This window comes from Alexandromys fortis, unplaced genomic scaffold (genome assembly GCF_014885135.2).
Source record: "Alexandromys fortis isolate MF-2015 unplaced genomic scaffold, M_Fortis_MF-2015_v1.1 scaffold_36, whole genome shotgun sequence".
Lineage (NCBI taxonomy): Eukaryota > Metazoa > Chordata > Mammalia > Rodentia > Cricetidae > Alexandromys > Alexandromys fortis.
This window is the reverse complement of record NW_026067915.1, coordinates 4,166,217-4,238,153: the sequence shown is the minus strand read 5'-3', so window position 1 is coordinate 4,238,153 and position 71,937 is coordinate 4,166,217. Positions and strand designations below refer to the sequence as shown.

General features: G+C 41.6%; 2 protein-coding genes across 6 annotated transcripts; one reads left to right on the top strand and one right to left on the bottom strand.

Annotated features, from left to right (window-relative positions):
- Positions 1–847: 847 nt before the first annotated feature.
- Cdv3 (CDV3 homolog) lies at positions 848–15,263 on the top strand. 4 transcript variants are annotated; one of them, XM_050139148.1, is made up of 5 exons: positions 848–1,162; positions 2,117–2,193; positions 7,857–7,999; positions 11,840–11,999; positions 13,034–15,263. In XM_050139148.1, the coding sequence occupies exons 1-5, from the start codon at positions 848–850 to the stop codon at positions 13,182–13,184; spliced, it is 846 nt and encodes a 281-aa protein (XP_049995105.1). In that variant the 3' UTR covers positions 13,185–15,263. The 4 variants fall into 4 exon arrangements, with proteins under 4 accessions (XP_049995105.1, XP_049995106.1, XP_049995109.1 ...); XM_050139149.1 differs by having other exon boundaries at positions 12,968–13,282; XM_050139152.1 differs by having other exon boundaries at positions 12,330–13,282.
- Positions 15,264–17,149: 1,886 nt separating this feature from the next.
- Positions 17,150–66,086, bottom strand: Topbp1 (DNA topoisomerase II binding protein 1). Of its 2 annotated transcripts, none has more exons than XM_050139146.1 (28): positions 65,944–66,086; positions 64,990–65,080; positions 60,903–61,037; positions 59,433–59,576; positions 57,803–57,984; positions 56,008–56,204; positions 53,015–53,197; positions 50,625–50,791; positions 48,171–48,334; positions 47,779–48,026; positions 45,255–45,613; positions 44,212–44,384; positions 42,230–42,441; positions 39,016–39,302; positions 33,378–33,548; positions 33,180–33,289; positions 32,029–32,152; positions 30,868–31,014; positions 30,664–30,766; positions 28,287–28,479; positions 26,347–26,567; positions 25,499–25,647; positions 25,158–25,269; positions 23,693–23,856; positions 22,885–23,022; positions 21,161–21,250; positions 20,807–20,968; positions 17,150–17,879 (listed from the first exon to the last, which is right to left on the bottom strand). In XM_050139146.1, the coding sequence occupies exons 2-28, from the start codon at positions 65,071–65,073 to the stop codon at positions 17,745–17,747; spliced, it is 4,554 nt and encodes a 1,517-aa protein (XP_049995103.1). In that variant the 5' UTR covers positions 65,074–65,080; positions 65,944–66,086; the 3' UTR covers positions 17,150–17,744. The 2 variants fall into 2 exon arrangements, with proteins under 2 accessions (XP_049995103.1, XP_049995104.1); XM_050139147.1 differs by lacking the exon at positions 65,944–66,086 and adding an exon at positions 65,601–65,737.
- Between the last annotated feature and the right edge of the window lie 5,851 nt (positions 66,087–71,937).

Here is a 71,937-nt window from a genome sequence, read left to right as displayed (position 1 = left end):
GAGAGGGTGCAGGTACAGAAAAGAGGAGGGCAGGAGGAACAAGCTTGAACACAGCTGGCTTAACACGGTCTCTTTCTTTCCTGAAAGTTCAAATGCCTACCAGGCCACAGTCCTGGCGAGCCGACGCACGTGTACCCTACGCATGCGCGCAACCAAGGCAGACACCGCCCCCTCCGGCTGGTCTTCTTCAGCCAAGTCACCAACCCTCTAAATGCCCGCCCCCAAGGCAAACCCTTGGCCAATCGGAGGCAGGAGTCGCTAGGACGTCACTCCTTTTGCAGACACCCGCTTCTCCCCGCCCCCATGTCCGGCACCGCCCCGTCGGAGGAACGGATTGTCACCTAAGAGCTCCGTCCCGGCGTCTGATTGGCTCTCCCGGGAGCTCCGCCCCCGTATCCTCCCGCCGCCCTCCCCCCTCGGCGCGCCCATAGCAGCGGGCGGAACCGAGCGCGCAGGCGCGGCGCTGCCTCTCTCTGCTGGTGGCCCGCCCTCCCTCCTCCCCTCCCTCCCCTCCCCGTCCCCTCTCCCCTCCTCAGGCCCGCGCGTCTTCCTCCCGCACGCGCCGTCGTTCGCTGTGCGCTTTGCCGGTGCGCGCCTTCCTCGTCCCTCAGGCAGCGGGGCGAGCGCGACCCTGCTCTGCGCTTGCGGCCCCGGCGAGGAGCGTACCACCGTCCCCCGGAGCGCGGGGGAGGGGGAAGCCGACCGCCCTGCCGCCCTCTCCTCGGCGACCCCGCGGGGCTGAGGCGACGCCGCACCCGGCAGCCTGAGCGCACAGCCGGCCTTGACCCAGAGCCCCGAACCGCGAACGCCGCGTCCGCCAGCGGCCCCACCCATCCGGGCCGCGGCCATGGCTGAGACCGAGGAGCGGAGCCTGGACAACTTCTTCGCCAAGAGGGACAAGAAGAAGAAGAAGGAGCGGAGCAGTCGGGCGGCCAACGCGGCGAGCGGCGCGGGCGGGAGCAGCGCGGCGGCGGGCGCCAGGCCGGGTGACGGCGGGAGCTCGGGCTCCGGTGCCAGGTCGGGCGACGGCGGGAGCTTGGGCTCCGGCGCCAGGTCGGGCGATGGCGGGAGCTTGGGCTCCGGCGCCAGGTCGGGCGACGGTGGGACCTCGAGGCCAGGGGACGGCGGGAGCACGGGCCCCGCCGGCAAGGCCGTAACGAAGGTAAGGGTTGGGAGGCCGGCGACCGGCCGCGTGTGCCCGCCCCCGCCGGCCCGGGAGGCCACGTGACTGGGGCTTCGCACGTCGGGCGGACTCGGGGTGCCCCCGGGGCTTGCTTGTCCCCCCCGTCCGCCGTCCTCCGCGCGCCGCGCCCTCTGGGCCACGGGGGTTGGGGCGGGCCGCGGTCCCCCGAGTGACGTGCCGTTCTCGGCCGCCGCCGCACTGGAGCCTGCTTGGCACTGGATTTCGGTTTTTCAGGTGTTTTAAGCCTCCTCTGTGCAGCCGGCGAAGTGTGGCTTGTTCTCCCAGCCGCGGCCACAGGGAGCCGGGAATTGAGTTGTGGAATTGCTCTGGATTTTTCTTCGCCGGGCTTTCCCCTGTAGTTGGTTTTAAGTAAAAGCGGCGGCAGAGAGGGCGTTTGGTAACAAGGCACGTGTCGGGATCTTTCTGGGACTCAGGCTGTACTTTACAATCCAGCCGCTAGATCCATTTTATTTTACTTTTTTGAAACGGGGTCTCTTTGGCCTGCTCTCGAATTCACAAAAAACCTGGCCTGGCCTCTGCCTCCCCAGTGTTGGGATTACAGGTTTGTGTCGTACTTCTGCAATTAAAAAAAGAAAATCACATTTGTGTGTTGTGCGCGCTCATGTGTACGCGTGCGGGGGAGTTTGGAGACAACTTGAGGGAGTAAGTTCTTTCCCCCCATGTGGGCCCAGAGAATCAGCCTGAGGTCTTCAGGGCTGGCTGCAGGTCATTTACCGGCTCAAGAATTCTGGTGGCCCTTGATCGCTTTTTTTTTTTCCTAGTCTGAAACCTGTTTACCAAGATCTCTAATTAATCCGATGTTTTGCAGATTCCTCTACCAGCTGAGGATTCCTGATGGCCCTATCCCTTTTTTCCCTGGTCTGAACGTGTTGACCAAGAACTCTAATTAATCGGATGATATTTATTCCACAGGAGGAAGATGAGTGGAAAGAATTTGAGCAAAAAGAGGTTGATTACAGCGGACTAAGAGTTCAGGCAATGCAAATAAGGTAGGGTGTGATTACAAGTGGGGTTATAACCTGTCCCGGGTAAAAGTACTAGGCACATTTTCTTGAAGCCCAGCTCTCCTGGTTTTGAGCAAAGGCAGTCCTCTGGTATCATTAAATTAGCCGCCAGCTCTAAAATGCCGTGAGAGAGTTTCCCTACTTGAAAGTGTTTGGATTTTTTAGTTGGCTAAAATGGATTTGAATTTTTAACATGCTTGTGCTTGACCTTCGGTGGCACTCCCCTTCCCCCCAAATAGCTCCTCCTGTAACTCAGAGCTCTCTGAGAACTTACTGTAGATTTCTTTTTAAATGTCTGAGTTAACAGCTGTTAACCTGGGTGCTGGGAACTGTACCTGGCTTTCTGGAAAAGCAGTGAGCTAGCACTGACCTTGAACTCTTGGTCTTTTAGTTTCCAACTAAATACCGTGTGCTTGCACTTAGTCGTGTGTCCCCCCCCCCCCCCCCCCCGCTTTCTTTTTATATTTTTATTTTATGTTCATGGGTGTCAAGTCCCCTGGAACTAGAGTTATAGACAATTGCAAGCTGTCGTGTGGTTGCTGGGAACTGAACCTAGGTCCTATGGAAGAGTAGTAAGTACTCAACCACTGAGCCATTTCTCCATCCTCTTAGTTTTTTGAGACAGGTTTCTCTGTAGCTTTGGAGCCTGTCCTGGCATTAGCTCTGTAGACCAGGCTGACCTTGCTCTCACAGAGACCTACCTGCATCTGCCTACTGCCTTCAGAGATTAAAGGCTTACTTCACCACCACCTGGCTTCAGGTACAGATTTGTATTTACGATGAAACCTTGTATACTCAGCACCCTAGTCATGAACTTGAACATTCTTTCATAAAGCCACCACCCTCCTCCTGAGGCCTTGCTTTTCCCTTCCTGCATCTCCAAGAATTAGCACTGCCGTAGAGATGGGATTGTAGATCCTAAGTACTTTGCTTGGGTCTTAACATGTGTGACCCAGAATGGCCTTTTGAAGGCTTATCTCATCCCCTCAGCTACTGGGTTTTTAAAGATTTTTAAGTAGAAAAGGCAAGTATGGGGTTCTTTTGCTTTAAAATTCAAAATTCTTGACTTATTTTACACAAACCAAATGATCTTTGATTTTAAATTGCCTTTGATCAGAAGCTCGCAATTTGTAGAGAACTTCAGTGACCACATGGGAATTACTTGAATTGGAGAAAATAATTTTTAACTCTAAACTGTCTTTGGAATCTAGAGCATAGTCTTTATGATTTTAATGTCTGTTGAAAGACCAGCTAGTATTTTAATGTATGATTAATTAAGTCTATGCCACCTAGGCATTAAGGTCCCTGGGTGTTCTCCCATCATGTTGTGAGGTTACCAGAGTGAACATTCCTTTTGGTATCGGAATTTAGAAAGTATCTTTTGCCTTTAACCTCAGCACTCGGGGGCAGAGGCAGGTGGATCTCTGAGTTCAAGGCCAGCCTGGTCTAGAAGAGCTAGAGCTAGTTCCAGGACAGGCTCCAAAGCTACAGAGAAATCCTGTCTCGTAAAGAAAAAAAAGAGAGAAAGAAAGAAAGAAAGAAAGAAAGAAAGAAAGAAAGAAAGAAAGAAAATATTTTATTGGTGTGACTGTTTTTTGTTTGCTTTTCCCTTTTTCTTTTAAAGATTTATTTAGGTGAATCTGGGTTGGGGACATGCATGCATGCAGGTGCCTGAGGAGGCCAGAAGAGGGCATCTGGTCCCTTGAAGCTGGAGTTACAAGTAGTTGTGAACTGCCTAAGTTCTAGGAACTGAATTTAGAGCCTCTCCCAGAGCAGTATATTTTCTTGGAAGAGGATATTTTAGAAAATATCCACTGTGCCTGGTGATCCAAGCCTTCATTCCCAGCTACTGAGGAGGCTCAGGAAGGACGATTGAAAAAAAATCAGGCCTGCCTGAGTTGGAGTGAGTTTAAGGTTACCCTGAAACAATTTAGTGAGACCCTATCTCAAAAATTAAGAGAAGGTTCCTGTTTTCTTTGTTCTGAGGCTTGAGTTTACAGATTGCTTTTATCTAGAGTTGTTGATTCTCTGGATGTGGTCCAGTTCTGTGGTAAAGTTAGGCTTTTCTTGGTCTGCTCTTGTTCTTGAAGACTGGAATGGTAATTTTTGGCCATTTTTAATTTAGTGGGCAAAAGTAGCATTTTCTGAAGGGTAGGGAGGAAGGCAGTTTACTTGGTATAAAATTTGGTTTTGTTAAGTTATGGAGAATATTTAAATTGAATTATTTTTCCAGCAGAATATAAAACGTTTTTGGAGTTAGAAATTTGCTTTATAGCTCATGCTGGTCTTACTGATTTGATTCTCTACTTCAGCCCTGAGTCCTAGTTATGTACCATCATGCCCAGCTTATTTCGACAACCCTCCCCTTTCCTTTTGTAGTGCTGGGAATCAGACTCATGGTTTCACTCACCATAGGCAAGTGCTTTCCCTCCCACTGAGTCATATCCTCAGCCCTAATTTTATTAATATTTTTATTTTTGATTCTTTTTTTGAGGCAGGATTTTATAACTTAAACTCTTCATCCTCCTGACTTTACCTCCCAAATACTTGCTTGTTTGTTTAAGGCACAGGGAGGGACAATCCCATTGGGCTGTTCAGGTGAATCACTTGCCAGACTCCTGGTTGGAGTACTATATTATTTGAACTTTAGTAGACTAGCCCTTTTTTATTTTATTTTTGAGACAGGGTTTCTCTGTAGTTTTTGGTTTCTGTCCTGGAACTAGCTCTTGTAGACCAGGCTGGCCTCGAACTCACAGAGATCCGCCTGCCTCTCTCTGCCTTCAGAGTGCTGGGGTTAAAGGCGTGCGCTACCACCGCCTGGCAGTAGACTAGCTTTTATGCTGTATATTTCATTGTTCTTAGCAATAGCTTGTCGTTGCTCTTCAGTGGTCGGTCATTCTAGAAGCTTCGCTGATCTCTAATAGTTTATAGTCTTGAATGTGTTTTAAAAATTTGTGGTTAGTTTTTCTTTTAAAGTCTCGGGGGATGGGGTGAGAAAAATGGTGTCCTGACTGAATGTGATGGGATATGCATATAATACCAGAGTTTGATTTGAGGCAGGGGGATCATGGATTCAAAGACCAAACTTAGCTATACTGGGAGAGACATTGTCTTAAAAAGAGATATGACTTCAATTGATGTTGCTGTTAAGCCAAATTGGAGTTTTCAGTGTGTGCCTGCTTGTTTACTTCTGTACTGTTGAATTTGAGGACCAGAGGAGTCCATGGGGTGTTTTATCTCTCTCCACCTTACTTTCTTACTTTCTGAGGTAAGGTCTCTTGGTGAACCTGAATCACACCATTTTGGCTAGCCAGTAAGCTCCTAGGATACTCTTATCTCTGCCTGCAATGGTGGGCTTACAGTGACCGTGTCTGGCTCTCATAGGTTCCACGGATTTAAACTCCAGTCTTACTTTTACAGAAAATGCTCTTAAACATATATTCATTTGAGCAATTGTGATTTAGTGCTTTGGTGAGTAAATAGATATGAGGTATGGATGAATAACTGAAATTGCTGCTTCAGTATATACAAATGTAAGTGCCATGAAGGTCTGTGTGGGAATCTTCATCAATCTTGGATAGATGAGGTTGTTGGGACATTGCTAGTCAGTTATGTCTAGATGTGTACCTATTTTACCCCTAAAGCAATTATAGTGTAACTATATTGATACATTTCAAAATTTTAAAACAAAAAGGTTTTTTGAAAAAATTTTGAAGTTTGGTCTTATGAACATGGTATATATATGTGCAGCGTGTATAAAATGCATATGAATATTAAAGCATCTAGCAATGCTTATGTGCCAGATCGTTTCCTGGATACTATATGTGCTAACTCATTTGCTCTTTATATTCGGTGTATCATCTTTTATTTTATCTAAAAGCTAGCTAGTGCCATCTTGAAAGCCTGACCAGTAAATGAAAGAGGTGGCAGAAACTGGATTTCATCAGTTCCTGTGCATTGGCACTCAAAAGTACTCATTAAAATTAAAATTTAAGGATTTGCTGTAGATGTATTGATATTTATGTTTTAGTTGGTTTAAATAGCACAAATATAATTTGTTAGTGTAAGCACAGTATCATTTTAAATGATTGTTAAAACAGAAAACTGTAGTTTGAATTGTCCATATTCTTTATCTTTTTTTTTTTTTAAATTATGAATACAGTGTTCTGTCTGCATGTATACCTGCAGGGCAGAAGAGGGCACCAGATCTCATGGATGGTTATGAGCCACCATGTGGTTGCTGGGAATTGAACTCAGGACCTCTGGAAGAACAGCCAGTGCCCTTAGCCGCTAAGCCATCTCTTTCCAGCCACCCCCCCCCCCCCCCCCCCCCCCCCCCCCCCCACCCCCGCATCTTTTTTTTTTTTTCCCCCCGAGACAGGGTTTCTCTGGTTTTGGAGCCTGTCCTGGAACTAGCTCTTGTAGACCAGGCTGGCCTCGAACTCACAGAGATCCGCCTGCCTCTGCCTCCCGAGTGCTGGGACTAAAGGCGTGCGCCACCACCGCCCGGCCTGCATCTTTTTTTTTAATTACAGTTTATTTTGTGTGAGCATGCTGTGGCATGCGTGTCAGAAGATAGCTGGCAGGAGTTGATTCTCCCACTTTGTGGGTCCTGGGGATTAAACTTGAGTCTTTAGGCCTGGTGACAAATCATCTGCTCTGTAACTTTTTGTGTTCTTGGAGAAGGCATCACTGAAGTCACCATCCTCAGCCTGTGTGCTGAGGTCACCATACTTAGTCTCCAGATAGGGGTTACTTCTCTGCTTGCTTTTTTCAATATGTGGGATCACAGCCAGGGCAAGTCCCTAACCCCAGAGATGCAGTCTTAAATGCAGATTGAAGATGAAGTTGTTCCTCTTAGTGGCTATCATTGGTCTTTAAATGGAGTGATTACTTGTAACTAGTGGACAATGTCTTTAAAGCATTAAAGGATCATAAAAAAGATGGGTATGGTGGTTTACACTTTGAATCTCAGCACATGGGAGATAGAGGCAGGAAGATCAGCCAGGACCATCCTTGGTCATGTACTGAGTTCAAGGCCAACCTGGGCTACCTGAGACCCTGCCTCACAAAATCAAGTTAAAGGGGAGGTCAAAAAATTTGTCTTGGATTCTGAATATGATTTAGTTTAATTAGCATACACACGCCCTCAAACAAACAAACAAAAAGTCCCAGGCAGAACACTAAGCCAGATAAGCCAGAAGAAATTTGTCTTAACACCTAGGACACATAGCTTGCTTTAATTGAAATATTCTTTTGGGGACCCAGCAGTATGGCTCATTGGAAAAAGTGCTTGCTATTAAAGCTGATGACTTTGGTTTGCAGCTCCAGAACCTACATGCTTGAAAGAACTGATTCTCAAAAGTTGTGCTTTGACTATACAACTGCAAACACCTTTTTCCCCTAATAAGTTTAGCTGGGCATGGTGGTGCACAACTTAAGTCCCAGCAGAGGGTGGCAGAGACAGGCAGATCTCTGACATCTAAGTTGGCCTTGTCTACTTACATATCTGGTTCCATACTGGTCAGGGCTGTACCATGTGACCATATTTCAGAAAGAAATGTTCTTTTGTTAATGCTTCATGTGGTGGTACATTCATTCATCTGGTACTTGGGAAGTTATAAATGTACTTGTTTGTTTTTCAATAGTGAAAAGGAAGATGATGATAATGAAAAGAGAGAAGATCCAGGAGATAACTGGGAAGAAGGTGGAGGTGGTAGTGGAGTAGAAAAATCTTCAGGTCCCTGGAATAAAACAGCTCCAGTACAAGCACCTCCTGCTCCAGTAATAGGTAATCCTGTTTTCCTTCTGAAAGGCTAATTTAATGTGGTATATGTGCCTGTTGTGGGGTGGGGTGGGGTGGGAACCTTACCATTCCTGGGAGAGGGGGATCTGGATGTATATGTTCCTAATAAGATCCAAATGGAAGGACTGTAAAAATTACACCACATAAGTTTTATTTAGCAGACTGTCAAGCTAGGTAGTTAACCTGCTTAGCAAGCATTCGACCTCTAAAGTACATCCTCGGTGCTACTTTTAGGAAGGTCTTGAAACCTGAATTGTCAGCAGGAATTTATTTTATGAAGAGAATAAAAGGTCTTTGGAACTAAAAAAAATCTTAAGGATTGCTGGGCGGTGGTGACGCAGGCCTTGCATCCCAGCACTGGGGAGGCAGAGGCAGGTGGATCTCTTGAGTTCGAGGCCAGCCTAGGGTACATACAGTAGAATGAGTTCCAGACAGCCAGGGCTGTTTGACAGGGAAGCCCTGTGTTGTAAAACAAAAGAACAAAAGAAAACAAATTCCTAGGGATATATTTGTGTGTTGTGCGTGTCTGCATGTTTGTACAGGTGCTTGTGAATGGGCAGAAGCTTGTTGTCATTGTCCACTTGATTTGTTGCGGTTACGGCCTCCCAAGGAACCAGGAATTCAAACCAATTGCAGTTAGCCTAGCTAGCCAGCTTGGTTTTTGTGATCCTGTTTCTACCTCTATGAGGGATTATAGGTGACTGCTGTCCCTGCATAGCTTTTACATGGGTCTGATCTCTGGGCCTTATTTGCTCAACAAACATCCACTGAGCCATCTCTGTAGCCTGAAGTTGTTGCTTATTTTTGATGTGCTAGAAATTGAACTAAGGGCCTTACACATGCTAAACGTATTGCTGAACTGCATTTCTAGCTGGCAAATCTTCGGCATTATTTTTTATTTTGAAACACCATTTTATATGTAGCTCATGTGGCCTTGAGTCCTTGGTATAGCAGTGATGACCTCAAATCACAGCCACTACCACCCCCTTTCCTGAGATTACACAGGAGTAAGCTTTCCTGACAACTTTTCTTTTTCTTTTTTCTTTTTTTATTTATTAAAGATTTCTGTCTCTTCCCCACCGCCGCCTCCCCTTTCCCTCTCCCTCCCCCAATCAAGTCCCCCTCACTTGTCAGCCCAAAGAGCAATCAGGGTTCTCTGCCCTGTGGGAAGTCCAAGGACCACCCTCCTCCATCCAGGTCCTGACAACTTTTCTAATTTAAAATGTTTTTAAATTGTTTTGATTCCTTGAGAATGTCATAGAATATGTTTCGGTAATATTCATCCTGACTCCTCAAGAGACCTTCCAACCACTTGCTTTTTGGCACAGGTTCTCACTATGCAGCCCAGGCTAGCTAGCCTCAGATTGTTTGTGCATGCGTGGGTGTTGTGCTACGTCTTCATGTGGGTGTGGCCGTTGAGGCCAGAGGCTGACTTCTTGTCTCTTCTATGTCACTCTACACTTCACATTTTGGTACAAGTTCTCACTGAGTCTAGAGCGCACTAAAGACTGCTAGCTGGCCAGCTCTCCCCTGGGATCTTGTTTTTCTGTCACCACCCACCCAAGCCTGCGCTGATTACAGGCGGCACATACTGTCGCCTAGCCTGTTAGTTTCCGTAGGCTTGGCTTATACCAGAAGGAAAGCTTACGTCCTTATTTACTGAGTATCAACACTGCACTTGGGATAGGCACATGTTGCTACCATGTTATTTTCACGAGTTCTGGTTGGTGTAAATTTTAACTTCTCAATGCTTTTATGGCAAGCGCTTTACATCTGAACCATCTCCCCAGCCTCTGAGTGCTGAAGTTAAATACCATGATAGTGATACTTGATTTTTCTCTCTTGAAATTGATAATCTTTCAGGCTACTCCAGGAATGTACCAGACACACAGTTTTTATAGACTCCTTGTTCTTATGCTTTGGGGCTGGTATCTTTCCTCTTTGTGTCAGGTTTCTGAAGCAATTTCTGTGAAGACGATGGTAAATAATGTGGAGGAGAGGACCTGGTGGTGTCTGCTGCTGTGGCATGGAAGCTGATGTGGACATAACAGTGATGGGTGTAGCCTTGTTCCAGTTGTTGGGCCAGATATAGCTTGTTTGCTAACTCTTAGTTTTATGTGTTTGTTTTTTCTTTTTCTGATTTTTATTATTTCTGTGGTGAGTTCGTGGAGCTGAATCTAGCCACCAGGTTTATACATAGAGAGTGTCTTTACCTGCCAAGCCATCTTGCCTTCAGTTCTTTTCAAGTCTGCTTAATCACTGAAACCCTCCGTAAACCTATAAAAATGCATCTCCTTTGGAACTGGAGAGATAGCTCATTAGTTATGTGTTCTTCAGCTCTACTGGAGAACCAGAACTCCTATCCGGGGCTCATAAACACCTTCAAGGAATCCAGCTCTTCTATCCAATACGGAGATCTCTGTACACACACAGACACACATTTTTTCTTGTTTTTGTTTTTTGTTTTGGTCTTTTCTAGAACATGCTGACCAGTAGACTTTTGGGAGGTGATGGAAGAGTGCAGTGGTATAGTGGCCACTAGTCACATGTGACTGAGAAATTGAAACCTAGATTTGATTTTACTCATCTAAAATAGCTAACTACATGTGTTGCTTTGAATCCCCACACTCAGAACACAGGCAAATAGAGTATTTGAGTTGAGGCAGCCAGGGCTACAAAGTGGAGACTGTTTGAAAAACAAATGAGTGAGCAAACAGGCCAGCTTCGCACTGTCTGCAGATAGCTCGGCCAGAGTTTAAATGGCCAAAATCCACTGTTAAAGAAAACTAATTCCTAAAACTTGTCTTCTGATTGCCGCACTTGAATACTTTGGGATGTCAACTCACAATTACACCACCCACAGACACAAAAAAGTTTTTATTTTAAAGCCTCATGTGCCTAATGTGCTGGAACATAATTTAAGTTTTGATTTGGTTTCTCTTTGAGTTGCTCAGGCTGGCTTTGAACTCTGATCCTTTCTCAGCCTCCCAAGTACTGATGTTGTGAGCATGTTCCACTACTCCCAAAAATTTGTTTATTCTAAGTGCAATTTAGATTCTCATTAAAATAAGTAAGCATGTAAGCATTCCCTTCTAAGCCTATAGAAAACAGTCTTTTAAACTATAAAGACATATAAAGCTAGTAGCTGACACAGGAATGTTTATTGTGTTTTCATGGGGTAGGCTAGCAAATTTCTGAAAAGAAAGTTTTTGAAAAGTGAAAAATACACTGCTTGAAACCATATCGAGGATCAGTTGGAATACAGAAAAATAAGTCTTCGTAAAAGATTTTAAGCTGTTCGGGGGGCCTTTTCCTGTTTTCTGATTGAACAGAGAAATTGAACATCCAGTGATCTTAGAGAATGAAATAAAGATAAGGATTGCCTATTTTTAAAATCATCTTTAGAAATTAAAATACTATGTGTGCATCTTATTAAATAAATTCTTTAGATAAGACAACTTGTATAGACTACCTTCTGAGTAAAGAAAGTGAATACCACATTTACTGATAGAAACACCAGGAACTCTGGTGTTGTATTCCAAAAGGTAATCTCTTGAGGACTCCTCATTTCCCCTCCCTCAAGCTTGTAACCTCACTCATAATGATGTATGGCATGTTAGATTTATTCTCAGGAAAGTTAGAGCGCTCGCTGCCTTAGAGATGAGCTTTCTACTTTGAGTTGTTTTTCACAGAACTTTGCTTTTGTTGTCCTGTCCAAATCCCTTGTGAATCAGTGTTTGCTTCTCTCATAATTGTTAAATGATCAGGAGTGTGGGAAGATGTTACTAGAAGGCCACACATTTGAATAAATGCCTTATCTATTAGTTACAGAAACCTCGGAGCCGGCAATGCCTAGTGGTGTATATAGGCCTCCTGGGGCCAGGCTAACCACAACAAGAAAAACGCCTCAAGGACCACCAGAAATATACAGTGACACACAGTTCCCATCCCTGCAGTCCACTGCCAAGCACGTAGAGAGCCGGAAGTAAGTATGTGAGGTTATGAGTAGGTTCTCTGACCAGGCACTTGGGAATCAGCTGGGACTTAGGTACCCAGGAGGGAAGGAAGACAGAGGGTGGGGGAAGAGTCCTTGGAAAGAGCAAGAAAAAGGGTGCTAAAGACAGGCTTTGCTGTCTGCTTTCTGTCACAGCTGCATTTAGTTCGTTCTTAAAAGTACATTATTACTGGTTTGTCCCTTTTAAATATGGAAGCTAGAAATGTAAAAGCATTTATCATTGCATTCCCAATAAATGAGAGTAGAAGAAAGATGTTGGCATTTACAAATCTAATACTAAAAATGATCTTATTTCAGCAGGTACTTAAAATGAATGCTACCTGAAGTTAAATGACCACATATGGCACATCTACATCTTATTTAGGGACATGAATTTTCAAAAGTAAATAAAATGGGAAGAAATGTAAATGGCATCAGATGGAAAATTTTTTTGGGTGGCTTTAAAGTAAACCCCAGCCTTTTCGCCTCATTGAGAGCACAGCTGGCTTGAATTTAGACCTCCAGTTGGACTTGCTTCTCTGCTCTGTCCTCAAATGTGTGGGGGGACTGAGAGGGCAGTGACTTGCCACACACCTTTCTTTACCTGATCTAATCAGACCACTCCCCCAAAGCAAAAGGGAGGAGAAATCGTTGAATGATGAGAACATTACTTGACTGAGTAAACAGGCACCCTTAAGCATAAAGATGTATCTACTAACTGCTAAAACTTAGAAGTGAGTCTTAGGAGAAATGTCGTTACACAGCTTCTTTCCGCTTGTCTTCAAGTTGGTCCCAAAATAGTCTCTTCAGAAGATGGGACCTCAGAGCTTCAGTACAGTATTACATGTTTTCTGTTCAATTGAAGCCTTAAGTGGTTTGATATGGATCTTGTATTTCCTTCCTGTCCAGGATGATTCTTAGGTTTGTTTTTTTCTTTCTTTTTTTTTTTTTAATTCAAGGAAGAATACTTTCAAAATTCCCCAGTGAAGAAGAAATATTTACTGATTACATTTCTTTTCCCTTAGGGATAAAGAAATGGAGAAGAGCTTTGAAGTAGTAAAACACAAAAATAGAGGTAGGGAGGAGGTTTCAAAAAACCAGGCCCTTAAACTTCAGCTAGACAACCAGTATGCTGTGCTTGAAAATCAGAAGTACAGCCACACACAGTACAGTTAAGCAATGGTCTTTGCTAAGCCTCCCAAGATAACTAGACCACAGCTAACCACCAAGAACAGCCATTCAGCGTCTCATATCTGGATCTACAGTGACTGATTGATGAAGACCTTGATTCCAGTGACTGTCCCTGTTGCACTATGGAAGATCAAGAGTCACAACTGATCTTGATGTGTGTTGGATTTAGGGGTGTTTTCATTGTCTTAAATATTTGTGAATTAGATTCAGCTGTGTTCCCATAGTTGCTCTGCATATAAAACCAAACCTGCAGCCAGTGGTCATTTCAAACATCTTTATGTTCAGATACTGAGCCTTCGCAAGGTTGACTACCTCAGATTTGCTGCACTTAATTGTGGATTTCATGTGGATCACAACTTCTGCATAAGTTACAGCTATTAGTATCAGTGTGAACCTTGAAACCAACTCTACTGGATTCCTTTCGGGAAGCCTTCAGAAGTCAGCCATCTGGGTTCTGATCTGCTGTAAAAGATGAAGAGTTAAGTGACCTTAAATAGCCTGTTCTGTGCCCACTCTAAGGAACTCTGTAGGCTGTGGCTACATTAGACTTCTTGGAATAAGCCGCTGTCAAAACTGTTGTGTTTGGATCATCTGTGTGGGGCTATGATTTATAATTTAAGTTTTTAGTTGTAGTATGAGGTGGCTACAGATTGAATTCAACCAAACTTGGATCCACCAAATGGGGAAAGGGTGGGGGATAGTCTTGTTTCTTTGAATACCTTTTTATCCAGATAGTGCTTGTTATGTTCCACATTAAGGCCTTGCTTTGACTTGGAGTAAGTTCTTGGACAGCGTATTGTGTGGTAAAATAGCCTGAATGAGGCATTGGAATTGTGAAATGACCTGTGAATTTGCCAATCCCTAGGTGGAACCAGATAGCCTTTGATACAAAGGGCAGCGGGTGCCAGAGGCTCCACTCCGGTTCTGCTCAATCCTCCTCTAATCAGGTTTAAATTGAACTGCTGTGGACAGAGTGGTGTCTGCTCAGGTGGGGAGGGGTTCACTGGCCTGTCTTAACATTTCAAAGCAACAGGTGCAAAACCTCACCAACAACCTGAAGTTTCATGAATCTTGCATGGTGTCTGATAAAAAAAAATCTTGTGTGTGCCCAAAATTTGAAGATACTGGCTATTTTGTAGATACATTCCTTGTTCTAGACAGCTCTGTTCACCTAGGGAATATTTTGTGATGTTCACTTGGAAAGGCAGGGGAATTGCCAGTGATGTATCACTTCTGTTCTTAGTAATTAGATATAACTGCAGTAGTACTTGGCCCTTCAAGAGGGTAAGAGGGTACTGCTGTATTCCTTTCCATCTAATGGAATAGCGAGGCGGTTACCTACTTCCGTGTCCCCAGAAATGCTTCAGTACAAATATTCTTTATTGGCAACTAAGTACATGATGTCAGTGCCTGAGTTTCTCTAATGAATCCCTTTGCAAAATGCAGTTCAGACTTGTTCAGTACTGACAGAAGTGAAAACAGGTAATGAAGGAAGCTCTCCCAGCTTGAGACTGTCTTGCAATTTGGTGATTGAATGCAGCAGTTAGTGTGGGAAGCAGGAGGTGTTGGCCAGTGTTTCCTGACCAAAACTGCATGCCATTCTGGGCAGTAATGTTGGCATGATCTGAGCCAGCCAGGAGGAAGTTGGGTGATTAGACATTTGATATCTTCATTGAACTAAAGACTTATTTGGGCACTAGAAACCTTAAGTAATCTCACACCTTGAGACACCTACTTACCTTAAAGTAGGCTCCCCCCTTCCCCAAGCCCCATTCTGTTTGGGGTTAAGGTTTGAGAATTGAACGGAGACAGATGTGAAGAGGTTCATTTAATGGCACACTGTACTGGAACGCTGAAGACCTGCAGCAGATGTAAATTCCAAGTCTTGTTATAATTTTTTTAAGATTGTGAAATTATTGAAATGCACACGAATCAAGTTTTAATACACTGTCTGGGTGGATGAGGCTGTCCATTGCACCATTTCTTTGGGTTCTCAGGCATGGTTCGACAGTGTAAGAACTCTGTAACATTAACATTGAATAAAAAGAAAATCTATGAGTGGTAGATGTGATATTTTCTGTAGACACTGGAGAGCAGTGTCGGGGTCACGTCTCAGGATGACGACTGCTCTCTGTCAAGAGTGCACTAGTTTGCCTACTTCCAAAGAAGCTAAATGGGGTGAGAATGGCTGCAAGCCTGAAACACTCCTAATGGAAAGATGTTGACTCATTCTCTAGCGGCTTCAGTAGAGCTGAACTTTGTTATGGCAAGGGGGATCTAAAGCCTTTTATCCTGTACACTGCAAGTTTTCATGCCAAAGCCCCCACCTTTTTTGGGGGGTGGGGTGGGGCAGAAGGAATGTTTGGGAGTCACTATCAGTGGCCCCTCAGTCTGCCCCAACTGTCAACCACCTTCAGAGGGACTTCTTTGTTCCCATGCTCATTCCCTCCCAGTCCAGGTGGAATTGGTGAGCTGTCATTAGCTCAGGCAAACTGTCTCAGTGGATGAGCCCCTCATGGTCTTCAATTCCTTGCTCATACGCTCATACTCTCACTCCTTCCACTCTTCAACTGGATTTTGGGAGCTCAGTCCAGTGTTCCAATGTGAGTCATTGCCTGTTTCCATCTGTTGTTGGACGAAGGTTCTATGGTGATATTTAAGATGATCATCAGTCTGACTACAGGGTAAGGCCAGTTCAGACACCCTCTCTATTGCTTAGGGTCTTAGCTGGGGGTCATCCTTACGGATTCCTGGGCATTTTTCTAGAGCCAGGTCTCTTGCTGTTTTTCATTTATTTTTAATGTATATATTGTTTTGCCTGTATATTTGGGTGCTGCGTGGTCCCCATGGAAGCAAGAGGACATTGGAGCTCCTGGGACTAAAGATGACCGTAGGCACTATGTAGGGCAGCGTGTTTAACTTGTACTCTCTCCACCTTAGGTTTTCAGATAAGGTCTCAAAATGAATAACTGCTTAGATTCTGGAACCCTACACCTGAGTTTTAGGGATCCAAACTCAGGTCTTCATGGTGGCTTAGCAAGTACTTTATGCACTGAGCCAAGCCATGCATCTCCCTAGGTTTTGATATTTTGAAGCATATATTTTGCCACCTTTTAGAAGATTTAGTTGTATGTTGTTGGAGGGGAGGCTGCTTGTTTATTCCCAGCTGCTCAGCGCCGAAACTATATTAATTAAATCACTGCCACTGTTTGGCCCACTAGCTTCTTATTGACATTAATTTAACCCATTTCTATTAATCTATAATCACCACATGACAAGTGGCTTATGGGCTAAAGTTCCCAGTGCCTGTCTCCAGCAGCTCCATGACTTTTGACTCCACCCTTCTTTCTCCCAGCATACAGCCTAGTTTTCCTCGCCTAGTTCTGTTCTTCCCTGTCATAGGCTCAAAGCAGTTCTTTATTCATTAACCAATAAAAGCAACACATAGAAGAACCTCCCACACCAGTATATGTCTGGCTGGTGTCCCATGGAGCCCAGAGATCAGATGCTTCTGAAGTTGAAGCCATAGGCAATTTTGAGTGGTGGGCAGTCCTCCAGAAGAGATACATGTTCTTAACCTAATCTCTGACATCCCTCTTGCTAGATGTGGAACTCACTCTGCAGCCTAGGCTGGACTCAAACTCACTGACTTTCCGACCCCACTCTGAATGCTAGGATTACAGGTGTAAGCCATCACACCCAGCATGTACCTTTTTTTTTTTTTTTAAATGAAGTTCTATATATTGCTAGGATTGAGATAAAAGAACATTGGCTGGGTGTGAATCCCAGAATGCAGAGTTGGGTTAGACAGGGCTACATAGTTAAGACCCTGTCTCAAAACAAATATATGTTCTTTTTTCTTAACCACAAATGTAATTAGCAATTCAGTTCTTAAAGTTTGGCAATCTCTTATTGCTTTAGCAGAGCTAAATGAACAGACAATACCAGTGTGAGTTGCTGTTTTTTATTTTTTTATGTTTTGGTGCTCACATTTGGCAAACATGGAAATTTATATATATACATTTACATATATACACATTTAAGTTTAAAGCCCCAGTTCATTAAACCCCATGCTTAGGCTGTTAAAAATAGGTAAAATGGCAAGAATATATATATATAAAAGAAATCAGGGAAAATGTGAAATAACCCCAATTGGTAACTTTTGTTGCTTTTATGAACTAAGACATTTTGAAATAAAATCTATCTCCTTGTTAAACTATTAACAGCTTCAGATATTTACAAGAAAAACAGTTATGCACTCTGTGGCCTGACAAACTAGTGAAGTTCCTTTTTATTACAGCAGTCAATATTCAGTGATTCACATTCAGCTGTTAAAAGCATCAGGTTCCCAGGAGCAAAGTCCTTCAGATGTATGTCTTCAACTACACAAACCCATCACAACAATCTTCATGCTGTTACTGAAATTTTCTTTTGTGTTGCTGGGGATTAAACCTAAGGCCTCATGCATTCTAGGCAAGGACACTATCACCAGCCTATAACCGTTTCTAAGACTAGCGAACATTCACTGATGGCTAAAGTAGTGCGCTAGTGCACTCGAGGTCGTTTGATGACATTCTCTGCAGAAGTTCTCCTCTTCTGGGATAGTCCTGGCCCAAATTCTTTATTTTGGAGTAAAGCAGCTTCTGAGAGACGGTAATTATCCGCACAAGGAGGTGACTCCTAGGATGGGAAGAAAAAATTTCCACATTTCAAATTTGTAGGCAATGAAGCAACAGATTTTATTCCTCTGCTTTTTTATTAAAAAAAAAAACAAAAACAAAAACAAAACAACCCAAAAACAAACAAAAGGTATTCCTAGTTTCAAGGTCTGCCAGTCCCTGGCAGAATAAAGCTCAGGTGATATGTGGTTATCTTAATGGTTTCAAGTTAAAATAAGTTAAAATATGATTTGATGGGGGGGTGTGTCCTTTACCCCCAGATAGGTGTTTCCATCTCCGTTTACAGTAAAAAGTGTAAAGGACTTTATGAGAATCACTGTCACATAACTAGCTGGTAATAAGGACAGCATTAAAGCCTTTTTAACCTGACTCCAAACCCCTGCATCTTTCACTAGAAAATTCCAAGCCCTCCCACCATAATCTTTTTAAAAACAAAACCGGGGCTGGAGAGATGGCTCAGAGGTTAAGAGCACTGCCTACTCTTCCAAAGGTCCTGAGTTCAATTCCCAGCAACCACATGGTAGCTTACAACCATCTGTTATGAGATCTGGTGCCCTCTTCTGGTCTGCAGGCAGACATGCAGGCAGATTACTAAGAATACTGTATGCATAATAAATAAATCTTTTAAAAAAATAAAAACAAAAAGTCTCTGTAAGCCAAACTGTCTTGGAATGTATTTTGTGTCCCAGAATGTTTCAGATTTGCAGTGATCCTCCTGGTCTGGATGTTCAGATGGAAGGCCTGAACCATCACACTAATCCCATTTTTTTTTAAAGGTCACTTACTGACCTGGAACTGAGTCTGTGTCCACTTTCCCAGTACTAAGATTACAAGCACGAGCCACCATGCTTGCCTTTTTGGATTCTGGGAACTGAACTCAAATTCTTGAGACGGCTACAAGTCAAATGACTGTAAAACCAAATGGTGGGGCAGAGTAGCACCAAATCTCTTCTAGGAAAGGCCCAATAATGAATACCATGTAATCCTAGTACTAGGAGGCAGAAGCAGGATGCCCTGCAAATTTATGGCCAGCCTGATCACATAACTTAAATGTATACTTAGTCTATAACCCAGGACTTGCACCACTACCCATTGGAAAAGTACACCCTACAGGGACCCATACATATTCAGTGGTTTCATCAACAACCAGAAGGAAAGTTAATCCAGTGCTCTATTCAGACAGAATGCTATGTAATAAAGAGGGATGAGCTACCAACATATACCATCACTTGGACCATGAACACTATGCCACGTGAAGCCTGCCACCAAAAAGTAAATGTTCTCTAGTTGCAGGTAGATGAAGCTCTCAAACAGGCTAAGATTAATATATTCTGGGGACAAATAAAACAAGCTTAGCTCTGTGGGGGCTGGGATAGTTTATTGAAAAGGGTCTAAGGATGATCTCTGATATGGTCATGGTCTTGATACCGACTGCAAGGTCATCTATTGGGAAACTGACTCATAAAAATGGAACTGTGATCTACAAATTTCACTGTACAATAGCTCTTCTAAGAAAACAGTAAATCTGGATCAAAGTTAATGATATACATGCTAAGTAAGGAAATGCACGCTCTGATTCATGTGAATGCATAAAAAAATGGGGAAAAAAGGAACTGATAAAGCAGATTATTAAAATGTTGTTTTGTTTTGTTTTTTTTCTGAGACAGGGTTTCTCTGTAACTTTGGAGCCTGTCCTGGCACTAGCTCTTGTAGACCAGGCTGGCCTAGAACTCACAGAAATCCGCCTGCCTCTGCCTCCTGAGTGCTGGGATTAAAGGCATGCGCCACCACCACCCGGCTAGATTATTAAAATGTTAACTGTGCAAATAAATGTTAACTTTATTTAACTTTAGACCTATGAAGCAAGTATACGGCTTAAAATTCACTCATTTGGGGCTGGAGAAATGGCTTAGCAGTTAAGAGCACATAGTATTCTTGCAGACCCCTGAGTTTGGTTCTCAGCACCCACATTGGGCAGCTCACAGCTGCCTATAAACTCCAGCTCTGGGAGATTAAATTCTCTTCTGAACTGTGTGGACATCTGCACAAATAATACATGTGTACACACACACGTTTAAAAAAAATCTTAAAAATATTTAATTTTTTATCATTAAAAGCAAATTGTACTAGCAGATTCTTTTTATTCATAAAACTAAACAGATGGCATATGAACAGATGATGTCTGAAGAGGGCAGGGTGGGTCTCAGTTACTGCTGGGAACCACGTTTGAGTCCCACAACAGCCATTTCTCTTACCCCTGAGCTATCTCTCTAGTCTCTCTACTTGCTTTATTTACAGTTTTTTAAAAATGTGTGTGAGTGTTTCATTTGCATGGATATCTGTGCTAGACCAGAAGGGAGGGAGCATTAGGTCTCCTGAAACTGGAGTTACAGATGGTTAGGAGCTGCCACATGGGTGCTGGGAACCAAACCTGGATCCTCTGTAACAGCAGCCAGTGCTCTAACCATTGAACCTTCGTTCTAGCTCTGTTTTTCTGCTTTCTTTATAATAAGCCAAATATTTTAAAGAACTTGTAAAACTTTTTAAAGCTACTCAGATTTCATAAACCTGTCATATTTAAATTTTATGCTAATAATGTTTAGACATGTCAAATACAGAAATTAAACTAAAACTGAAAGGGTTGACAGAGAGCATACTAATAATTAGTAGCAAGATTTGATGTGTGGCTATCTACGGATATAAGCCTATTTCTGGAAATAAGCAAGTGTGGGGCCAACAAAATGACTTGGCCAAGTACAGGCACTTGCCACCAGCCTGATGACCTGAGTTTAATCCTCTGAACACACATGGTAGGAGAGAAGCAATTCCTGCAAGTTATCTTCATACTGGTACACATGTGCCACCCCCCCATAACACAAATAATAACAACAATGATAAGAATGGAAGTGAGAAGAGAATGAGACAAACCAGCATGAGATAATCGGCGATGTACTCTGTTTTCAAGCAGGCCATGTTCTGGGCAGTAGCCTCCTCTATGAAAACTCTGCTCTCATCAGGTTTCAGTTTATTGAAGTCACAAAAAAGATGTGTAGCCTCATTAAATAAAGGTACAGGATGACCAGGTAACACCTAATGAAAAACGAGAAGTATCTCAATCCCCTCCTGCTGCACAGTGGTTCAGCTGTGTAGTATGCACTCAAGAACAGCCTCCAACTGCCTTCCCCCCAAAAAGCAGAGGGAATGGAGACATCACAGAAACCTTGTTGGACATGTTCTGTGCAAACCTCCCCCAGAACAGCAGGAAACTACTCCAGGACAAACCTCTGCTCCTCCTGCCTGAAGAAGACGCTTAAACCCAGCTTCTCGGGGCCGATCAACACATAAAATAACCTTCCAGCCACTAAATGCTCCCTATTTAAAAAAAAAAAAAAAAAGTACATGCAATTTTAATATACTGAACATTGAAAATGTAGAGGTAATTCATACATTTATTTTTACTTGTTTAATGTCCATAAGTAACTTTTTGTCAGTTTTTAAAAAAAAAAAAAAAAAAAAAAAAAACGTGTATGGGTATTTTATCTACACACACCCACACCATATCACTTGCATGCAGAGCCTGCAGAGGCCAGAAGAGGGTGTTGGATCCTCTGACTAGATTCTCTCTCTCTCTCTCTCTCTCTCTCACACACACACACACACACACACACACACACAGTCACTCACCCCTGTCCTCCACAGTCTATCACTTGCATACAGAGCCTGTAGAGGCCACAAGAGGCTGTCGGGTCCTCTGGATTTACAGATGATTGTGAGCCACCTTGCAAATGCTGGGAAGCAAACCTGAGTCCTCCGGAGAAACAGCAAGTGCTATTTCTCCACTTATCTCTCTAGCCCATTAGCTTCCCCCCCCACCCCCCATACAGCTCAGGCTAATTTTCAGTCCCAATGTAGTTGAGGCTGGCTCTGAATTGATTCTTCTGTCCCCCAAGTGCTAGGATTACAGGAGTATCCTACAATGGACTGAAATGTAATTAAAACAAAAACCACCTCAAATTGATAGCAATTAGTCAACAAACGAAGCAAACCAAAAATTCTCGAAAGAAATCCAAATGAAAGGCTAGAGAGATGATTTAGTGGTTAAGGGAGCATACTGTTCTTGCAGAGGACCAGGGTTTGATTCCCAGCACCCACACAGGCAGCTCACAATGGCCTGTAACTAAGTCCACGGTGTCTGATATTCTTCTGATCTCCTCATACACATAAATAAAGAAAATATATGTGGACAATAAATACTTGAAAAATTGTTTGAGTTTAAGCCATCAGGAAAATAAAAATCAAACTAAGGTGAGATTACATTTCACCCTAGCCAAAATAGCTACCATCAGAAAATAACAAAAAATGCAAGCAAAGACAGTAGGGGGAGGAGGAATCCCATATATTGCTTAATGCTGTCATATAATATATAGTACTTATAGTGGAGTATTACATAGCCATAAAAAAGAATGGAATCATGTCACCCACTGGGAAATGGATAGAACTGGAGATCATCGTTTGAGTAAGCCAGACCAAGAAAAACAAATAATATGTTTTCTCTGTATGTGGAACCAAAATTTTAAAAATTGAAGGTTAAGGAAATAATATTCTTACTCAAAGGATACAGACTTTGGGAGAAATCTGTGGACTCAGTTTAGGATTATTCCAGATGCTACATCCTGAAGAGACAAATTACATTTAGAAGACCCATATCTCACTGTGCAACATAATAAATACTCTTGTTTTTTGAGACAAGATCTCTGTACAGAGCCCAGGAATTCACAGACATCCTCCTGCCTCTGTCTCCCAAGTGCTGGAATTAAAAGCATGTGGTACCTGCACAGCTACAACACAAATTTTAGCTCAACATAGAATGCACAACAAAATATCAATTAAAGAATAAAAGATAATTAGAATTACTTGGTCAAGCATATTCTTCAAAACAAAAGTCCTAACACTGAATCCTATTTGTAGTATCTATATAGTCACCACGTAAGTATATAGGTCCGTACCTCAACAATGCCTAATTCTTGTCTTTGTTGGATTCTTTTCCTCCACCTCATTGCTGCAAGTGCCAGTTTTTGCTGGTGTTCAGTGACATCAGTGAGAGCATCAAGTATGGAGCTACTGCCCCATTCATAATCTTCTTCCTAGAAAATCAGGCCAGTGAACTTCTGGTTCCTCTAACAGAGAACACTGTGCTCTGTACAGGTTTCTAGCTCTAAGAAGCCTTCGGTCTATTAAGATCAAAGCTGGATGTTCAATTGTTACATATAATCGAGTACAGCTGGCTTTTAATTAAAACCAGAAATTCATTTCCCAGAATCAAACCCCTTGGCCAGAGAGCTGTATTTTAGCAACTTATTAATATTCAGGATATTTGGCTTCATGGGAACACAGTCAGAGAAGGCATGAACTAAAACAATTCTCAAGGAACTCAGATTGGAAACTTCAGAATCTACTGTGCTGGCCTGTTTGTGACAATTAGTTTAGTATATAATGAGCTAACAGTAAAAAAAAGGCTTACAATGAGATATCGTGATATGTCATGTTAATATAAGTTCAATAAAAAACACTGACAAATTAGATAACAAAAAGTTAGCAGGCCACAATGAAACTCATTTTTGAATGCCAAGCAAAACATTTAAGAAAAAGGAACGTGACTAAAGAAACCTGAGCCTGTAAACTCTGTTTTGTTGCTGAGATCCTTATACATGGTGGCTATATGTGGTCGTTTCAATTACCTGCATAACTGTATGATCAGGGATCTTGTACAACATTTCCAAAAGAATAACCCTTCCTAAGCGTGTGAATACACACCTGCACAAAGCACCCCGCTGTCCTGCAAGCTTCCAAATAGGTGCTATGAAGTATCCACTTGCCAGCTGCCATGGAGGCTAGGTACTTCTCATTGCGCAATGGGTACCCCACAACCATGTGTGTGCACCTGGGGTCTGAGCACTGCTTCTCAATCACCAGCCCACCTTGTTTAGAGAAAACAATTGATGAATACACAGGAAAACCCTCTACTAGGTTTCTTACCATCTTTCTAGAAGATCATTGTCATCTCAACTGTGCTTTAAAATTACTTATATAAAATAAACAACCTAATAAAAAACGCTGACATATAGATATGTAAAAGTAACATTCACTTCATATTATCACCCCCTCATTCCTGCCTTTAGCATACCATGACACAGTGATCTGAAATGCAGATTAAGGTTTTGTAATAATCAAAATTCCAGTGCTGACTCATGCACACTTGAAATTCAGTCCTTGTAAGCATACAGCAAGTACTCTACACTGTGTGTTCTGCCTGCATGTATATCTGTGTAGCAGAGAAGCACAGAAGAGGGCACTGGATCCCCAAGACTGGCATTATGAGATGTTACAAGCCACCATGGGGGTGCTGGAACTAGAACCCTGGTCTTCTAACAGTGCTCTTAACCCCTCCTACCCCTTTTTTTTTTCCAAACAGGGTCTCACTGTGCAGCCCCATCTGACCTCAATGAGATCCTCTTGCTTTAGCCTCTCAGCTGCTGGGATCACCAATGCTTGGCCCTGTCATTTCTGAATGATTTCTTTTGCTATGTCTAGCTATGAGATCAATGTCTCTTAGAGTGACTATATTGACTCTATAGAGCTATCAAACAACTAAAAAAAAAAAAAAAGCTAGTGTAGATTCAGATGGCTACGTCAAAGGAATAAAAAACAAAACAAAAATCCTGCAAAACATTTCACTGATGTTTTATGCTGACTAAATGCTGAGTGATAGTTTTCATATACTAAATTAAATAAAAATATTTTTAAAGGTAATTTCACCTATTTCTTCTGACTTCCCAACATGTGGTTACTAGACAATGCGGTGTGACTCAGGAGGCCCACATCCTGTTCCTACTGCAGTCCAGCTACAATATATCAGGTCTTCCAGCTTGCCTCTCCCAGGTGCCAGGGAGAGTCTGAGGGTTAGGGATAAGGGTGATGTTATTGAGGAGGAATCCCCTCTGAGTGCTGGGAGCCTCCTGTCACCAGACCCAGCTAAATCTTTATATTCTTAAGTACCATGACCTAGTAATTTTAGATGTAGATTAGATCTGTATAAAATCAAAACCCTAATGCTGACTCAATGTGTGGGCTTAAATAAGTTACCATGTTCTTTTCTCAATGTCTCCCCATTACACATGATAGAAATGCTACATTTGTATTCCCGTATGTTGTAATAATGGCATGTTTTAAACAAAACTACCAGAAGAAAAAGTTTTAAACGAACATAAAATACTGGTACCTAGATTTTTAATCAGGTGGCAGTACTCAGTCCGTTCTTGAGCATTCAGAGACGACATCTGGAACACATACTGCTTTTTAAGTTTTGTAAGATTCCCTTCCATTTTTCCAAGCTAGAACGAAATGTTTATTTTAGAAAAAATTAATATGAAAACTATTTCCAGGTACAGCTATTTTATAGTAACATTTAGTCATTCTTTTAAGGTACCAAATATATATACTGTAATTCAATCAAAAAAATTCAATTTTTAGTAATGATGAGTCTAATACAGAGAACAAATTCCCACTCCAGTGTAAGAACCACACTGAAAGTCAACATTACCATAGCAAGGATCAACAAACCTTGTCAATAGGTTGTGGAGTCACAGGTGACTTCTTTGGGGGGAAAGCAGTGCTGAGGGCTTGAGGCACAGGCATTAGATGCCTATCTGTTGTTGGAGTTTCTGATTCTTCAGAGATTGGATGTTCTGGAGCTTCGGTCACACATAAGACTAAGGGTAAGGGAAACAATACAGTGTGATAGTGTACAAATATAATTTAGAGCAAATTCTAGAGAATATTCTCATTTATTTTGGTCAAAATAAAATGACCCATGAATTCTGCAATGCAAAAGTATACAAAGGGTGAGGTGGGGATAGGATGGTGATATCTGCCTGTGACAGTGGCAACTTGGGAGGCTGAGACATGAGGATCTCAGGTTTGGAGACCTGCATGGGCACAACCTTGCCTCAAAAACAAGCAATACATATAGAAGAGAGAAGTCAACTAATGAACTCTGAAAGGGCACGTGTGTCATCTGGGTTTCGGGAGCCCTTCCTTTCATCCAGCACAGGAAGATAACCAACCACCCAGTATGAAGAACGGGGAAAAGGGAACCACACAAGTCAAAGAACAAACACAGTATAAGCTTGGTGGGATTGAGAGAGCTAAATAAAAATGAGTTATAGGGAGAAAAAGCAACCACCACCTAACAGACAAGAAAAAAGGCTAGAAAGAAAGAATTACTGTGTGAGTCATGTTTGTAAAATGGCTTACCCTAAGTTTCTACATGTGAGGATCAGAAAACATTTTTCAATTGATTGGTACAGTACTAAAGTCAATTTTTCATTTGCATGTGCAATACAGGGAATCCCAGTGTCTTTATGAGGTCAACATGCATATAGTTCAACCCAACAAGTTTTCCTTATTACCCTGCTCAGCAATTTCTGAACGGCATACAGGCTCTCGAGAAGGAGAATCATCCAGTTTTTTAAGGTCAACCTGAAGCTCAGAATACTGTGTGAGGTAGCTAGGCCACTGCAAGTTGCTGGCGAGCCTTGCTCTCTCCTCCCTTGCTGTTGGGTCATCCCAAATGATCTGCTCATTCTGGGAGGGCTCTGTGTTGATATCAGGCACTATCTGTCTAGACTGCCTAAGAAATAAAAAGAGACAATTTTAAATAAGTCACTACTGAATCAAAGTCATAACATCAGTGCGTAGTAGAGATACATAGTTTTATTGAATAAATCAATCTAAGACATCTTTCTTTTTTGATATAGGGTCTCTTTATGGAGAATATAACTTTAAACTTGAGGTAACCCTCCTGCTTCTACCTCCCAAGTGCTAAGATTTTAAGCATGCATCCTAGTTTGCTTTCCACTGCTGTGATAAGACAACATGACCAAAAGCAACTTGGCAAGGAAAGGGTTTATTTCAGCTACAGTTGTAACCCATTGAGAAGAGAAGTCAGGATAGGAACTCAAACAAAAACCCGGGGGCAGGAACTGAGACAGAGACCAGAGAGAGTGCTGCTTACTGGCTTGCTTTTCACATCTTGCTCAGTGTGCTTTCTTACACAACCCAAGACCACCTGCCCAGGGGAGGTACCACCCACAGTGGCTCGGCTGTCTCACATCCATCATTACTCAAGATGTTCCACAGATTTACCCACATGCCAATGTGATGGAGGCATTTTCTCAAATGAGGTTCCCTCTTCCTAGATGACCCTAGCTTGTGTGAAGTTGATAAAAACTAAGCCAGCATAATACGCGCCAACACAGCCAACTAATTTATTTTTAAATTACCTACTGGAAATTTTTTAAATGATTTGTTATTTTTACTTTCCTTTATTTTTGGTTTTTCGAGACAGGGTTTCTCTGTGTAGCCTTGTTGTCCTGGAACTCGGTCTGTAGACCAGGCTGTCCTCAAATTCAGAGATCCGCCTGTCTCGGATTAAAGGCCTGTGCCACCACTGTGTGGCTCTATTTTTATTTTATGTGTATTGGTATTTTGCCTGTATATATATCTGTATGTCAGATCCCCTGGAGATGGAGTTACAGGCAATCTTGAGCTGCCATGTGGGTGATGGGAACGGAACCCAGGCCCTCTTGCAAAACAGCCAGTGTTAACCAACCATCTTTCCAGCCTATTGGAAATTTAAAGTGACCGTCTAGTTATATTTAAAAAAAAAAAAAATCAATTTTTTTTTAAATTCTAAAAACTGCTACATATAAAAATGGGATCTTCCTTAATTCAAGTTAGGGAAACATGATAATGTTTAGAAAACTGTAGTCACTGGATTTAATAAAAGCACTTTAAATTTTCTTTTAAAGTTAGGTATGTATTCCAGGTTGGCCCCCATCTGCTCTATAGTGAAGGATGATCCTGAAATCCTAATCTTCCTCCCTCTAGCTTCCACGTGCTGGGATTACAGGTATGCACCACCATGTACATACATCACACACTCATACACAGAATACTAATACATTTTAAAAAACTGTTCTAAGTACTACGTACACCCTTAGTGTTTAGTGCTAACGCTAAGGAACAGAGTGGACTGACTGCCCACTGAGTACTTCATATGGAAAAGTGGATCCTAGAAAATTTAAGCCTCAAAGTCAGAACTGTACAAGTGCTTAAGCAAGAAGAGAGGAGCACCCAGCCAGCAGAGGATGAAACCATGATGACAATGGGATATTAACACATACTGTTTGAGTTAAAGCCCCAACATTAACCCCTTCATAGGTCTTAAGAGTCTAAATTTCTGCTTTATTTAAAAAATTTACAACAACAAATGGTGTAGCCTAGCCCACCAATCCAAGTGACACTCAGGAGCTTTCGTCCTCTGAACCCATGCCCGACAAGCACAAACCTGAGTGCCTCCAGGACTCGACTTCGTCCACTCCGAGCAGAGCGAGTACTGTCAGGAGTTGAAGAAGCACTATTACAACTGCTTCTTGACAGGCAAGTCCTCTGAGCAGGCGTCTTCACGATGCAGGTTGCTGACATGATCTCTTGCAATTGCTTCTGGAAGTTTTCTCTCATCTCCAAGGTCTGTGTCAGAGCTTGAAACAAATAAAAGAGTCAACATCAATAAAGAGCAATAAAGAGACATCTGTGTCTGTCCCCCCTCTCCCGCACCCCTTTGCTAGTTTTTGAAGTGAGGCTCCAGTGTGTAGTCAGGCTGACTCCCACTTGCGCTCCTCCTGTTGCAATTTCTAGAGTGGCAGGGTTATATGCATCACCAAACTCCATCAACACTTCTCTTATGAATCATATCTTACACTATTTTGTCTAGATCTGGTTGAACAAACTTTGTTGATATATACTGAATGCTTACATAGGAATGTAAGGCTAGCAATGTCACAGAACAAGAAGGCAGTCATGAGAACTGTTTCTAAAATGAGGACTCCTTCATTAGTCCCTTTCAAGAGCTCCTTGCTTGCTTCTGAGCCTTTTTCATTGTGCAAACTACAATGAGATTCATAGTCATACCTGACTGTCTTCAATAGCTCTACTTGTTTGCTTGCTTTGGGGGATGGGGTCTTGCCACATAGCTCAAGCTGGCCTTGAACTCCCCTCCTGCCTCAGCCTCAAGTCCTGGGATTACTGCTATAAAGCACTAGCCAAGCTTTCACTAATCTTTGAAAATGCAGACCAAAACATATTTATCTTTTATTTCTATTATAGACTAGACACTGAATTAGATACCTAATTAGATACCATAGGAATGAACAGAATGGAATAGGTAAGTCAGAAAGAAAGTTCTAGTAGAACAGGAATGGATATAAGGAGAAGCTAGGGAGTAATATGCTAAAAGAGAATATTCACATCTAAATAATCAGTGTAGCACCATCTGCAATACCAAAAAATTCAAAATAATCTGTCAATGCCGATTAACAAGAAACAGCAAGATAAAGCAGGGTAGTATGTGCCACATACTACATTACCAATTAAAACTAAGATACACTGAAGCAGTTTATGTGCACAGATACATTCTGCTTTATCAGACTTTACAAACACTATTCTATGGCTTGCGTGCACACCCTAACATGTGTGGGTTGAAGCTCGGTGGGTGGTGTGGTGTAGTGTAAGGTGGCTGGATCATTAGGAACCCTGCCCGAGAATCAATTAATGTAGTTTTCAAGGAACTCAGGCTAGTTCTGCTGTGAGGTGATATGACAAGACTACACCTTGTCTAACTTGCTCCAGTCTTTCCATGCAATGACACTCACCTACTTGCATTCTTTCCATTTCTGATAAATACTCCTGCCACGATGGGATATAGCCTTGTCTTCACCAGAGTCCAAATAGATCAAGCTTAGACTTCATTCTCTAAAGCTTTTTCAGCTAAAAATGTCTCCTTTCCTTATATATTACCCAGTTACAGGCATTGTTTTATAACAACAGAAAACAAAACATTAAAACAATGCTTTTTATTAGCAAACGGAAGGCTGTGGTAACCACATATTAATCACTGTCCAACTCCTCCTAATGATTCTATCTGTGGTCACCTGTGACCAGTGATCACCGGTGTTGCTACATGTGAACCACATCTGTACAAACAGCACACTTAAATGCTATGTGTGTGCTCTGTCGGATTATCCCCATCTCTCTCCTTCCTGGGACCTCCTCAAACCCCAGTAAATATTAAAATTAGTTTAATTAATACCCTACAATGACTTAAGTGTTCAAGTGAAAAAAATAGTCACACATCTCTATCTACCTCTAAGCTAAAGCTAGCTATGACTGAATGAGAAAGGCATGCAGGAAGCCAACTTAGGTAACAGGGCATGCCTCTTATGCAGTCAAGCTATGAACACAAAGAGAAAATTCTTGGATGAAATTCAAAGTGCTAATCTAGTGAGCACACAGCTTCTCACCGACACGAAGCTGCAGGATGAAGCTGCAGGTGACTGCACTTAGACTGGAAGGAGATGACTGTAGAGCTGCTTAGCTAGAAGTCAGTGTCTGGCTTCAAAGCTAGAGGATCATCACTCCAGCTTTCTTATTAGTGGCAAATATGGCTGGGGCTCTAAGTCAAAACAAATGTTCTCAAAAGTAAAAAGTGAAGCCAGGCGTGGTGGCACAGGCCTTTAATTCTAGCACTTGGAAAGCAGAGACCTCTGAATTTGAGGTCAGTCTGGTCTATAGATCAAGTTCCAAGGCAGCCAAGGTTACAGAGAAAACCCTGGAGTGGGGTAGGGATTGATGGGGCGGCGGCAGCAAAAAAGGTAAAAGTGTCTTACCTCCTTTACAGTCACTTCTTCCATTCCCATTCTCTAGTGCTGAGTCTTTGTTAATTGTGACCGTGCTGTCTACCTCATCTTCTTCTCTAGACAAATGATCTGGCTATTCAAAGAGAAAAATTGTAATTTCACAAAGTCACTGCATAATTTCCCAGTGGTCTACTTCCAGCTTAGGAGGAGGAGCATGCTGTCCACACTACCTACCTCAACATCTTTAGATGCAGAAACTGCTGAGGGCAGCCGGCTATTACAGAGCCCATCATCTTGCACTGTACTGATGTCCAGGCTCATTTTGGGATTGTAAGTGTGTGGATAAAGAGATTCAGGAAGATGCTTATACTCTTGAGCACACTGAAATACAAGCACAAGTTTTAGAAAGCAGGTTTACAGTGAGCAACTCTATCATGTAAATAATAAATTGGGGCCTGGGAGATGACTTAGCCAGTAAATGTTCTTGCCCTATTAATCTGGTGACCTAATTTCAATCCCTGGAACCATATAAAAGTGGAAGGAGTGAAATGAACTCCACATATACTCATGCACACATAGTAATAAATTAAACAAGTAAATATGTAACAAATCACCCTCACTTTTATAATGTAATGCCCACTTAAATATAAATATAATTCTGCCTCTTTATTTGGCAAAGTATGAATCACTCTGGGGAGAACCAAGAAAAAAAAAACACAGCTATGAAGTATACCAGCATGCTAAATCAACTCTCCTCAAATATACATTTTTTATCTTTTGTTTTCATATAATTTTAAAATTATACTTCTATTTATATTGTGGGAAAGGCAGGGGTAGTGCACATGAGGAGTGAGTGTGAAAGTTGGGATACCTTGTGGGAGTTGGTACTCTCTTTCCACTGTGTGGGTCCCAGGAACCAAATTTAGGTAGTCAGGCTTGGTGGTTAGAGCCTTTACCTTCTACCATTTATTTTACTTACTTTTCATACAATTTTCAAAAAGAGAAAGGAATCAGAATTAAAATAATCACTTAAAATTTGGTAAATATTTAAGCAATAAAGATCTTAAGTTCTGAGGCTAAAGAAATACAAAACTCAAAAGCATGACCTACATACAGCTCAGATCTTGGGGGTCCCCAAAGGCCCTCATGTTCTAAGCACAGTCCACATCCTGTCCACAGCCCTGTGGGTTGTGTCCTGGAGGGGAGCAGTAGGGTCTGAACTTTTCTGTCATCTCTCTTTCATTTCCAAGCCACCAAGTGGGCAGTTACAGCCATGTTATCACACAGTTAAAAAAAAAATAGCAAATGTATTTGCATTCACTGAAACTGGTTTGGGCTGTGAAGTATTTGTACATTTCCAATCAACCAGGAAGGGAGGGAAAAAGTTCTGCTTACCTCTAAAAGCCAATGCTCAGAAACAATATGTACCCCTCTTTCTTTTGCAGATTTATATTCTCGATTACTATCATGTGCCCGACCCTGATAAATGAAATGAGTCACCGACTCATCAAAACTCCACCTGAAACAACCACATATGGCAAAAGGAATAACTAAGGGAAATACCAGTCCTTTTTAAACAGAATATTCTGACACACAAAATTCAAAAAACTAGAGGATAGGCAAGAACAGTAAATCGGCAGGTTTTGCATCCTAACAAATGTTAATGACTCCATTCTTAGGTATACAATGTAGGAAGATGTTAGAAGAGTACTTTCAAAATATTATTATCTTCTTTATACTTTTAAAAATCCTTCTACTTTATGTGTTATCACTTTTTAGTTATAATAAGTATTTTCAAATTAATAAAACTTAAGGCACTCAAATTCATTATCAGTCACTGGCCACCCACCACTCCTTGTATTTGCTCTATCACAATCTGCCTCTGAGTCTCTGTGTTGAGAATTAAGTCCAGGTCTCTGTGTATGCTAGGCAAGAACTCTACCACAGCCTGAGAAAACACTGGAGACAGGATCCCATTATGTAGCCTTAGTTACCCTAGAATCACGATGCACACCCTCACAGAGACTGACCTGTCTTGCCTCTGAAAGTGCTGGGATTAATGGGAGTGTGTACCACCACACCCTGCCAAGATACATTTTTTAAAAATTTACAATAAACTACAACATTTTAAAGGGCCATCTTACGCTAGGAGGGTTTGCTACTGTACTACCTGACTGATAGTACAGTAGTCAGCACTACTCACAGAGAACCACTAAGACATAAATAAATTCAATCAGCCCTAGATGTACTGACTAAACTCTGAAAGGAAGAACTCCTTTACACTATGCTGACCATTCATGGATCACAAGCTTCCAGAATACTAACGCAAATAAGCTTCACAAATATGTGTTACTTCTGTAAAACAAAAGAATGAATTTGTTACGTGGGGAGTATTTTCAAAGGCAATGCTAAATTAAATTGGAGCGGTTTTATTAGATAGTGTACACAAGCGGGCAAAACAACCACTTCCTTGTAAAGCAGCAGAAAGCTTCTGGTTCCCTCTGAGCTGCAGCATAAATGAGCACCAGCATAAACGTCGTACCTACCTGTACTCTGCTCCCAGGGAGGCTGCAACCCCATTTAGTTCACTCTGCTTCTTACTGAGCTTTTTACTCACACATACCACAACTTTGTCAAGGGGTTTTGGGGCCTCTTCCTGTACATGAAGAATAAAGAACAGATCGGCCATGATTCTTTGACATGGATTAGTGACATCTTCCACTTAATAAGAAAATCAAATCTACCTCTTCCAAATGGGCACCCTTCGGCTCAGGGCTGGCAGAAAGAGTGTTGGTGTTTCGGGAACTATTTGCCAAAGCAATTTTCAGGTTTCTGACAATGACTTCAGAGAGTGGTGAGCTCAGTTTCCTTTTCTGGGTGGCAGTTCTTGGGGTTTCCAAGGCTGCAAGGGCATCCTATATTTAAGGATAGGAAAAAGGAAGAAACAACAAAAAAGGAAGAAGGTGACATAAGAGGGAAAGAGGGAAACAAGAAAAAGATTATGTCTCTGACCTCTTTTCCTTCCAAATAATTAAAGGACTGAACTGTAATTTAAAATTTTATATTATAAAGAAAAAAATTCCAACCAGGCAGTGGTGGCGAACATTTTTAATACCGGCACTCGGGAGGCAGAGGCAGGTGGATCTCTGAGTTCAAGGCCAGCCTGGTCTACAGAGTGAGTTCCAGGACAGGCTCCAAAGCTACATACACAGAGAAACTCTTGTCTTGAAAAACAAAAACAAAAAAAAGGAAAGAAAGAAAAAACTCCATATTCTTCACCAAGCATTGAATAAGAAGCTGAAGAGATGGTTCAGCAGTCAAGAGCATTGGCTGCCCTTCCAGAGGACACAGGGAATCAATCTCCAGCATCTATATAGTGTTTAACAACTGTCTACAACACCAGTTCCAGGGAATGGGACACCTGTTTTTTGTGGCTACCAGGTTTCACATGGTGCACAGATACATATGCAAGTAAAACAACCATGCACACAAAAATAAAGATTTTACAAACATAACAAAATCATTAAGCTTACTTACCTTTTCAGTAGTGCATGCCACATTTACTCAAGAGTTAAAATTGCAACTCCAGAAAGGACTCCAAACCACAACGAACACAGAAGGAAACAAAAAAGCAAGAATGGTCAAGAAAGAAACTAATTTCAAGAATAGGTAAAAAGCCAGAATGAAGCCGGGCAGTGGTGGCGCAAATCCTTTAATCCCAGCATTTGGGAGGCAGGGGTAGGCGGATCTCTATGAGTTTGAGGCCAGTCTTGTCTACAGAGGTCCAGGACAGCCAGAGCTACACAAAGGACCCCTATCTGGGGGGTAGGAGAGAGAAGGGTCAGAATGAGACAAGAACAAGACACGGGAAGAGCTCTATGCAGGGACTGGTTCCTTCCCCCAAACAGCCAAAAGAGATGGAAGTTAACCAGGACTACACTGGAGGCTAAAGTATTTACAGACTGGTGTAGGAGCTTGAGCACCACTGAGGAAGGTTCTAACATGACAACGGGTGATGAGAGCTCTAAAACAGATGCCTCTTATCTGGGATTTCTGCAGATTAAATGGAGGAAGACACTCTTTTATCAAGCCTCATGCTAATATCAAGCACTGCCTGACTGAACACAAAAGACACACATGTTCAACAAAGTTCGTGAGAGCAGTCCTTCTACTATAAAATGTGGTTAACAAAAAGTGACACCCCTCAAAAAGGAAAGATCACAGGGGCTAGAGAGATGGCTCAGCTGCTCTTCCAGAGGTCCTGAGTTCAATTCCCAGAAACTACATGGTAGCTTCACAACCATCTGTAATAACATCTGGCGCCCTCCTCTGGTGTGTGGGCATATATGGAGGCAGAATGTTATATACATAATAAGTAAATAAATCTTAAAAAAAAAAAGGGGGGGGGGAAGATCACAAAAGATGTGAATGAAGTGTTCAGGAATGTGAGTTCAAAAGCTTTCTAGCACCCAGACCAAGCAAAAGATGCCTTTTGGAGAAGAGTTCAGTCAATGGAGAGGACTTACTATACCTGCCACATCAACTCTAGGCTTTTACCTCTGAAACTATCTTCAGAAACTCAGAAGTGCTAGAGAAGGAAATTAGTGGAAAAGCCTCAGGTACAGATGGAACTAAGTAAGCTAAAAGCTACATCTGCTAGTTTCACAATGGCAGCTGATCAGCAAATGTTTATGCTTTGTGCTGGGATACAGCTCAGATGGAGAGTGCACCTAGTATGCAGAGCCCTGGACACATTCTCCAGCATCACACACTTCAAGCATAGTGACAAACACCTATGATCACAGCACTTGGGAGACGGAGGCAGAAAGACTAGAAATTCAATGCATCCTTGACCACATACTGACACTGAGGCTAGTCTGAGCTACATGAGACCCTGACTCAAACAAACAAACAAACGAAAAGGAAAGTTACAGTTTACACAATGCTTTATCAACACAGTTATGATGTTCAATGAAGCTCATTGATGCTGGGCTAGCGAGGTGTTAATCAGAACCTGAAAATGATGTTAAAGAAAAAGATCAGATTTTAAGGTATTAAAATAGCCTTGTTTTGTGAGCTATGCATGGTGCCTCATGCTCTGTATGATGTCTGTATACACTGCATATTACAATCTATTACTGTCAAAGCTGTATACAGTTGTATCTTTTCATACTGAAATTGCTACTCTTATAATTCAAGTAAGAATTTGGGTTAATTAGTGTTTCTTTTTTAATAGAACATAACAAAAACAAAAACATAAAATACTTCCTGTTCCCAGGGCCCCCATAGTCCTCTTGAGGGAATGCTACTGCCATTCAGGTGGCTTGCTCATTTTCTTTTGCATCTGCATAGTAATTTATACATACAACAAAATTTATTTGAACTATGGCAATAAATAAATCATTTTGGTTAACAATCTTCAGTACAATGATACAACTAACTCTGTATGCCATTTGGAACATAAAAGAATAAAAGGAGCCTTAAGTGTTCAAGATACTAACGTTAGCAACAGACTATAAAAACACAACACTACATGCTATTGCTGTTGCCCTGGGCTGCCTCTGAGAGGTTGAAGTTAAAGTCCCTATTGCTGAAGACACCACACAATTCACAGCACTCAGAAGATTTGCACTGGATCTGACATCAAAGCCTCCCTTTTGAGGTCTAGCTTTCATAGTACTAGAAGGTGTTATGCAAGTTGTCAAGGGAGGGAAGCAATCAATAGTCCTACCCAGCCGTGATGCCTGAGAACCACAACAATGACCAGCACAGCAAGATATCCCTTGTACTTGTATCTTGGCAGCACCCAACTGTCTAGCTGGACTTAAGGCCCACCCAACAGAAGAGAAATGTCTCATACTAGAAATCTAGTCAATTACTTAGGGCTAGTGAGGCCACAGATCTGAGAGAAGAACCTGCTATATCAGCACAATTCCTAACCACCTTCTAAATATTTAACCTTATACCCACAGAAACCCTCATCAAAGAAATTTCTCTTGCAACAGATGGAGACTTGGTAATCCTGGTGTACCAAGTCCCAAGGCTCAGGGACCCTCATGGAAAAGAGGAAAGAAAGATTTTAAGAGTCAGAGGACAAAGAAAGAAGTCTTATGTGAGAGTGAGTCTCCTAGCAACAACAGTGAAGCTACACCCATGATACTTCAGCAACTTGACTACCTAACATTACAAGACCTAAAAACTGCAACACAAATAGATAAGCTAATGTCGAAGGGCTCTCATGGGGCCCCACTCTTAAGACAGCTATAGGCAACTGATGGCTAAGAGAGGGAGATTTAATTTTTCCCAGAGATGAATCTCCTAACTGATAATCCAACACCAAGTGGTCAGTCCTGATATTATTATATACACACAAGCAACACTAAGGGACTCAGCAGGCTCTTTTTAAATGTAAAGTATCTCTCTGTGTGTGTGTAAAATAATAAGAGGCCATCAATGTGAGAGGGAATGAGGGGGAAACATAGGAGGAGTTGGAAGGAAGAAAAAAAGGGAAGGATTTTTAATTAAAATTAACTTTAAAAATTTAAATTAAAATTAATTTAAAAAAAATTGGAAAATACAGACACATACACTCATACACCCAAACAGACATACATGGTATAGCATGCTCAGGAAACTCCAGGGAAAACTGCAGACTAGAAAAGTTGATTCAAGCAGTATGCTAAAGAATCAACGCCACAAAAGTTCTCAAGGTTCAAACCCAAGAAATATTGTACTCACACCTACTCCAAGGAATCTACGGAAAAATGATCCTACCAAAGATGCGGGAAACTTAAAAAATGACAGTGAACATTTCAAACACACAAAGTAGAGTAAAAGACTGAAATCCATCACTATATGATAACTTAAAATGAAAAACAAGAATACTCCCCAACAAGGGTATGGTCATGGACTGGGAAGAACAGTTGCTTTAGTGAAAACCAGCACGATTTAAAATTAACTAACAATAAAAGATTAAGAAGAGGATTAAGGACACACTGACAGAATTAATGCAGTAGGAATGGTGGTATACACTATTGTGCTAATCCCAGGAGGATTATATATATGAGGAGCACTTCCAAGTACAAGACTCTACATTCTAAGGCAGCCAGCACTATCTATACAGTAAAACTGTCTTTAAAAACAAACAAAACAAGCCAGGCATGGTGGGTATATGCCTTTAATCAGGGGTCAGCAGGCAGAAGCTGCTGGATCTCTGAATTCAAAGCCAGTGTTGGTTATATTCTGAGCCCTTGTCTCAGAAGGGGGTAGGGGAATCTATACCACATACCAAAATGGAAGGAGGGGAGAGGACATCAAGCAAACACATAATATAAATATAAATATATATATATAATGCAAGTATAAATTATTAGAAAATAATATATGACAGAACTTAGATAGAGATAAGAGAGCAGAGATTGAAATCCTAGAACCAGAGCAGCTAGGCCTCAAGCCAAAAAGCAGTAAACAGGAAAGGGTAGTTTGTCATATTAAAAGCCACATTCTACATTTTGACCAATTGAACTCATACATACAAATGTGCCAACTAACACAGCAACTACCTACTAAAAACAAAAACCATGTGAGATTTTGAAAGAAAAAGAATTACCAAACAAGAAACTTACAAACATCACTTAATATACAGGATAGGTAAATAAACACCTATTAGAAAAGGGTATAAAAGATTTAGGTCATCAAGAAGTTAGCTCTTTTATATTAGATATGAATCAAATACTACACCTTAGATAAAATACCACCTTATGATAAATGAATTAACAACAGTTATGTAGAATATGAGCAAATCTACACAACAGAGGCTAAACAAATCAAACTAAACAGATGCAAAACAAAAAAAAAAAAACAAAAAAAAAACCCCTAAAAGCTCCCAAAAGAAAGGTGGAAAAAAAATATCTTGGGAAGTTGAAAGGAGACTATTTGAAAATGTTTTATTAGTCTTGGATTTGTAAATAAATTTCCAAGGGTGACTGACCATACTGTTTAGATCAAACAGAAACACCACTCATCTCCTCTAAGAGAGGGACTGAAGAGTTAAGGTTACACTAGGGACTTCCAGAAAAGGAAGCAACACGGCTGATATTTTAAAGCTTACAAAATCATTTCATCACATTATTTCATTTCAAAGTGATGCGCGGAGATGAAAAGATCTACCTAAAGCTGTGTTCATGCAGCAATCTGGGACTTGAACCCAGCGCCCTAACTTCACATTATATGTAGCCACAGCTATTATCTCAGCTCTGAGCACCTTTTTCTCAACATCTTTGGAAGACTTTCTATTACAAACTTTGGTGGTGCTGCACAATGTAGGGCTCTACCTTTATAAACTAAAACCATAGCACTAACACCATTTCCTTCAAGCCTTACCGTTACATCAAAAGATGGCTTGAAGAGTTTGTCCTTGAACAGAAACTTTGATGGTGTGTCCAGATGTAAGGAGGGCTCCTTCTTAAGTGGCTGTCCTACTGCTGAAGAGACCGAGTCCTGCTTACAGTGCTGTGACATGACAGCATGGAAAGCTTTACTCTGAAAGTGGTTCATGTCCAAAGGTGTAACAGCCACTTTTCTGTGCATTTCCAGATGTGTGTCAGGATTTGCTGGAGAGTCTGGATTTGGACCTGCTCCATTTGGTAGCTCAGTTTCTAATACTTGTTCTGCAGATTGAAAATGAAAAGAAACAAGCCACTAATGTCAGCTTTTTTGTCAAATGAGGCAAAGTGACATTTTAATATTTTGTTAGGTTCCACATCTTGTCTCAGTATACTTTAAACCAGAAAGCTATACACTTCTACTTTCCAAGAAGCAAACCTAATGTACTTTTTTTTGAGATAGGTCTCATACTCTTGCAGATGTACCTAACCTGTTGATACTGCAACAAAACATTGTCATCTTCAAAGAGAACCCCACAATCAGGGTTATGTGGGAGTCCCCTCTGTGTGCTGTGATTACCCCTTGGCCTGTTGATAGGGTAGAACTTAGGTAGGCAGGGAGGACCGGACTGAATGCTGGGAGAAAGAAAGGCAGAGTCAGGAGATGCCATGGATCCACACCTGGACGTAGATATGCTGAAACTTTGCTGGTAGGCCATGACCTTGTGGTGATACACAGATTAACAGAAGTGGGTTAAGTCAAGATGTAAGAGTTAGCCAATAAGAAGAGCCAAGCAGAGATTTAAATAATATGGTTTCTGTGTGATTATTTCAGTTCTGGGCGGCCAGGACGAATAAGCAGCTTACCCCAACAAGCCCCATGGTAGTGATGTATGTCTTTAATCTCAGCACTTGGGATTTTCTGTGAATTCAAGGCCAGCCTGGTCTACAAAGAAAGTTCCAAGATAGCCAAAGCTGTTACATAGAGAAATCTTGTCTCAAAAAAAAAAAAAATAAATAAAAAAAAAATAAAGCAGACCAACCAACAAAACACACACCCAGTTAGTTTTTGTTTTGGGCTGCACTTGAAGTCATCTTTGTATGAACACAGAGCACAGGATACAGCTTGGACACACCTGTTAAGTGACCCTCCTGCCTCAGCCTCACAAATATTGGACTCTAGGTGTACACTATAAGTCCCTGCTTCCAGATGATACATTAAAATATATGTTGAGGACTGAACAGATGGCTCAGTGAGTAAAGTGCTTACTTTTAAGAACGAAGACCTGAGTTCAGTTCCCCAGCACTCACATGAAAGCTGGATGCAGAGGTGTGTACCTTTAATACTGCTGCTGGAGGCAGGCAGATCCCTGGAGCTCACCTAATCAGTTAAGAGACTCTATCCCTAAAACCAAGGTGGAGCAGGACAGAGGAAAACACACAATGTTGACCTCTGATCACAGATATGCACATGCATACATCACACACAATACAAATAAACACACACATATATACATGTGTATGCATGAATATATGTATTTGATGTGGGAGGTGATGTATGTTGTGAATATGTTTCACTGCCATTGGTTAAGGAATAAACCTTGGCCTGTGATAGGGTAGAGTAGAGCTAGGTGGGGAAAACTAAACTGAATGTTGGGAGAAAGAAGGCGGAGTCAGGGAGATGCCATGTAGTCCCCGCTTACTGGTAAGCCACAGCCATGTGGCAATACACAGATTAATAGAAATGGATTAAATTAAGATATAAAAAGTTAGCCAATAAGAAGCTAAAGATAATGGGCCAAGCAGTGATTTAATTAATTAATACAATTTCTTGTGGTTATTTTGGGGCTGAGCAGCCTGAACAAACAAGCAGCCTCCTACTACATGTACTGAACTGGAACACACACTAACTGAAACAAATAATTATAAACCCATTCTCTCTCTCTCTCTCTCTCTCTCTCTCTCTCTCTCTCTCTCTCACACACACACACACACACACACACACACACAGAGTTTATTAACCTAGTCAAGACACAGTGAGAAGAAAATTCCAATTACTGTAGCAATCAACAGGTCTAGTCTGTCTAGGTTAGTAGGTGTTCCCCAGATGGTGACTGGCCTCTGCAGTCTGCCCAGCAACACTATCACTCAAAGGCTACTTGTGTTCTCCCACCTCTGCCTTCACTTTTGCTCAACATTAAACAAAACACTTTTGGCTACTTTATGCCCAGCCCATTGCTAGACAATGAAAATGAAGAACTCAGTAGACTTTACAGAGTTTATACTTTGGAGGAGAAAGGAAAGCAAATTAGTTTCTCCAGGTGAAGGGAATCCTGAAAGGGACAGAGTGAAAAATGAGACAAGACTGTAACTGCTGAGTCAAAGAAGGTGTCTGTCACGGAGGAATGGACATTCTAACTGAAGACAAAGGGAAGCTAGCTGTGCTGGCTGGTTTTATGTCAACCAGACACACACTAGAGTCCCTAGGAAGAGGGAACCTCAATTGAGACTATGCCTACTAGATTGGCTTGTGGGAAGCCTATGGTGCGTTTTCTTGATTGATGACTTATGTGGGAGGGCCCAGTACACTGTGGGTGGTGTCACCCCTGGGCAGGTGGTCCCTGGTTGGTATAAGAAAACAGACTGAGCAAGCCTGTAACAGACTGAGGAGAAAGCCAGTAAGAAGCACTCCATGGTCTCTTCATCAATCCCTGCCTTCAGGTTCCTGCCCCTACTTCCCTGGATAATGGACTACAAGTTGTAAAATGAAATGCAAGCTTTCCTTCCCAAGCTGCTTTTGGCCATGGTGTCTTATTACAGCAATAGACAGTAGTCAAGTACTAAGTCATCTTGTGGGAACATGCAGAAGCACGGATAAGCAGCAAGCACATTAGCTACACATCATGCTAGTGTAAGCCACAGCAGGAATCAACACTAAGTGGGATGGATGCTCACATCTTTCACCTTCAACACTGATACTCTGAGGGTGCACTTTACTAGCTTTCAGGCCATAGTGACTACACACTAAGCATCTGTGCTAAAAGCACACATCCATCGGGCTACAAGTTGTTGGTGAATAAACACCCAACAAAGACTCACAGGATTCACCATAAACAGCAAAAACAAATGAACTTTTGAAAGCAAGTCCCGGAACATTCATATTTCAGAAACCATCAAGTTGTAAAATACATAAAAACAAAGAGAGTTCTGACCTTGTTTAGGTGCACTGTCAACCAGGAAATGGCTTTCATTTGCTCTCTTTCCCATTCTAGCAGTTTCTAAGAGCCATGGAATAGTGACTGCTGGCAAACTCCACTTCTTTGCAGCTTCATATTTAGAACCAGTCGGTTCTTTCACTATAAGATGTGTACTGGCGAGCATGCCTTTCTTTGCATTGGATTTACGAACAAAGAATTCTTGAACACTAAAATTTACATGGAAAGGAAAGCAAATGATCACATACAAATTAGCTTACAAACTAAGAACAAAGCTTCTTTACCACAGAGTGATTAGTTAACTTCAAGAAAACATACTCCATAAGCTGTGGTGGCACATGCTTTTAATCCCAGGAGAGGCAGAGACAGGTGAATCTCTGAGTTTGATTGAGGCCTGCCTGGGCTACAAGAGAAAACTTGTCTTGAAACTGCCCCACAAACAAACAAACAAACAAAAAAACAAAAAAACATGGATTAAAAAGTGACAGATTTTTTAAAAAATATTTTTTATTATGCATATGTGTGCATGCACATATGTGTGCATGTGCCTGTGGAGTCCAGAAGAAGACATCAGATCACCTAGAACTAGAGTTACAGGGGTTTGGTAAGCAGCTCAACATGGGTGCTGGAAAGGGAACTTGGGTCCTCTCCAAGAGGACATACTCTTAACCACCAAGCCATCTCTCCAACCCCAGTAAAGTCTACCTTAAATTAAGTTAATCCTTTGTAATTGCTTACTCTAGGATAAAAAAAAAAATGCTGCCATAATTGAACTTTTTATAAGACACAGAATAAAATACCCTCTAAATTACTAATTACATCCACTTGTCCTTTTCTACCAAAATGGAACAATTTTAGGAGCTCAGTGATGGTATAAGTACATTATCTTTTTACCACTATAACTTCCCAAAGCATTTTCATACATAATCTGAACAATTTTCTCACTTTTTATAAATCTCAGTATTGTGTAGGCAAGGGGAAAAAGGAAACTGAGCGACTTAGTCAAGAGTGAAGGGCACTAAGGGAATACGGGGCGGAAACTGAGCCCAACGCTTGAAACTGAAACAGTTAGTCTTTCCTGATTCTAGGTCTGAAGGCCTATTTCCTGTCTTTCAAGATCGTTGACTCTCTCAGTATTTCCTCCCGGAATGTTCTGAGTATGTTGTCTGAAAGCATATGCTCTTAATCTGAAAATATTTCCCATTAAATAAGAAGCTAGTAAATTGATATGTATTGATACACCTGATTTCTACTCTTTTTCAAATGCTACTATGTAATGACCAATTAGGGAGGTTGAGCTACTGAAAGATTTTGCAGGTAACTTTTAAATTCCTTTATTTCCCAAAGTGCTTCTTGAATTCCTTGCAAAATACTCCATTTGTATTTCTGGTAGAAAACAAGAGAAGCAATGGATACATATTAAAAAGAAAGGAAGAGGAGGAGGTGGGGCTGGAGAGATGGCTCAGAGGTTAAGAGCACTGACTGCTCTTCCAGAGGTCCTGAGTTCAATTCCCAGCAACCACATGGTGACTCACAACCATCTGTAATGAGATCTGGTGCCCTCTTCTGGCCTGTAGGCATACATGGAGGCTGAACACTGTACGTAATAAACAAATCTTAAAAAAAAAAAAAAAAGGAGGAGGAAGAAAAAATATCCTTATAACACACTGAAAGGCACAATGATAAAGCACAATTCAGTAACAGCCCATATACTACAGCCTTAAAAGTTTGCCAGATATCCATCTAGAGGTAGACATCCCTCTGCTGTCTGAAGCTGTTCAGACACAGCATCTACCCATCAACCACACATACAAACAAAACCCTGGTCAAATGTAATTACAACACTTTACAGTAAGTTAAAAACAAACAAAACATCACGTTGTTGGGGATGCCATAGTAGAGCCCTTGCTTAACATGAGCAAAGCACTGTGTGTGTGTGCGCGCACGTATAGAGTTAATATACTGAAAATATTACATACCTTGCTCCAAGGTGATTTGCTAAAAATACCAAGGAATCTCTCTCTGCTCCAACACACTGACTGAAAGAAATCACACAGTCCTTTAAAGGAGTCATTCCTGACATTACCGACACTGGTGTGAAGAGGGGATTTGACTTGGGATCAACTAGTGTCTGGTAATCTATACACGTAACCTTTGAAAACAAAAGCAATAAAGCTACTATAAGAAATAAGTGGTTAAGACAGGCTCAGATTATAATCCTAGTAAATTGTGTTAAAGGAAAAGAAACTTCACATTCACTGACTTGAGCATGTTCATTCTCAGCACATTCCAAATGAGATTCAGAGAATATACAGACATCAACTCCTTATATTTGCATATTAGATCAGTAAGATGGAAGTTACTTTGCATTTCACCTGTATCACTACTTTAGTTTAACATTCTCTCTTCATGCTGAGCCACTGGAAAGTGAGTGTTGTGCACTGGCTGAGGAAGGATGAGAATGTGAGGTGAGAAGGGCTACCTTGACCTCCTGATAATGAGTACTGCCCACAGAGCCCCATGATAGCAGCTTCTGTGTATCAGTGCTAGAACCAAGAAGTATAAAAGATATTTTATTTTTAATGTGTATATGTATGCGTGGGAGTGTTTGTGCATGTGAGTGCAATGCCCGTGGAGGTCAAAAGCAAGTGTCAGATCACCAGAGTTGGAGTTATAGGATGTGGACCAAGAAGCTGGAAATTTTTAAATTCTTTTAAAATATGACTTATTGTGTGTGCGTGCACAAATACACACATGACAAATACAGGTGAATGTGAAAGGCCACATATGTGAGAAGAGGGAGAGGAAGAGTATGTGCACAGAAGCCAGAGGACATCTTTTGCAAATTTTCTCCTTCCACCTTGGGTTCTGAGGCTCAACTCAGTCTGCCAGGCTTCCACAACAAATGCCTTTGCCCACTGGGCCATCATGCTAGATAAAATGAATTACTTCAAAAGTAAACATTAAGACCTTGGCAGCCAAAAATTGAAATATTGGATTCTGACTGTCAAATGTTTCTTACCAGCCACGTATTTGTAACAACTTCCCCCACAGTTGCTTCTACTTCACACCCCAGCAGCGGAACCACAGCATAGTCGGCAACAATTCTGCTAGGAAGGGACACGATCTTTCCAGCATGTTCTCTTATGATGTTTATAATATTATATTCATTTTCAACACTAAAACCCAAAATAAGGAAGCTCTTTTGGCTAAATAAGCCTTCCTCAGGAACTGCAGAGCCATCAAGGAGGCAATGGCTGACTGAAGAATGGTCTTCCTTGTGCACAGAAATGTGAGTGGAGTCATCACAGGGCTCAACTTGCGTAGAATCACTGCAAGGCCCAACTTCAGGCTCTGTAGCTTCAGATGGCTTAGCTTCAACTAGAAAAGAGAAAGGCAGGTTCTCTATTTGACAATTACTAGACAAAGAGTTTATATTCACAGGGCCTGGTAATGTACAGCTTTGATTCTGACATTGGGGAAACAGAAGCAGGTGGGTCTCCATGAGTTCAAGGCCAAAGTGATTTACACAGCAGTTTCCAAACCAACCAAAGCTACACAGCGATTTCCCAGCAAAGACACTAATGTAGCATCAATGTAGGATAATACTCTTGTATACTGTACAGATTTGTTACTCGCACTGGATTACTAAATCACTGATTGGTCAATAGCCAGGCAGGAGCAACAAGACTAAAAGAATTCTGTGAAGAAGAAAGACAGAAACAGAATCACCAGTCAGACACAGAGGAATCAACACCTCATTGAGAAAGGGTACCAAGCCATGTGGTTAAACAGACAAGAATTATGGGTTAAGTTGTAAGAGCTAGTAAATAATAAGTCTTAGCTCAGCTAGGTGGTGGCGGCACATGCTTTTAATCCTAGCACTTGGGGGGCAGAGGTACACACTGATCTCTATGAGTTTGAGGTCAGCCTGGTCTACAAGAGCTAGTTCCAGGACAGGCTCCAAAGCTAAAGAGAAACTCTGTCTTGAAACAACAACAACAACCAAAACCAAAAAGTTTGACTGTTTATAATTAATATAAGCCTCTGTGTGTTTCTTTGGGACTGAATGGCTGCAGAACCAGGTGGTACAGAGACTTGGGTCTACATAACATAGTCTGATAATTTTAATACTTATAAAACTTAGACTTAAATATATTTACTTTTACTTAAGTAAAAAAAGGATCTTTAGTCATCCCATCTTCAGGAGTACCATGAATGTTACAAGTAACAACATCTTCAATTGAAAACACAACTGTCATGTCTGTTCTAAGTATGAAACTAGAGCAGAGCTGGGCAGTGGTGGCGCACGCCTTCAATACCAGCACTCGGGAGGCAGAGGCAGGTGGATCTCTGTGAGTTCGAGGCCCATGGTCTACAAAGAGCTAGTTCCAGGACAGACTCCAAAGTTACAGAAAAACCCTGTCTCAAAAAACAAAAAACAAAATAAAACAGAAACTAGAGTAGAAACCCAATTTTTGCCTGAAAAGTATGTTCTAATAAACATGTCTTTTTGGCTTTGTTTTCTTTCTTCTTTCTTTTTAGTTAGTTAGGTTTGTTTTTGAGACACGGACTCTCTATCTAGTACTAGCTATCCTGGAGCTTGCTATTTAGACCAGACTGGTGTTAAAATCCTCTTGCCTCTGCCTCCTGAATGCCAGAAGTACAGGTGACTGTCACTAAATAAAATTAGGAAAATATAAAAATCTTTGGTACCCACAATTATGATTCTCTAAGAACTGAAAACTTTATGATACAGGAACAATAGAGAACTACAAAGTATGTAGAACAAGGCCTGCCCTACAAGGAAGTCCAAGGCCAAACTAGGCCTTAAAACTAAAAATAAAAAGAGGGCAACAGCTCAATGATTGAGCCTATGTCTGGGTCATACCTCAGCATTGCAAGTAAGATCAAATAAATAAGCTAGATACAAAATTCAAAGGATCACATATATAGACACTCACACATGACACAAACTATAAAGAAACCAGAATGAATTTCACAGGAGGCTCTTGGCACAGTGGTAACGCTCTACTTTCTTTGTTGGTAACCTACCTTACCACACTGACAAAGCCATATGCTGAGGCAGCATGAAAGACTTCCCATACCCCAGTCAGAGGACATTTGTTAGAAGTTTATACTATTAGAATTAACACACAGATAACAGAGAAATGGCTCAGTAGTTAAGAGCATGTACAGTTCTTACAAAGGACCTGAGTTCTAGTCGCAGTATTCATGTGAGACAAAAATGTCTGTAATAGACAGATCGTCTCAGGCCTACAAAGGCAGTAGCGCACACACTCAGGCGCGCATGCTCGCACACAGAAGCCAAGTGGTGCTGGCACACACCTTTAACCCCAGCACTCAGGAGGCAGAGGGGTGGATCTCTGAGTTCAAGGCCACTTTGGTCTACAAAGTTCTAGGACACCCAAGACCACACAGAGAAACCCTGTCTCAAAAAAAAAAAAAGTTCATAGAAAATTTGGCAGATAACATGCATGTATACATTGCTTCTTAACTATAAACACTAATCAACTATTTCTTACCTATTGTGGAGTCATTATTTACATACTGAGCAAGCAGTTCTTCATCAGCTTCCTGGAGCTTCTCATTAGGAGCAAAATCTTTCTTAGAGAATGTGCTATTCTTTTCTAAGATAATTGTCTGGTCCTCAGACTGATCTGAGACTGCAATTCCAGCCGGCTTGTAGTTACTGTGGATATAAGGCTCTTCAGGAAGCATATATCCTTTACTAAAACACTCCAGCAACCACTTTGCTCCTACTACGTGAGGCCTACAAAAAGAGGACACAGTTAAGCTCCAGTGTAAGTAAAGATCATTATTATCCCTCCTGCCATGCATTCCCACAGCTTCAGACATGCAAACTGAACCCAAATCACTCTGGTACAAAGTGGTCTGAATTAGAGACTGACAGGACCTGTGGGATGATTTGCTCCAAAACTGCCTCAAGTCATCATCATAATCTCCCACAATTACATGAGTGACATCTTCATTAAGTTGATTAAACCGAACTCCACCGCCACTGTTAATAAGTCTTCTCAGTTTATCTAGCTTTCTGCCACTAAAACCACAAAGATAAATCTGTAAACAAAGAAAAGATTTGCTTTGGATTAACATGTTCAATGTTAAATAGAAACAAATTTAAAAGAAATCCATATCCACTATGTGTAAATAAGATACTTTACATACATTTTGGGATACGTAAGGAATGAAATGCATTCTGAAATTAATGCATGTACACTCATACTGGCAGCTAGCAACCCCCTGGGATCTGCTTGTCACCCCACCACACACACACACACACACACACTCACAGTGCTGGACATCATCACTCACAGCTTTTACTGGGATGCTGGGGATTCAAATTCCAGCCCCATCTCCCCACTTTCACAGCAAGTATCTGACCCATTTAGCCATCTCCTCAGCCTGAAACTGGCATTTTTAAATATCTGTTTATAACCCCACAGCACTGTCACCTTTCAGGAGAAACCTGAAGAAGGGTGGAGGCCTCAAATGTATTAGAAGACCAGACTTCAACATCTTCTAAATTTTGGTGCACATCTTGCTAAAAGATTTTCACTTTGTGTGTATACGCATGTGTATATGCACACACATGTCATACAACATATGTGGAGGTCAGAAGACATTATGGCTGATTCGGTTCTCTTCCACCGTATGGGTGCCAGGACTGGAACTCAGGTCATCAGGCTTGGTGGGTGGCAGAGGCATTTCTAACATGCAGACAGCTTCTCAAGTTGTAAAGGGATGACTTCTTGTAAACATGAATAATTACAAAGATACACTGTAGCTCACTATAAGCCCAGAACATCCAGGCTTGCATTCATTCATATTTTCAACTAGTGTATCAACCACACGACCTGAGCAAACATAAGGCTCTGAGCCACTTGTTCCTATATATTTATCTTTCCTACAATTTCTTTTCTAGTTGATTTAAACAAAAAAAGCAAGTCAAAGAGCTAAGCACAATGCTTTGAAGAAACATGCACATAGGGATTTTAATTATGAAAGTATGTTTAAGCCAATTTAACATAGAATTTTTTTACTTCCATCTTTTAAAAACTTCAAAAATGACATTCTATTTCCTTATGTCCCAAACCATCACTATTACTAGAATAAATCCTACCAAAAATTAAGAATCAAATGCTTCCTACATGGAAAAAAAATTCAGTATCACTTCCATAATTAGTATGTTCTAAGATCTTAGAAAAAAGATTACAGAGTACACTTCTGTTCCACTAGTAAGGCAATAAATCTTATTAAGCTAATTGGCCTTTAATAACAAAACACAATTTAATTTTGCCTGCTCTGAGAATGAATGCATGGCCTAATCACTCTACTAAGAGCAGCACTGTATGAAGTCTGTGGGTCTAGGAGATAGGATGTTTTTCACAGATCTTCTACGTACACACTAAAAAGAATCTTAAAAATCCCAGGAGTAATGGAGCAAAAGAAATACCTTATAAATCTAATCTTCTTTTTATTACTGAGGACAACTCAAGGTCTTGTACACAATTAAGAAGTAATTAAGGCGGCAGTAATGCATGTCTAGGACTCTAGGAAATCATTTTATTATATATTAAATTTACATTCATTTCTTGTGTATATATATATGTGTGTGGGCATACCACACATACATGTCAGGACAATTTGTGGGATTGGGTTCGCTCCCTTCCACCACATGGGGTACTGAGGACTGAGCTCAGGTTATCAGCTTAGCAACAAGCACTTTATCCACATGGCCCAGAAAAAAAGATTTGAATCTCATAAGCGTCACCCTCTAGAGAATAACCATTTTAGTTATTTATGGGAATTAAGTGATATTATAAATAACGTAATGTACATGAAATAATTAGTGGTATTAATGTATCGTAAGTAACAAATGGTAGCTAAAAATTAAATATATTCTTTAAAGATGTATTTATTTATTATGAATACAATGTAAAAATGTCTGCACACCAGATTTCATTGTAGATGGTTGTGAACCACCATGTGAGTGGTGGGGAACTGAACTCAGGACCTGTGGAAGAGCAGCCACTGCTTTTAACCACTGAGCCATCTCTTCAGCCCCACAAATGAAATATTTTAACATAACTGTTAAGATTTCAGAGCAGAGTTGAGGAGTAAAATGGAGTATAAGAGATGAAGCAGACACACACTCACAGCCACAGTATGAGCATGGTGAATGTCAGCTTCCTAATTCAGTGAAGAGTTTGTTTACAGATAAGGAGCAAGCTCAACTAAGAGGGGTCTTCAAAGACAGGCTGAGGGATGTGCGTAGCCCACGCAGGCCTTAAACTCAAGGCTGACAATCATTAGCATTTACTGAGTTTGTTGCATAATAAAGACATACCCGACAGCCATCTAGCAAATCTTCAGGGGCTTGAAATACACTGATGTCCAGATTTTCTAGGTTTTCAAGAGTACATTCAAGTTTGTTAGAAGCTGTACTGAACATTGTTTCATTTATACAACTGCTGTTTATGTTGGATATATGGCTGACATCTGCAAGAGTACGACCTACATATACAAAAAGAAATTATAAATTCATGAGGTAAACAAGTCATTACATGCTTCCTTACAAATTATCTTTTCCTACAGTCACAGGAGTCTGAACAAATTTTCAGTTTTACTGAAATCTTGGTGACAAAGTATGAAAAGTGAAATTAAGTTTCTTTCATTATTAAAGTGAAAATATACTTAATGTTTCTTTTAAAAAACCGCAGTTGCTAGCCTTAAGGTTCAAGAAGCTTACATTTAGAACAAAAAATTATTGACAATTTTGCTAAATAGCACTTCTAAAATAAAAAAAGAGATTAGTACTGACTGAATATGGTACCTTAGTTGACACATCAAAAAGACTATCACAAAGGGGGAAGACCTTTCATTTTTAAGTTTTCAAGAGTTGTATCTATTATTGTGTATATGGCGCGTGAGTGCAGGTGCATGGCTGTCACAGAATTCCTAGGGAGGTCAAAGAACAAGGCTGTGGAGTTGGTTCTCCTTCCACCTGTTCATGGGTTCTAGGGATTGAGTATGTTCAGTTGACACATCAAAACTCGGTGCTCTTAACTGCTTAACTTTACCTGCTATACCATGAAATTTTATTTTTAATTTTATTTTTGAGACAAGGTCTTTCTATGATCTATACCAATGGTTCTCAACCTGGAACTCATGACAATTCTCCTACTTAAACCTCCCACGTCCTAGGAATACATGAGTGCTACCATGCTAAACCAAAACAAACACACACTGAATTTTTATGTAATGATAATCTATAACTATCACAGTAAACCAATAAAGAAAATACAGGCTGGTCATGATAGGATTTGCCTTTAATCCCAGAATTTAGGAGGCAGAGCCAAGTAGATCTCTGAATTCAAGGCCAGTCTGGTCTACTGAGTGAATACCAGAACAGTCAGGACTACACAGAGAAAACCTGTCTTGAAAAAATGTAAAAAGCTGGGTGGTGGTGGGCCTTTAATCCCAGCATTTGGGAGGCAGATCTCTGTGAATTCAAGGCCACCCTGGATTACAGAGTGAGTTCCAAGACAAACTCCAAAGCTACAGCAAAACCGAGTCTCAAAAAGCCAACAAAAAAAGAAGGAAGGAAGGAAGGAAGGAAGGAAGGAAGGAAGGAAGGAAGGAAGGAAGGAAAAGAAAAGCATATGATAGTATATGCGTAAGCAAAGTTATAAAACTAATGTCAGGGGCTGTAAGATGGCTTAGGGGATGGGGATAAAGTACTTGCTCCATGAAAGCCTGATGACCTGAGGTCAATCCCCAACCCACAAAAAGGTAGAGAGTGCTAACCTCACATTTTTTTGTTTCTTGCCCCCAAGACAGGGTTTCTCTGTGTAACAGCCCTGGCTGTCCTGGAACTTGCTCTGTAGACCACACTGGTCTTGAACTCACAAAGATCAGTCTGCTTCTCTGCCTCCCAAGTGTTGAGATTAAAGGTGAGTACCACCACTGACTGGCCACAGATGTTCTTTAATCTCCACACGTGTGACATACCACATACATAATAATACATAGAATCTTTTCTAAAAACTATTTCTTGCCAGGTGTGGTGGCACATGCCTTTAATCTCAACACTCTGTAGGCATAGGCAAGAGGCTCTGTGAGGTCGAGGTCAACTTGGTATAAAGAGGTAATTCCAGTACAGTCAGGGTTACACAGAGAAACCCTTTCTTGAAAAATCAAACAAACAAACAAAAGCTTTCTCTTAAAGCTATTCACTAGTGTTCTTGTTTGTTTGTTTTTTGAGATAGGGTGTCTCTGTGTAACAGTTCTAGCTGTTCTAGAACTCACTTTGTAGACTAGGCTGGCCTCAAACTCAGAGATCTAACGGCCTCTGCCCCCTGAGTGCTGGAATTAAAGGTGTACGCTACCACTGCACAGCTTCACTAGTGTTCTTAATTCTCCTCTTATGTGAATTAGGATGTAGAAGAAAGCAATCCCTCATTCTAAAGGGAATACAAAAGAAGTTCTGGAGAGCTTTCTATGCAACCTGGCTATTTTGCTACTTAGTTCTACAAGAAGGAAATAGAAAGTCCTACTACATTTCAATGGTCCCGTTAGCAAATCAACTGCTTTACTTTTTAAAATGTTGGTGTTTAGGACTGAGATCCCAGGCTTGCATTCAGAAGACAAAAGCTTTTCCACTAAGTTACATTCCCAGTCCAAAACATCAATTATTTTGTGGACAAATATTGTGTATTTAATCTTAAGGAGACTTACTTTCAGCTGCTGCACTGCTCTGACCGGTGGGAGTTGAAGTATCAGGCACCGTCTTTCCTTCTGCTCTAGGTTCAGCCTTGTATATAGATTCATCCTGACAAAAGCCTTCCTCAATACTGTCATGAAACCACTGCAGGGTCACACAATGCACATTCCATCTCTTGGCACATTCATATTTTTGTCCTGTTATGTCCATTACGAGAAATACATATATGTTAGCTCATAGTTAATTATTTTTGAAAACATACCTGAAACAAAAGTAATGATTAAAGATTACCAGTAATTACTTTTACCTTAAAAAAAATATTGATGGGCAGTGGCAGATGCCTTTAATCCCAGCACGCAGAGGGAGGCAGGCAGAGTTTGAGGCCTGACGTGGGATGTCCCTCTGTATGCTATGAATATGTTTTATTACCACTGGTTAATAAAGAAGCTGCTTTGGCCTATGGCAGAGCAGAATAGAGCTAGGCGGGAAGACTAAACTGAAAGCAGGGAGAAAGAAGGTGGAATCAGGCAGATGCCCAAGAAGCAAGATATGAGGTAACAAACCACGAGCTTCATGGTAAAATATAAAATAATAGAAATGGATTAATTCAAGATGCAAGAGATAGCTAGGACTATGCCTGAGCCATTGGCCAAACAGTGTTGTAATTAATACCATTTTTGTGTGATTATTTGGGTTTGGGTGGCCGGGAAACAGAAGCACAGTTCTATTAACAGAGGCCAGCATGGTCTACAGAGCAAGTTCCGGGACAGTCACGGCTACACAAAGAAATCTTGTCTCGAAAACAAACCAACCATATGCAAGTTTTTTAATCTGTCTGGGTGTTTTGTCTGCATGTATGTCTATGCACTACTTGTATGAGCCATGCCCAAGAAGGTTAGAAGGTGTTAGATGCCCTGGGACTGAAATTACAGCCAACTATGAACTACCATGTGAATGTTGGCAGCCAGAAAACAGTCCTCTGAAAGAGTAGCCAGTGTTCTTAACCACTGAGCCATCTTTCCAGCCAACCCCCTTTGGAGACAGGGCCTTACTATGTATGCTTGGCTGGCCTTTGAGTAGACCACATTGGCCTCAAACTCAGAAATCCCTCTGAGACTAAAGATGTACACCATACTTGACATTATAAGAACATATAATATAAATGCAGACATTATACATGTATACAGTATAATAAATACTATTTTTGACAAGACTGTATAAACACCAAAGTAAAGGACAGGGAGATTTGAATTTTTCCTTTCCAGTAAAGAACTTTAGCAAAATATTTTTAAGTAGTATCACAGAAATATTGAAGTCAATAAGTAATGCCAAAAGATATTTCAGCAATGTTTTTGTTTTTCCTTTTTTTTGGTTTTTCAAGACAGGGTTTCTCTGTGTAATATCCCTAGCTGTCCTGAAACTAGCACTGCCTGCCTCTGCCTCCCGAGTGCTAGGATATTTTTCCTTTTTCTTTTTTTGCTTTTTATTTTTTGTGGCTGTCTTGGAACTAGCTCTTGTAGACCAGGCTAGCCTTGAACTCAGAGATCTGCCTGCCTCTGCCTCCCAAGCGCTGGGATTAAAGGCATGTGCCACCACCACCCAGCATGTTTTTACTTTTTTGTTGTGTTTTTCTGTTTATATTTTTGTTTTGTTTTTATTTTTATTTTTTATTTTTTGAGACCATGCAGCCCAAGCTAGCCTTAAACTTTTGATTTTCCTACCTATACCGCCTGTGAAACCCAGCTCTATTTTGGTATTCCAGAGTCAATGGAGCAACGCCTGGTGGTATAAATCTATATCCCAGCTATCTGGGACTATAAAACAGGAAGATCATAAATCTAAGGCCAGCCTGGTAAACTTGATGAGATCCTGTCTCCAGCAGAAATGAACAGGACTAGGGATGTAGCTCATTGAAAGATTACTTGCTTAGCATAAAAAAGGTCCTAGGCTCAATGGCTCCTACCTCAAGAAACAGTCCACAGATAATTCAGATTAATAAAAGTCACAGCTACCATACAGTCATAATTTTTGTATCAATCTCCTGACAAAATGACAACTATCAAGTAACTAACATTATTCTCAAATGCTATTTCTTATCAAGGTAGCTTAGTAAAAATATAAATACAATAGGAGCGAATAAAATCCATTCATTTTTAAAGATTTTAGACCTGAGAATAAGGTTTTTGTTTTTTTGTTTTTTGGTTGTTGTTGTTGTTTGTTAATACAGGGTTTCTCTGTAACCTTTTAGAGCCTGTCCTGAAACTTGCTCTGAAGACAAGGCTGGCCTCAAACTCACAGAGATCTACCTACCTCTGCCTCCCAAATGCTGGGATTAAAGGTGTGCGCCACTACCACCCAGCAAAATAAAGTTCTTGAAATATCAAAAACAAAAATAATTTAAAGAATTCTCAACAGTAATGCACTTTATCCTTTTACTTACCTCATAATCTGCACATTATATTTTTAAGTTAGGAATTGCAATTCATAGTTGAGCTGGGAAATGCAGCAGTGGTTAAGCACTTGCTTGCCTAACATGCACAAGGCCCTGGGTTCCATCCTTACCACAGCCCCACTCACACCCCGATCCTAAATCACTAAGTCAAACCAACTCATCCCACTAAGTTAAAGAGATACATAGCCAAGCCCCTTAAGAGGAGGTTTAAGTTAGTCACAAGAAAGAAATACCACATATATATATATATATATTAGCTTTCTTGTTATTTATGATTTGGTTAATTGTGGAGAGTTGTTTTTCAGTCAAGGTCTAATCGTCAGATGATAAAACATCACTAAAGGCTTTTGATATTTAATACTTATTCCATGGGTAAATACAAGGAGAGCTGCTTAACTTTTCTAGACTGTGACTCAAACTATCTTTTTGTAAGAATTTAGGGGGTTAAAAAACAGATAAACTAGGGCAATGACATGTCTGAACCACAAGATGTCTACAGAGATTTAAAGTGCTAAAACAGGAATTCCACACTCACTGTTTCTAAAGCAGTTTTACCTTTTGGTTCTTGAACAATGAGATGTGTACATTCATTCATCTTCAGCTGCCCCATGTACTGGCCTCCATGCTTAGTTGTCAGTTGCTGAACTGTCTTTCTGTGAATCCCATTTAAGCCAGTCACACAGATAATGCAACCAAGAAAAATAGGACACTTAAAGTCTTCCATGTTTATGTCAGTGTATCTGGTTATTTTACTGGAGAAAATAAACAGCAAAAAGGAAAAATTAAAATTAATGAATATTCAAATAGTTTTAAATATCACTGCTTTCCTTCTTTGTTCATTTTTTTTATTTTTAGGATTTATAAACACTTTTGAGAAAAGAAAACTGACATTGAGGATTACACTAATTGTTCATCTAGCTTAGTTCCATGTCTCCAGTAAGAATTTGTATTTCAGTAATAGTCTAAAGACCATCTTAAAGGGTGCACTACTAACTCTAAGTCCTTGCTAAAAAATAGGGAGCATATAGCATGTTTAAATATTTGTATTCAGTATGCAATGAAATAAGAAAAAAACTAATTTATGTAAGTTATTAAGAGTCCATTTACATGCAACTTCTGTGTTTAAAGTAAGAATTTAAGTATTTCAGTTCCAGTACCAGGCTACTGTCACTAAATAATATGCACCAGGGAATTTGTATTACCTCCTTAAACATCACCTCTTTTTCGTCACAGTGGTAATAATACCTATATGTGCAATTAATTGTGAGACCTATATAATAAAAGTAATAAAACACACACACACACAAATAAATAAATAGGGAACACTTGGCAGAATTATAAGACTGAATCTCTATTTAAAAACCTAGTGTTCATTGAATGCCTGCTATAAAATAGACTTAAATTCTTCCATTATTCTTTTTGGAGGGGAGGGAGGGGAATGCTCGAGACTAGGTTTCTCTGTGCATCCTTGGCTGTCCTGGAACTTGCTCTGTAGACCAGACTGGCTTCAGACTCACAGAGATCCATCTGCCTCTGCCTCCCAAGTGCTGGGATTAAAGGCGTGCACAACCACTGTCTGACTCTTGGAAGAGCACCAACAAAACTATCACAGCTATTTTGTTGCCAAAGTAGATAGATTTGCTTATTTCAACAGGCTAGTACTAACTAAGAAACATAACGAATATATACTGAATGGTGTTGAAACAAGTGCAGAAATGCCACATAATACTAATATAATTCAGACACCTGGACTTATGACCATAAGCCAAATTTTAGGGAAAACATAATTATACTGACAAACTCCATGTAGGAAACTCCTGTCCTGTTCTGATCCCCATATACATCTAATGTCCAGGCCAGGGCATCAACTAGGTTCAATTTACACTGAGTGATCACATCTCAGCTAATGGTTTACATATATGTATATTCAATCTTATCTCTGCCCCGTCCACCCCATGGGAGGGAACAGGGCTGCCAAAGTGGCTAATTAAGTCTCCATCTTAACATGGGGACAGAGTACTGCACAGTGAACACAAAAGCCAAACTGACTTTCTCAATTATTTTAGACACGTTTCTTGCAGAAAACAATTTCATTGTCAAAGCATTCGCTCTCCAGCTAGTGCTGAAGCTACAGTTCACCTTTTCTGACAGTGGCATCCTGTGATAGTAAGCACTTACGACCTCTGCTCTTCTACTGTCACTAGAGAAATGAACAATGTCCCCATTTTTGTCTCTCAGTAATAAACCCAGAGATAATATCACAAAGTTTACCCATGAAAACCCAAGAGTGTGCCAAATTAACCAAATGTATCATTTTCTCCAATATACAAAGCATACAAATATGTCTTACTTCTCTTGTGACTTCTCCCAAAGCGTTTTTATCCAAGAAGGAAGCAAAATAGGTTTCTTCAGATTAGCAGCAACTAAGTATTTTTTGCTCCCAACTTCTCCTGCAATAAGGTGAGTGACTGATACATTAAGGTCTCGGTATACTCGTCCACCCATCATTTGTACATATTTATGAACTTCTTCCTATAGACCGAAAAGAAAATATATTAATGAGGAAGAAAATAATTTGCCTGCATATGTGTCTATGCACTATATGCATGCCTGGTGCCCTTGGAGGTCAGAAGAGGGAATCAGATCTCCCAGAACTAAAGTTACAGATGGTTGTGAGCCACCATGTGGTTGCTGAGAATTCAACTCAGGACCTCTGGAAAAGCAGCCAGTGCTCTTAACCTCTGAACCATCTCTCCAGCGCCCCATAAGTATCTTTTACTGTTGCTAGTCTAAATATGCAAATGTTTTTACCACTATAAAAATTTAACTAACCAAATTTCTTTTGGAAAGATGTGTATTAATTTTAAATTTAAAATTTGGAGGCTGGTGATGTAGCTCAGTAGTAAAATGCTTGCCTACCATGCACAAGGCTCTGGGCTCAATCCATAACCTTCCCCCTAAAAGAAAAACCAAACAAACCCGAAAATAACTGTTTTCTTGAACAGTCACATACTACTTAATAATACTTCAACAAACCAACAATGTGGCCTTGTGGATTATATTGCTAATAACGTCATAGCCTTTGTAAGTTCAGATATACTTAATGACAGCGAGAAACATTTTCAGATAGAATTATCATCATTAGTAAGTGACTGTATTTATTCTTTTAAAGTTCATAAATAAAACTATGTTGCTTCCGATTACATTTTTACATGCTATATTCACTTTTACATATCATACAAAAATATGCTTTGTGTAGCTTTTTCACTCAGTTTTCAATGTAGCCCAGGCTTGAAGAAGGCCTCCTGCCTGAGGCTCAAAGTCCTGGAATTATAGATATGAGTCACTATGCTTAGCAATCCTTTCTTCTTTTTTGTTTTGTTTTGGAGGCAGGGTCTTACTATATGTAGCTAATCTGCCTTTCTCTGCCTTCCAAATGTTGAGCTTAAAGTTATGAACCACTACACCCAGATCAGAATCCTTTTCTTTTCTTTTTTTTTTTTTTGAGACAGCATTTCTCTGTAGTTTTGGAGCCTGTCCTAGAACAAGCTCTTGTAGACCAGGCTGGTCTCGAACTCACAGAGATCTGCCTGCCTCTGCCTCCCAAGTGCTGGGATTAAAGGTGTGCGCCACCATCTCCCAGCTATTCTTTCTTAAAGATTTTCTGGAAATCTGTGCTAGAAAAACTGATTCAAAACCAAGCTTGTTAACTATAGAAGAAAAAGTAAATTTTCTGTTGAATCAAAACAAAAACTTCACTTAACCAGTTTTTCTATAAAACATATTCCACTTTCTCCAGGCAAGGGCATACCAACTGGTCAAATGGTCAGTTCTAAAACTATACATGTATGTAACATTTAGGGTTGCATATGTGTATATCCACGCACATAAGTCATAAAAACCATGTATGTGGTCTTTACATTGCCTCCCACCCAGGGAAAACCAGGTGCAGAGCCAGCACTGCTCCTTTCAGTACTTACCCTTTTGTCTTTATCCAGGCTTGTACAAGATATAGTTACACTGGACAAAAGCATATTGTAAACTGGATGCTCAGCTCTTGGGACACACTGCTGGTGGCGCATACAAAATGTGACTACTTGAGGACCAACAATTCTGCAGCCAAGCTATAAAAAGTTAGGGAAAAGATCACCAAAAGCACAAAATTAAATTTGGAACATTTAGTAGTTATGCACAGAAGTCGACACTGCAGAAAGTCACCAATTTTTAGAAGAAAAAAGACCACCACATAATTTCTCAGGCACACTGAGCATTAAACACATACACTCAACAGCAAAACTACAAGAGCCCTTCATTCAAATGTCATCAAAATTTCTTCTTTTTCTTATATATGTGTGTGGGGGGTGGTGGTTTGAGACTGAGTTTCTCTGTGTAACCCTGGCTGACCTAGAACTTGCTCTGTTGACCAGGTGTCCTCGAACTCACAGAGATCCACCTGTCTCTACTTACTGTATGCCGGGATTAAAGGTGTGCACCACCAATGTCTAAAATTTCAGTCTCTAAAACAAACTTAATCTTTTTTTTTCTTAATTATATCTTAGGGATGGAAATGGCTTACCAGTTGAGAGCAATAACTGCTCTTCTAGAGGACCTGAGTTCGATTCTCAGAACCAACATTGTGCGTTATAGCCCATCTGTAATTCCAGTTCCATGGGATTCAATGCCCTCTACTGACATCCAAGGGCATCAAGAATGCAAGTGATACACCAACAAGCATGCAGGTAAAAACCCTTACACGTGCTGGACGATGGTGGTGCACGCCTTTAATCCCAGCACTCGGGAGGCAGAGGCAGGCGGATCTCTGTGAGTTCGAGACCAGCCTGGTCTACAGAGCTAGTTCCAGGACAGGCTCCAAAGCTAGAGAAACCCTGTCTCGAAAAACCAAAAAAAAAAAAAAAAAAAACACTCTTACACATAAAATAATATTTTAAAGATTTAATTTTATTATCTTTAATTAATGTATATGTGTTTGTATGTAGGTATCAGCACATTTTGTGCAGGCACACTTGGAGGTTGGAGGTATCGGATCACCCTGGAACTGGCATTATAAGCATTTGTGAACCACCTGACGTGGGTGCTTGGAATCCAATTCAGGTCCCTTGAAAAGCAATATGTGCTCTTAACCACTAGGTCATCCCTCCAGCCCCAAGAAATATGATCTTAATACAATAACCTAATGCTGTAACAACTGATGAACATTCAAGCATGCTTTTCATACAAAGCATCAGCCAATAAAGGAGCTTAGAAGTCTAAGAAACCCACATCCAAAGAATCTCAATACACTTATAGTACTCATGATCAGTAAAGAATTCATGAAGCAATGAAACCAGGTTAATTCCAGCACTACACCCACATACACACATAATACAAATAAAAAAAGAGAGAGTTAGAAGCAAAGCCACCACCAAATAAGTATCTTAGAAACAGCAAACCTGTTTAAGGTGATCAAAAACAGCACCACTGAAGCGGTCACAGATATAAAGAGATCTGTCATTCTCCTTTATCTTCAATGCTTCTTCTTCTGTAATAATCTGAAGATAATCTTCTGATTGTAACTCCTTTATTGACTGAAAGAGAAAACAAAGATGTAATAGGAATTAGTTCCCCACATTAAGTCCTACCAACTCTTAAGAACCCATTTCAAATTCGGCCCTTTCCTTATTACAACATTATTATCTAAACCACTGTAGACATCTCTGGATTGGTCACCTCTCTTAAATCTGTTCTTCACACAGGGGCTGGGAAGATGGCTCAGAGGGTAAAACACTTGCTGTGCAAGCATGGGTAGCTGAGTTTGGATCTGGGAGGAGATTCCAGAGACAGGATTCCAGGAGGTCCCTGGCCAGCCAGTCTAGCAAATCAGTGAGCTCCACAACAGTGAGAAACCCTGTCTTAAAAAATAAGGAGGCCTACAACTAGCACACCAGACAGAAACCTCTAACATCCACATGTGCACACACAGGCAGGCACTTAACACATGCTCTCATAGACTGTGCCCCCAACACAAAAAATTCAGACCATACTACTCTGTTTAAAATTCTCTAATGACTTTCCATCACACTCAGAATAAAGTCCACATTTTTTTAATAATTTAGGTCTTTTACTTTCTCTTTCTTTTTTCTTTTTTTCTTTTCTTTTTTTTTTTTTTTTGGATTTTTCGAGACAGGGTTTCTCCGTAGCTTTTGGTTCCTGTCCTGGAACTAGCTCTTGTAGACCCAGGCTGGCCTCGAACTCACAGAGATCCGCCTGCCTCTGCCTCCCGAGTGCTGGGATTAAAGGCGTGCGCCACCACCGCCTGGCTTCTTTTACTTCTTTTTGCCATGAAGTCACAGGGAACTGCTCTAGCAGTACTAGCTTCTTCCCATTTGTTCTCGGTGTTTTCTCTGAGTGGAACAGGCCGGAACATCCTTTTTTGGCTGACTGGTTTCCTTCACTGATCCCAGGAAGCTGTCAGCTCTTAAGAGTGCTTAATGTGGGCTGGAGAGATGGCTCAGAGGTTAAGAGCACCCACTGTGTACATTCACTGCCTTCTCTTTTAAAAGGGCCCTGCCCCCCTCCCTGCCTGGCTCTCCTCTCTGCCTCTCTTCTTTTCTGCTGTCTAGTCCCCAGAGGCTGGTCTCCCCGTCCCCTCCCCCACCTTTATGTTCCCTTTCCCCTAATAAAACCCCTCTACGATAACTCTGTCGCACAACATCTTTCTCCCTCTGCATTTTAAATAAACATTGGGTCCATCACCCGTTCCCTCCCAACCCAGGCAGTTTGAGGCATGCCAGGATCCTGGAAACGGGTCCACAAAACACAGCTTCACTTCTCTGGATCTCTGGGTCCCTCCATCCAGAACTGGCACTATTTTGCAAGAGTGGATAACTCGTCTCTCTCTGGTTTCTTGCCTTTTGGCTTAAGTTCTGATTCTAGGCAACCATGGCTCTTAGGGTTCAGAGCCCTTGGCCCCCACCCTTTGCATAACGACTCACTGGGTGGCCTGTGCCTTTCTCAGATCCTTGGGTCCTTCGGGCTTTGCCTTACAGCCCCCACTCCTTGATGAGTGGCTTGTGCCTTTCCTGCTCAATCCTCACTTGATAGAAGCCACTGGGTCTTGTTCTGCCTCACTCAAGGGGAATAAGGCTACTAAAAATCTGCTTCCTGGCACTCTATATCCTGCTATTTTACGAGGCCTTTGCAACATTCTGCCAGTGATCCTGACAGATGGAAGGAGGTATCCATCCACTTTCCCTCTTCCTCAATAAACCTCCTACACTAACTCTGCTGCATGTGGCATGTTTGCTCAGTGGCAGAGCTCATGAAAAGGTAGTCACTTCATGCTGGGACCCTACCCACCTGCTCCACCACTACAGATCCATTCTCTTCCACCTACAACAAATCTGCTTTCTCGTTCACTGATGGCTTCATCTTCCATTCAATATTAGCAATTGGGTCTCTGGCAGGGCTACCCGCCTCTGACAATTTCCCTGGATGTGAGGCTTCATTTCTCAAGCATAGTTCTCTCCTCACCTTCTGGCTTTTCTTGAAGTCCTGGTACCAGGCGATTGTGTCTCTCAGATTCAGAGGCCTTGGCCCCTGATCTGTAAGTCTGATGAAACACAAAGTAGCCTATGCCATCTTGAATTCAGACCCCCTCTGAATTCCTGGGACACGAGGAATTGCAGCCCCTTGGGTCTTCTCTGCCTCATTCATGGGAACTGTGTCATCATCTATACCTCCTTGCTCCCTCTCATTGGGATGTTTTTTGGAGACCCACTAACCATTCCTAATCAGTTAGTGTGGCAGGACTACCAGCTGTTGGCCATAGAGCTGTAGGTGTAAGACTATTAAACACATCCAGGTGATGCTGTGGTGATGGGAAAGGATCAGGTGCTGTAAGCCCTAGGGAGTCGACCTGAATTCACCTCCAACAGCATTTTGCCAGGTCTAGGAGGTGCTTGATGGTTCCACAGAGCATGGACAGTGACGTGAAACAGCCAGAAACCCCAGGAGGCCAACACCCCAGCTTTCCCAAGTCCCCCAAAAATAAACAATGCCCCCCCCACGTTAGCAGGAAGTAGTCTTGAGACTATAGCATCCTCATCCCAGCCTTATATTTTTATAATTATATTTTTATAATTAAAAAGGAGGAATGTTAACATCAGGCTACTGCCCTGCCCTCGGAGTCCTGACTGGATACCTCCTCAGCTGCAGCCACTAAAAGCACCCACTGTGCACATTCAGAGTCCCCTTTAAAAAGGGCTCTGCCTATCCCCAATCTCTGTCCCCTTTTCTCTGCCTGTCTCCCTTTCTCTTCTCTTCTGCTGTCCTGACCCCAGAGGCAGGACTCCCCACGCCCCGCCCCTCTTTTTATGTTCCCTTTCCCCTAATAAAACCCTTCTGCGTGAACTCTGAAGCACGGCATCTTTCTCCTGCTGCGTGTTTAAGTAAACTACACCTCTGATATCCACACATGCACTCTGATACGCAAGTACACAGATACACACACACACACACCAATGAATGTTTAATGATGTATTTTTGTCTACAAGCATGAACTGATAAACCTAATGCAAGGCCATCCTCACTCCCATCTCATACTATGCTGTGAATAACAGCAATGAACCAGAACTTTTGCACTGTGATGCAAAGTTTCTCACTGCTCAAAGAATCAATGGGGTTAGTAGACAAAACAGCTGTCAAGAACTCCAAGGCAGAAGAGGGTTGGGAGTTGACTCAGTCAGTAAAGCGCTTATTGTGCAAGCACAAGGACCTCTGCTTGGATTCCAAGTATCCACAGTAATCCTCTGCCTTTTAGCTCCTGTAATCCCAGTACTGGGGCGAATTAGAAGGATCCCAGTGATCTTTGTTGGGAATGTCTGCTCTGGTCCCCCCCATTCCAAACACTGCCCCGATGTTCAGCTGGGAATCCAGCCTCACTTCTCCCTCTCCAGACCCCGCCTTCAGAAGCCCAGCAGGCAGCAACTCCTCTCCCTGAGATGCTCAGGACCACGCCTACGGGGTATCTAAGACTTGGTCCCTGGACCTGCCAAGTGATTTCTCTCCTGCCTCCCCTGAGAGTCACCCGCAGTTGCTTTGCTCTGTTTATTAAACCTGGTTTCATTAATTCGGCTGGATTTGGCTTTCTGCATCAGGGGAGGAACCTCCAATCCAGGGATTTTCAAATCAAGCTTCAAAAAATAAAGTGGAGATTAACATCAGAAGGCATTGACCTCTTGGCCGCCCCCACAAACCCATCCACACCCACACATGCAGAGAAAGAGGGAGGGAGGGAGGGAGGGAGGGAGGGAGCTGCAAGTCAACATTCAATTATCATAAAAGATTTCAATCCCAATACATAATAGTATATTTACTTTAGTTAAAAATTAAGTAACAATGATAAACCTGTATTAAGCACATGCTGTAGCAAAATTCCATTAAAATATCCACTTCTAAGAAAAATCCAACAAATAAAAATATTTAAAACATGAAAAATGAGCTCATAGCATCAAAAAAGACATATCCAAGTATTCTTACCTCAAGAGCTTTAAAAAAACTTTCTGAATTGTCTGAAGACTTTAAAAACTTCACAAAAAACGGTTCTTGGTCATTTCTGGACATTGCTGAACTGTAAGAATAAGGCAGTCAAAAAGAACAAAAATAAGTTAGGAGGGAATTAAATGTTCAATTCAAATCAACTATGTTATTTATTTATTTATTTATTTGAGACAGGGTTTCTAAAAATAACAAAAATAAGTTATGTAGGGAATTAAATGTTCAATTCTAATCAATTTTATTTATTTATTTATTTATTTATTTATTTAATTTATTTATTTGAGACACGGTTTCTCTGTGTGGCTCTGGCTGTCCTGGAACTCGCTCTGTAGACAAGACAGCCTCGAATTCGGAGATCGGCCTGCTTCTGCCTGATGGAATTAAAGGCGTGAGCCACCACCGCCCAGCCTGTAAACCAACTATTTTCTTACGCAGGCAAAAGTGCCTGAGAAATACACATCCGGTTCTACCCACGGTTCCATTCACGATGTTTGCAAAAGACCCCAGAATGTGGGCAAAGTCGAAGAAGGGAGATGGGGTGGGTGGGGGAGGCAACACGAATCCTTGCAAATCTAAGAATAAAATTAACGTACCTGACTGAATACACTGAGGCCCTTGCTGTGGACCCCTCACTTAACAGACATTCACTTGCACCGGGCTACAAGACTGACAGGGCAGCTGCCGGGACCCGCGGCCCGCAAGACTTGCTCCTCAGTCAACTGACTTTAAACGCGAGCAGTCCCTGTGGAAAGTCATGCACGATCCCCCGAAAGGCCCACGCGTCTGTCCCCAGATCCCAGGGAAAGGGCGGACTCGTGGGACGTCCAGGCCGCGGTTTCCCGGGTGTTTGAGGCCCACCCGCCGGTTACCAGGGCCGCGCAGGCCGCAAGAGACGCCGGGCGCCCAGTCAGCCCGGAGGAGCGAGCGCTCGCTCACCTCGGTGGAGCCTGAGGGCCCACAGGCACCAAGTCGGGGGGCGCGCGGCCGACGGGACGGCTGCTGGAGTCGGGCGCCAGCCCGGCGCACAGCCCCCGCCCCCGGGGACGCCCCCAGCCCCAAGAAAACGCAGCAGAACCCGGAAGCGCCGAGGCCAGGAACCGACTTTCGCGCCAACCAGGCGAACGCAACACCTCTTCCGGAGGAAGTGGCGTCATCAAGGCCAGCGAGGGGAAGTGGAGCTGTCGGAAGGGGGCGTGCCCCGCGTTTTCTGTCAGGAGAGGCTTGGGGAGCGTGTGCTGTTTCCTGTGTGGCCGGCGGGACCCCACGGTGCGGAGTGAGGCGCTACAGGCCGGCAGACCGATCAGCAGAAGTCCAGACGTGTGCAGAAATAAGGCCCCGCATGGAGCAATGGGTCTCGCGGCAAATGGCTGCCCGATGTGCCGGGCTTTGCACGGGAAAACACTCCTGAAGCTGATGGCGGCTGCTCCACTTTTTAAGTGTTCAAATTAAGGCCAAGGGAAGTGAAGTGACACGCTCGTTCATCACGAGGCTCGTGGGTGGGGGAGTTAGATAGGTCAAGGTCTTTCTGACCCTCCTGATCGAGTGGGTTTCTCCTTACAACGGCCAAAAAATTTTTTTTAAAGATTTATTTATTTATTATGTATATATACAGTATTCTCAGTACTCTGCCTGCAGGCCAGAAGAGGTCACCAGATCTCATTACAGATGGTTGTGAGCCACCTTAAATTTGTATATTCTAGATATCCTGTGTCAGGTGTGTAGCTGGCAACGATTTTCTACCATTCTGTGGACTTAGCCCATTAACTGTTTTTGTTTTGTTGTTGTTGTTTGTATAATGCCTTTTAACTTCATGCGGTCCCATTTCATTTGTCGGTTGTTGGTATTATTTCCTGAGCAACTAGGGCCCTATTTATAAAGTACTTGCCTATTTCTATTTCAGGTTTGACATTAAGGCCTTTGATCCATTTCGAGTTGATTTTTTTTGGGGGGGGGGCAGGGTGAGAGAAGGATCTAGTTTTTTTTTTTTAATTCGTCTACATACAAATATCTATTTTCCCTGGCACCATTTATATTAAGAAGATGTGTTTTCTATAGCAACTAGTGTGACTACTGGGATTAAAGGTGTGTGTCACTGCTGCCTGGTCTGTAAGACTGACCAGTGGTGCTGTTTTACTCTCTGATCTTCAGGCAACTTTATTTATTAAAATACACATGAAATATCACTACAGCAGCTGGCAGCTGAGAACTCACACCTTGTACTATAAACACAAGACAGAACAAACTGCAAGTAGGCAAGTCTTTTTATTCCTAAAATCCAGCCTCCAGTGATGCCCTTTGCCCAAGAATGACTGCACTGACCTGGGCTAGCAGGTCCTTCCTCAGTGATAGGGTCCTAAGTGCAAGGTGGCCATTCGATGAGAAGATAAAGAAGATAGAAAATTGTGGGTTAGGAGGTCTCTCAAGCTGTGTCTCATGCCAAGAAAGCTTATTAAAAAGTGCAGCATCTTATATACTATTTCCAGGAGAGAAACGGGACAAAGTCAACAGGAAGCTAATCAATGTTACCCAAGGGGAACAGGGTATCTCAACAAACAGGTACACAGTGGCCTTGGACTGATAACCATAATCCCTCAGATGGGAAGAGTTGGGTTCAGGAACTGAAGCCACAGATCCCTCATAGCCCTAACCCCAGGGCATTACTGAGTCTGCCAAGCAGGTTCCTTTTCTGTACGTCAGGGCCTCAGGAAAAGCCTTGGTCACTACAGCCCTCAACTGTGCACCTCTTAAACCTCCTGCATCAGCACCAGTGTTTCAGGGTTCCTATTGCTGTGATAAAACACCGTAACCAAAAGTAACTCAAAGAATAAGAGTTTTATGTAATCATACAGTTTGTAGCCCATCATTCAGGAAAGTCAGGCCAAGAATTCAAGGCAGGAACCTGGAGGCAGGAATTGATGCAGAGGCCATGGAAAGGTGCTGCTTACTGGCTTACAGCTTGTGGCTTGCTTGGTCTGTTTTCATACAGCACCCAGGACCACCAGCCCACAGTGAGCTAGGCCCTCCACATCAATCAAGGACATGGGCCACAAGCAAATCTAGTGATGGCATTTCCTAACTAAAGTTTCTTTTTCCCCTAAGGACTCTGATTTGTCTCAACAAGACATAAAACTAGTCATCACAACCGCCAACTGGGGACCAATTGTTCAAATGCCCAAGACCATGGGAGACGTTTCTCATTTGGACTCCCCCATGCCTCTGACACACCTCAGGGAATTTCCACCACCCAGCAAGTGTTTCTTTGCATGAAGGTGTTCCCTGGCATGAGGAGTCTGCTGTGCTGCCTGCACAACAAAGCAGATGTCGGGACGATGTATGACCCATGGGAAATAGCAGGCAGGATGGTGTAGAAAACCTTCATTTGTGTGCCCCTTGGATGGGACTACTTATTCTGGTCCCTAGACTTTCCTCAGTGGAATTAAGCCTCAGTCTTAGCAGTGGTAACTGACTTATTAACACCTTGTTGGATGTCTTTCTTCTTCCTGTTTCATTTCCCCATTAAAAAAAAAAAAAACCACCAAAGAACACTATGGTCAGGTTGGAGAGATGGCTCAGAGGTTAAGAGCACTGGCTGCTCTTCCAGAGGTCCTGAGTTCAATTCTTAGCAACCACATGGTAGCTCACAACCATCTGTAATGAGATCTGGCGCCCTTTTCTGGCACGTGTATAATAAATAAATAGATAAATAAATAAAATTTAAAAACCTATGGTCTTTTACTTATCAAATTAACCATTAGAAAGATCTCATGGTGGTGTACACATTTAATTCCAGCACTTGGGAAGCAGAGGAAGGCAGATCATTTGAGTTGGAGACCAGCCTAGTTTACGGAGTGACTATACAGGACAACCAGGACTATGCAGGGAAATCCTGTATCAAAAACCAAAACAAATCTTGTGTAAAAAGTGTGTTTGGAGTCTAGGGGTATACCCAGTTGGTAGCCTAGCATGTGCAAAGCCCAGATTCAATTCAAAGCATTGCATATCCTCTGTGGTGGGATACACCCACAATCCCAGCACTTGGAGGTGGAGGAAGGAGGAGCAGAAATTCAGTATCATTCTGGCCCACATAGGCAGCCTGGGCTTAGTGAGACCATATCTTAAAAAAAAAAAAAAAAAGTTATTGTTTTTTTCTTTTTTTTTTTTAACATGTAGAGACCTGAACTAAAACTATTTTCTTTTATGTTACTATTCCCAGAAAAATGTGAAAAAGGAAAAGACTGTCCTAGAAAGCGGTAACCAAGGAAATAAGTGCAGTTAGCCTGGTAAACTTGGGGTTATTTGCAGGATAACAGACAGTCAACTCATAGGCAGTTGTACCACTGAAAGACCCACCCCCACCATTGTGATGACTGTCCAACTTGCAAGCAACTACAAAGAGTCTCTTCCTTCCTAGCAGATGCTGGCTGCTTATTTTATCATGTGGAGGGTCCTTGTGAGTCTTCTACATTTTCTGAGTCTCCTAAGTTTCATGAACATCCTGTGTCTTACATGATGACTGTTTCAATGCAGAGGAAATCACTGCACAGCAGCCTTCATTACATAACATTGTACTGGGCTGGAAAGAGGTTGTCAGCCAGGGATTCCATTTCTAAGGAGCACAGATGCGGCTGGAAAAGGGGACTGAGAACTCACTCTTAAGTGAGCTAGCGGGGGCTTTGGATGGTAATAAGCAATGAGTCCACTTTACATCCCAGTCGGTGGTTCTCAACCTTCCTAATGCTGCGACTCTTTAATACAGTTCCTCATGCTGTGATGATCCGCCAACCATAACAGTATTTCCGTTGCTATTTCATAACTGTAATTTTGCTACTGTTATGAATCATAATGCAAATATCTGATATGCAGATATATCTGCTATGTGATCCCTGTGAAAGGGTTGTTTGACCCCCAAAGGGGTCACAACATACAGGTTGAAAACCAATGATCTGAATGAATGCTGTATGACTGAATTATGGCCAATAGAACATGTATAGGAATCGTGTATATCATTTCCAGCTCCCTGAAAACCTCTTGCACCGTCTCCCACATTTTTTCTTACTCTGGATAACACACTGATACATGTTAAAAATGGAAGAGCTGGGACTAGTGAGGTGGCTCAATAGATAAGGGCAAGTTGTCTCCAAGCTTGATAATCTGAGTTCAATCCCCAGACCCATATGTTGGAGGGAGAGAACCAACTCTTACAAATTGGCTACACACACACACACACACACACACTATTTTTTAATGTCATACTTCTGAGTGTAGATCTCTGGGTGACTGAAAGGATACCACCCCCATGAATCACCACCATGGCTGCCAGCTGCTCTATATGCCACGAAAAAGTCAATTGCTCCATTAAACCACTGAGGCTAAGGCAAGTCTTATGGCAGCTGGTGCCAACATAACCTCTTCTGAATTAGTTACTGTTAGCTCTTAGGGAATCCATGTGTTCAAAAATGACAATCTTGGTTTAAATCAAACTGAACGCTAGATTTGTGGAGATTGGATAAAAGCCAGTATTCCTCAGGAATTTGTGAAACAGGTTTCCTTTAGCCTTAGAGTTAGGGTTAGGGTGTAAAACTATTCCTGCGACAAATACCCAAGCCCAGGTGCAAATACATGAACTGTGGAAGCAGGTTCCTACTTTGACATACTACTCATTGAACCTTGGACAAATCACTTAACTGCTCTGCTTCCCTTTCCTCCTGGATGCAAAAAAGAAATGTCAAATACTTATTAGGAGCTTATCACAAATTAGCATTAAGAAAACACTTAGCATAGTGTCTGGTACACAGAAACGACACATGCCTGAAGATCAAAAAATTTCAAAACTGTTTCTTCTTTTAACCTTTCAGATTTTGGTTTGGTTTGGTTTGGTGTTTTTGGGAGAGTCTCATGTAGCCAAGGTTGGCCTCAAACTTACTAAGGCTGCCTTTGGACTCCTGATTCTCAGCTGGGCGGTGGTGGTGCACGCCTTTAATGCCAGCGCTTGTGAGGCAGAGGCAGGCAGATCTCTGTGAGTTCATAGGCCAGCCTGGGCTACAAGAGCTAGTTCCAGGACTGGCTCCAAAGCTACAGAGAAACCCTCTCTCAAAAAAATAAAATAAAATAAAAAATAAACCTCCTGATTCTCTTGCCTCCCAAGCACTGCAATTACAGACTCGAGCCATGCTGTCCATCTGGTGACTGACAGCCTGTGCCCATGACTTTAGCCCTTTGGATGTCCTTTCTTTACTACATGAGCTTGTCCCTGGACATGAGACATTTTCAGAGCACGTTCCACTCAGGCCAGTAGGTACTTTGACCCTTATGGATTTGGGGGTGTATTAGCTTTAGGTGGATCATTAACTCCAGGAAGAATGGTCACCCCTGGACCCAAATGTTTTTTGCTTACAGGCCCGAAGAAGAGATTGCTCAATCTACTTTCTGGACATTTCTGTGCATCTATTCACCTGTTTGATAAATGCGTGAGTCCTATATCAGATATCATTACCAGGCACCATAGCCTAACCCAGGATTAGAATGGTGAAGGTTTCTTCTTCAAATGTTCATGGTTAAATTGGGAGAACAGAAAGTTCCAAGCTAGACTGGGTGCATAGCAAGACCCTGTCACCTGACCAAAAAAAGAAAAAAAAAACTAGAGAAAGGATAAAATTCAAAGATAGTCAATAGAGCAAAAATCAATGAAATAACATGAGTGTACAATACAGAAAAATCAACAAAGCCAGAAGTTTGTATGTGGGAGCTGTTATTTACATGTATGTGTGTGCCTGTTTGAGTCGTACACTGTGAGTGTAGGAGCTTTGTCTGTCTTGGAACTCTGTAGACCAGGCTGACCTTGAACTCAGAAACGTGCCCCCCCCCCCCAGCTGGGATTAAAGGTGTGCACCACCACGCCCAGCTAAAGAGAATTTTGTATTTTTAAATCTC

Bases quoted from the DNA above. Each gene is read 5' to 3' on its own strand.
- Cdv3 (XM_050139148.1), top strand. From the start codon at position 848: ATGGCTGAGACCGAGGAGCGGAGCCTGGACAACTTCTTCGCCAAGAGG. The intron at 1,163-2,116 runs GTAAGGGTTGGG...TTTATTCCACAG, and splicing joins CCGGCAAGGCCGTAACGAAG to GAGGAAGATGAGTGGAAAGA. The intron at 12,000-13,033 runs GTAAGTATGTGA...CTTTTCCCTTAG, and splicing joins AAGCACGTAGAGAGCCGGAA to GGATAAAGAAATGGAGAAGA.
- Topbp1 (XM_050139146.1), bottom strand. From the start codon at position 65,073: ATGTCCAGAAATGACCAAGAACCGTTTTTTGTGAAGTTTTTAAAGTCT. The intron at 59,577-60,902 runs GTTTGCTGTTTC...AACTTTTTATAG, and splicing joins TTTTTGATCACCTTAAACAG to CTTGGCTGCAGAATTGTTGG. The intron at 53,198-56,007 runs GTAAAACTGCTT...TGGACATAACAG, and splicing joins CATTGTTCAAGAACCAAAAG to GACAAAAATATGAATGTGCC.